Below are 60,948 nucleotides of genomic sequence, written 5' to 3'. Positions count from 1 at the left end.
TCAATTTTCAGTTGTGCGTGTTTTCAGAATGCCCAGAAAATGTACTATATCCCAGCAAAAGAGGCATATTTAAAACTTAATATTTACCCGCTACAGGGCAGAAAATGTTGTTTTGCATTTTGAAGAAAAGGTATTAATTTTTTTTTATTTGAATTAAATATTTTTCAAAAGGAGAAAAAACTTCAGGTTAAACCTAAAAAGATCTGTTGCTCAGTAAAAAGTTTAATAAGTGGCTTGGTGTTTATTTTTAATAAATTGTATTATATATTTAAACTTTAAAAACGTTCTCCTGAAAAATCAAGTTTTTCGATTTATGACGCTCTTGAAAGGAGTGAGCGATATGTCATGTCGTCCCGTGGTTTCGTTATTTTTGTTTACAATTAATCACGGCGGCTCAAGGCAAAGCGAAACCTTTTCCGAAATTTTGCTACATTGGAAATTTTTACTATATCCATGGTTGCAGGTAACAGTTCTCAAAATGCCGGGTGGTTATTTTTGGATGTATTCCTCACTGGGAGATCCTATGCCGAGAAATACATGTTACATTTTTATAATTGAGGTATTATTTATTTTCCAAATATTTTTTGATACAGATTAATCCAATATGGAAGTGTTCTTTGTATGGAAAAACACTGTTTCCAAGACTCACAGAATTGATTGATCTTTTCGCACGTATTAAATAATTACCCGTTCATATCACACATGAAAATAATCGTATTTTCAAATACTGATGAGTATTTGTAAATATGAAAATAAAGTAAATTGATTTATTAATGTTGTTTATTATTTCAATGTTTTCTTAAACGATTGCTTAAAAATTAAGTGTAATAAAATAATAAAACTAGGTTGTGAACTTATATTATAATTACAATACCATAAAGATTGATTCCAATTTTATTTGGGATCAATCCATCGCGGAAAGCTTCGCATCTTTTTCTATTTTTTCTTCTGGATCTTTCTTTATCATTAAGCCAAAGGCTTCACCTTCCGATAAAGTATTGGGCAACTCACAGCCTTTGGTTTCCGGCAAAAGCAGGCAAAACATAGCGGCGAATAGTGGAACTATTCCAAAAATAACCGGAGGTAGCCAAGGTATGCTCGAATTCAACGACACTACAAATGGAGCTATCATGGATCCTATCCGCGACAGCATTGATGCTACTCCAACTGCAGCATTTCTCACAACAGTAGGAAATAATTCAGAGCAGTATAAATATATCACCGATATTAGTATGAACATACCTAGATTGCCTATACAAGCTAAAACAACTTTTACTATGGCAAATTCCTCTGGTATAATGGCTATAATCAAAAGGCAGAAAGATGTAGCAACGTGCATACCCAACATAGCTGTTCTTCGTCCCATCAAATTTAATCCTACGTAAGCAAATATAGTTCCTAGAAAAGTAAGTAAAGCTGAAATTGTTATGTTCATAAATATATTCCCGCTAAGCTGTCCTATGTATTGAGATAAGCCAAAGAAACCAAAAGCGCAAATAATCCAATTTATTGACATGCAGATGACGTTCTTTCTCAAATTTTTCGTACGAAATAGATCCAACATGGTAGCTTTTTTGACATCATCAGTTGGCTTCGTCTCCTGATAATTATATATTTTTTCCCTCACTTGCTCAGCCGAAAGATTATTCCTGTAAAAAACAGGGAAATGTATTTTTTTTTAAATGACATTGCGTAAAGGTATGACAAAGCCATATGTATTTTTGGTTGCGTACTTACATTTTTGCAGCACGTTCGAGAACTTTGATTGCTTGATCCGTTTTTCCTGTAGCCAAGAGCCATCGTGGACTCTCCGGTAATAACCAAGGTAAAATAATCAGCGTAACTGGTGGAACAGAATAAGCCAACTGTATCATTTCCCAAGATCGAATGTAGTATCCCAGAAGAGGCATCAATAAGTAGCCAAAATTAAATGGCAACTGAAGTAAACACGAAACCAGTTCTCTGGATTTTTTCCCAGTAAGTTCTATTATAAGTACAAATCCGACGATCATAATTCCACCGATGGAAGATCCCACGAAGAAACGAAGAATAAGGAATAGCCAGTAATTGCTAACCATGCTTGCTAAAACACCAGCTCCAACTTCCAGAGAAGCAGCCGAGAGAAGAGTGAATTTTCTTCCAAATCTGTAATTAAAGAAAATCAAAGATGTTATTCATTTATTTTTATGTCAATAAAAAATGATAAGTAATATCACTCGTTTTTATATTTCTCACCTGTCCGAAAGAGAACCAAATACTATACTTCCTACAAGAAGACCTAGCATGAAGATTGTTTGGTTTAAGCTGACCAGCCATTCTCTTTCACATATAAGATTCCAAGACATTATGATGGTTTCTTTGAAGATGCTCCTGTTGTACTGAGGGTGATTGCAGGGACATGCATTAGCTATTCCGAGTGTTCCATTCTCAGCATTATCCATGCACATATACTGTGCGGGTGGAGCCAGGAATACGATGCCCAGTGGCTGGAAGCAGGTTGACATCTTGCTTGTGAAAATAAGGGCAATGACAAGGAATTGGAATTTCCCAACGGGACCCATACACTCTTGAATGACATCGTCGTTTGTACTGGCAGGTTTAGTTTCAGCTAGAAAAAATATATAAAATAAGTACTATAAACAAATTTGAAAATAATAATAACACTCTCTTAAAAATTCGTTTAACCCTGAATTCTGACACATACGTTATCTCGTTATCTGTATCCCTTCGAATATATTCTCCTGTATGTAAAAAGTTGTAGGTCTAAACTGATTATTTATATATTTTGCGTTTAATTTGTAGAACTCCATTTTAATTTATGTGTTAATTTTTAAATCAAACACAGATTTTTTGAGTCTACTAAGTTGTATTTTATTAACAAAAACACACAAACACATTTTTAATGTGTTTTTGTTAGTAAAATACAAATTAGTAGACTCGAAAAATCTGTGTTTGATTGAAAAATTAATACAAAAACTAAACTGATTACATTGCCTTGTAACTGACGATCAAATACGTCGATCTGATGAGCTGCCCTCTGCAGCATTGGGTGCGGATAGGTGAGAGAATAATAATTGAGCAATAGTTATTATTATCATATATACAAGAATATTTATCAATATTCTTTTCAAATGTCATCGGGCATTTACAGACCTTACGATTGGTCATCGGATTCATTAAAAAATATATGAAGAATATTTTAAATATAATAACTCGCACGTGTTGTACATATACGAGTACATCTAACAAAAAAATATACTGATGATCAAAAATCGTGGTTAGAATGGTGATCGTTGTACAAGAGCATGAAGCTATCACTCGAGGCAGCCGATCTTAGGTCGACGAGCTCTGTGAATGGCCAATGACTTCCATATACCTTTTTCATAAAATTTATTTGTCCCTATAAAATATTTAAATTGAATCACTAGACTCCGTTTAATACCAACATAAACATTTGATTCTAACAATTTTGATTGTATAAACATTACATTACATTTTGTATAAACATCGATCAACGTCACTTTAATTTAGAAAAGGTGCACTGATACACATACACGTACATAAATTCTCACCATCTTTTGTTTGCTCACGATCAGCTTCTATGATACTAATTTTATTGCTCATTTTCGTCTAACCGATGTTATCTCCACGCGATTATCACAGCACTATTGCACAAGCTAGACAAGACAACCAACACATCTTTAATTGGTGATGTTTTAACTAATTGGTATTCAACTAATGTACTGTACCATCTTATTGTCTTTGTAACACATTAATATATGGTATAAACAAAATAAATAATATTCTTTCACAAAGAAACGTGTAGTTTACACAGTGTTCGGATCGGTATAGTTTTTTGACGATGCTACCGTTCTGATATGCCATGATGAATTAAAGCATTAATTTAGTTCACGCTATATTTTGCACCAACCTACCTAGTTACCTTTGTCAGTTCTGTCGCATTATTTTGTTTGGTATTTGTGTGTGGCAGGTACGGAAAGGTGGTAAAGAATTTACACCACATCCATAGGTACTCTATTCACAATAAAGAATTTCATGCAATTGTTCGGCTCCATAGTGTAGTGGTTAGCACATTTGTATACCATACTGGAGGTTCCAGATTCAATGCAGTGCCCTATGCATCATTCAGTATAAGAGGATATTTCGGGATAAGGATCAGTAGTTGTAGTATTTACTACTACTACTACTACTACCATCACGCCGTTTCCCCGCAGGGGTAGGCAGAGAGGATGGAACGCCACACTCTTCTGTCCTGACATACACTCCTCGCCTCCTTCACATCCATACATCTAGTCATACATGCCCTCCGATTACGCAGACTTTTGACACCGCCAGATTTTAGGTTCTGATTGATCTGATCGTGCCAAGTCTTTTTCGGTCGTCCACGCTCTGTTTTCCCTCTCACATTCGCCACATATATTTTCTTAGTCATTCTCTCGCTATCCATTCGCTCCACATGTCCATACCACCGCAAAGAGCTCTTCCTAATCTTTTCCATTATTCCTCGTTCAGCCTTACATTCCTTTCTTATATCGTCGTTTTTAATTCTGTCATACAATGATTTTCCACACATTCGTCTGAGGGAGCGCATTTTTTTTGTAGTATTTCATGCAATTAATAATCATAGTATGAAAAATATTTTTCTGCAATAAACTATGAATATTCTTATTTACAACATTTTGAGTGTGTCTAAATACTTGTTCACAAAATCTGGATTATCTCCAATTACAGGAGTTATTTTCATATTATTTTTTGACATCTTATCAAAGATGAAGAAGAATATGGAAGTCTGGGCATTTACGGGGCTGACGACCGTCCTATGACGGTCGTCAGCCCCGTAAATGTCCAGACTTCCATATTCTTCTTCATCTTTGATGAGATGTCAAAAAATAATATTCTTATTTGTTAATTGTTTTCATTTAAAAAACAAGTATTTTTAATTCATAATTTTTTTATTTGAGTTTTTATTTTATGTCAGCGCTGACGATCTATTATAAAAAATAGGCTAAAAACAGAAATTTATATGAAAGCTATAGACTTCAAAATGTCTTTAAAAGCCTACATTTAAACGAATACAAAATTATAAAAGGCTTTTAAATACAATCATGGTCTTATTTAAACCGCTTCATGGTTTAAATTTGTGATTTTGATTGTTTCCGATTACAGATATTAAAAAAAATTAAAAAGATTACATATTAAAAAAAACACACACAAAATAAATCGATTTGTATAAGAAAATTCACTTTCACGAGGAAAATATTTTTTTGGTGAGTTATTTTTTTGTATTTTTGTAGTAGATACGTTAGATCATATAGGTACCTATAATAATCCAATGGTAAAATAATAAAAAATATTGCCAAAACAAGCAGCGAATGAAAAGCAGTAACTAGAAAAAATTCAGAAAAATATTCAACGCCTCTCAGTGCCTGTTTCTCATTTTCAGGAATTTCAAAATCTAAGGAAATTTAACAGGTCTACCAGCAAGTGTTGTACCTGTGGGCGGTTTTATACGTGTTTACCTATGTGTATACTTGTGGACACTGCATGTAACACAAGAACTATACAATCTAAACCTTAAAAATATAATTGCATAGTATTTTTGTTGTGTGGCTGTTATTTGTTTTCAAAATTCCCATCACACGGTTTATGAATGCAGTCAAAACAGTTTATGCGAATAGCAAATTATTGTATCTGTTTTTTCTCCTTGAAATAGTTAATAACGATGGCAGTTGTGGTTCTGCGGACAAAACTGTATATGGGGAGTGAATTAATTGTTTTTTTTTCAACTTCATAGTCAATACTTATAAGCAACATATTTTTGTTTAAAAAAATATTACATGAGTAAACATGATTTATATAAAAATTATCGATGTTACATTTCGTGGGTTTTATTTGACAGCGTCTTTACGATGACGTCACACAAACTTTGTTTTAAGTAAAATTTTGTGAGTGTAATAGAAAAATATTCTAAAGTGCGATTTAAGTCTTTAAATACAACCAAATATGACAGTATAAGTGACATTTTATAATTAAATGTCACTAGGGTTTAGTTATAAGCTCGGACGTTCATGTACGCCCATATTTCTTTAAGGAATATTTTGTTTTGACGACCATGTACGGCCATACTCCCGGACAGGTTAATTTTTACTCCAAGAATAATGAAAAGTTTCTATTTGCAATACTTTGATTGTTCTTAGTCGATAATCTTATAAAAATATAGCTTTAGGTTATGATATTGAAAATTTTATCTGTGGAAAATACAATAATCGTATAAGTGTGTTGGCAATGTTTTCTTTCCCATTGGTACGGAAATTCATGAATTCCGAAAGAGAAAAAACGTTCGTTTGCGGAGACACTTATTTTGTCGTAACTAAGGCTAACTTTTAAAATGTTATATCAATAAATCTCCGTTACTATGATTCATATTAGTTTTTATAGGGAAATAACGGTTGCTGGGTAACCGAAACGTGTTTGTTCGAATACGATGGTGTTGTGTATGTAGGTCTATTTGATAGATGTGTAACAAAGTAAACATAAGATTAAAATCAATGAACTGATTTGAATATGAATATATGATGAAATATGACAAAATAACGTTAGGTATTCGTGGAAAATCCAAAAAAATACCTACTATTTATATATGTCATCACCAATTTGTAAGCATAAACACACATTTTAGTATGCATAACTTTAGCATAAAGAATTAAAAGCGAGGTCGGAAGTGCTGAGATGCTCATATTTTATCTTCTTTTATAAAAAAGGGAAGAATGATGTTTCATATCAAGTTGAGACACCTTCAAAAGAGTTAAAAGGTTCTACCTAGTGTACAAAACGGTTTGAATCATGCAATATGGCCATACTAAATATGTTATAAACTAGACCAACCTTCATTTTCACTGTCGCTCGTATCGTCCATACCATATATCGTCAGTTGTGTTGATGTATAAATATCTCCCTAACCAAAATTCCTCGGTTACGGAATACGTGCTTACTTTCACTCTCCAGTACATATACTAAACCGGGGATAGGAGTTAATGTTTACTGATGAATACTGACTGATAGAGACAGTGCCTACCGAGATACTGTTGACTAGAAGTTTTATTTGTGGACATTAAAACCAACTACTTATAACGCGACTCGGTAGTCTTTTATTCGTTGTTTATATTGTCGTTTGGATATTAAAGATATAAATACAATGTAGTTCAAAAGATAAGACTCATTATATTATATAATTATATGATTTAAAGTCTGGAAAAAATTCGCCGTTTTTAAATTCTAACCAAACATCGTAAAATTCACCGTCTAATGCTAGAATCATAATTATGACGAATAATAAAAAGAATCGATATAAGGCTGGGCTTCATTCCTTATATCTTTACATTGCCGGCACTCAGCATCCATGTGTCAAAAAACCGATAGCGAACGCAGTCGCTATCGGTTATATTTGTATTAGATTTTCTATAATAATTTACATACATACCTATCCCTGCGACAGTTCATAAATTGTCTCTGGAGTATTTGATTACCTTTTTGTGGATTCAATATTTACTTCACTTTACGCATGGCAAGACATTTATTCTATTGGAGTTTCTGTTATGTGTAATAATGTACGGTTTTAAATACATGTCAACAATAATGATTGTTTGATAAAAATGTTTTCATTTATTTATTTGCTTTATTTGCTACATTGATTTATTTACCTTTGCCGTTAACAGATAAATATTTCATGAAAAATGAAAATGAAAAATGAAAACTATAATTGACGTATTTCTACACGGTTATTTTAATACTTGGTTAATACGTGTTTGTGATGTATTTTTCACATGTGCCTTTCCTATCCTTTCTATCGCTATTCCTAGGCTATTCCTTTATAAAAAAAAACTAGATTTTTAGGCAAAATGTGTTCCCCAAGTAAACCACCGTGTATGGGAAAATATAAACAATAAATCCTTCCTCAGTCCTTAGTTAAGCTTTATTTTTTTATGTACCGAATGAAACGATTGGATAATATGTAATATGGTTTATTCTGTAAATATTTATAAATCTATGAAAATATTTGTTGTAAACACACATACGCCATGCCTTTTGCCAAAATACAGGCGCAAAATCACAAACCACGAAGTTTGCAGGAAAAAAATTATACGAACTCTTCATGTCGTGTAATTTTGCATTAATTGTTCCAATTCTACTTAAGGAATCCAAAGGGAAATCAAATAATAAAACTAAATAAAGACATATTTATTTACAAAATATTATGTCAACAATATTAAATTCATCTAGTATCTAGGTTATGAGTATTATGACTACGAAACTACTTGTAATTATGTCAAATAATGTTCTGGGTGATGGCAATGTTATAAAATAACTCTAAGTATGAATTATTAGTATTTAGTCCGTTGAAATAATCTCCTTAATTAGTTTGTAATTAGACGCGAGAAATAACGGTTTCCTTATGAATGGTTTTAATTACAATACATGACAAATTGTATGTATGTATGCAATGTATTATACATACCTACGAAATGTGTTAATTATCTAGCAAAGCATCAGTTTCGTCAATTATATTACTGCCTATTTTATACATTTCTCTGTTATAATTAAAATATGAAATTATTATTAAATGAATAAATACACCTATTAGCAGTGGTTGAAAATAAACGAAAAATCTCTACTTATAATAAGCATATATTCATTCGTAGATATTATTTACTTAGAATAATACAACTTGGTATAAGTGTTTTTCTGTCACATTCTCGGCGTCTCAAACGCACTAATTACGCTACTTTTCCGTCTTCGACTCCCGAAATATTCCGCTTCTCTGAGTGTGTCTGGAAGAGCCTTCCCATGGGTTTCGGGCAAAAGCATCGTTAGAAATGCCGCAATGATAGGCAAACCACCAAATATCGCAGGAGGTAACCAGTATTGGTGAATGCTTAGTCCAGCTACGAATGGTGCAAGCATAGAACCAACACGTGCTATCATTGAACAAAGGCCAATTCCCGTGTTGCGTAAAACTGTTGGGAATATTTCCCCAGCAAATACATAAACAGTGGGGAACGATATGCTCATTCCGAGAATTCCAATAGAAGCCAAGACGATCTTGGCCGTTGTTGCAGACGCTGGGATCACAGCAATGGCAATCAAGGTGCTTCCGGAGAGAATATAGGAATAAAACAACGTCTTCTTCCTCCCAAAAATTCGGTTGAATGCTATTGAGGAGAGTGTTCCTGGAACTTGGATAGCAGCGGACATTGCTACGTTGATGTAGATGTTTCCCCCGATTTGTCCAATATACTGTGATACTCCAAAGAAGCACAATCCGCATGCCAACCAGTCAAAACACATGTAAATTGTCTTCATGCGCATGTTTGATGTTGCGAACAAACTCAACATGTTTTCTTTTGGTTCCGTGTTGTCTCCAAGCAATTCGCTCGAATCTTTTAGCTGCTTTGAGATGTTCTCTGTAGGCATATTGTTTCTGAAAAAAAAAATTCTGTCAACAGATGGCACTTTTTAATGTTTATGATAGTATATCATTTATTATGTATCCCTTTACATTTTGGCTCCCTTCTCGAGGACTTTGGCAGCCTGTTCATGTCTTCCTACGGCTAACAGCCATCGTGGGGACTCGGGAAGGATCCAGTAATAAATGATCAGAAACAGCGAAGGAACAGATACCCAGAGCTGCAGGCTACTCCATGATTGATGAGTCAAGTATGCAATCCCTACCAGAGTTAGATGTCCAAGGTTAAATGGAATCTGCAAATGAATAAAATACCAATGGAGTAAATTTGTTAAGGAAAGATAACATAAATAAATCGATATCTGTCAAATCGACAATGCAATGAAAGAGAATCTGCTCAATAAAAAGCTTCTTTAATCTTATCATAGATGTCTCTAGTGAAATTCTAGTGAATTCAAGCACTTTGTTTCGAATTTTAACAATGCATATACATAAGTTCCGAGAATTTGAGTAGTGTGGTTGTCAATCATGAGTAGAATTGGTGAATGTTACACGTGTGTAAAGTGATCACTTAAACCTATGATGGTAGTAAGCCCCGTAAACGTCCAGACTTCCATATTCTTCATCATCTATGTTGAGTGTAAAAAAAACTCCTAAATTGAAGTAAATCCAGATTTGTGAACAAGTATTCGGACACACTCAAAATGTTACATTGGTGTCTTTATAAGAAGGTATAATTTTTGGTCTCATTTACCATAAGTCAAGAAACACATTGGTATCTTACTTGGAAAAGTATTCCAGCAACTTCTCTGTACTTAACGCCGATGAGCTCCATGATAAGTACAAATGACGTCACCATGGTGCCTCCAGTAGCGATGGCCACTATAAATCTGATAGCCGTGAAGGAATACCAGTCTGGACAGAAAGCAGCCAACATTCCAGAGGCTGCCTGTAGTACCACAGAAATTATCAAAGGCCAACGCCTTCCATAGCTGAAAAACAACACGATTAATCTAGGTAATTTGTCCCATTATAAGCATACATGTATGTACATAATATGTATGCATATACATATTTACACAACATTTGAAATGTTTTTCTAGAGAATCCTATATTGCAATTATTATTTATGTAAGATTATCTTCTTTGAATCTGCATAGCTGATTTTTATATTATATTATGCAGTATTATTTAGAATTATCCGCATAAACTATTAAATAAATAATTCCATTTTAAATATAATTGAGTAATGTTTTTTACTAGACTATTAAAATAAACATGACTGATTTTATACTGTAATATTTATTTAATATAACCCTGGACTGGTCCCTGAAGAGCGGAGTGATCCAGTGCGTTCGTGTAAGTAAGGATCAAGATAACACTGCGTCAATACGATGCAGTGCCCTATGCATCACTGGGTGCGGATAAGGGTTAGAAGAGGAAGAAGACTTAATCATATTTTCCTTACATTAATGATTTTTTCAACGATTATTTTTCAGTATTGTAAATGGGCGTAGGTACTTTGTATATATAAATTTGATTATTTTTTACTCAAAAGAGTGACGCACTATAATGTACAATGTATGAAATGTAATGGGTATTTTTTTAATTAGAAGTGTTTGTTGGAACTAAGATAATTAATAGATCATCTTCAATGTCTTCTATGAAACTAATCTCTATCAAAATGGCCATTATTATAAATTATGACCGTTAATTATCAACGCTACACAAATGAATGAAGGTCTTAATTCAAGCTTCGCTAGTTTGTGGTGTAACGTTAGAATCCTGAATGGAATGAAAATATAATAAAGTAATACTATGCACACATACGCAAATAAATTGACCCATTGAATAACCTCATGATATTGCGTTACTCAATCGCTCGAGTGTGGAATCTGTTTACTATACAATATTATCTGGTGTTATTATTACGTTTATAATCCCTAATTCATTGCAATTAGATTGTTATATAAACATATTAAGTATATGTGTAGTTTAGTACAATATTATATTCAGCATGTGGGAACATGATCAATTCTATACATATATAGAATTGATCATGTTCCCACATGCTGTTCTTCCACATTCATGTTCGTTCTGACAAAATTACACTTAGGTGTCCGCATTATTGTACAAGTAAATTGTGCAATACCATAAACCTGTAATACTATACTGATGATATTGGTTACAACGAAACCCGGTACCCCGAAACCCAAAAGAGTATTCTTTTGGGTATATTATTTTGAGAAATAAAAAGACTTTGTTTTTTTTTATCCACTCACATTTTTATTAACAACCAACTAGTTTCGGCAACAACCTGTTGCCCTCTTCATGGTTTAATTTATGAATTTGGTTTAGTGTATCATTTAGAGTCATAAATTAAACCCTGAAGAGGGCATGAAATTAAACCATGAATTTGGTTTAGTTTATCATTTAGAGTCATAAATTAAACCCCGAAGAGGGCAACAGGCTGTTGCCGAAACTAGTTGGTTAATAAAAATGTTAGTGGATCAAAAAACAAAGTCTTTTTATTTCTCAAAATAATATATCAATATGATCCGCAAAGTTAATGCTTTCAATATTCAAAACTCTTTTGGGTACTGTGAATTTGCCGATTTAGTTTAGTAGCCAAATTGGAGTGAAAAAACATTCGCAATCGAACAGAATCAGGACTTTACACAAGCAAACTGAATTGTAAAGTTTGGGGGACCTTTATTACACTCACCGATCAGCGAAGAAACCGAAGATCATATTCCCAACTAAGATGCCAAACATGAAAGCAGTCTGCGTAAGATCCTTCATCCACAGTCTGCTGCAGGTCAAGTCCCACTCCATGACTATCGTATTGCCGAAAGTTTCTCGATCGTATTCTCTACTGGTGCAGTTGGAAGAACAGGCTTCCACCTCTGGGCCGGGGTTTGAGCATACCACCTTGGTAACAAACATTTAATTAGAGACAAAAAATCCTCATACCCACATTTAATAACATAATTGGAAATCCCGATGCTTATATTACGGTATTTAATTTCCCAGCATAGGATATTGATAAGCAGGACCTCTTTATGGATTATTCCGAACGCCAAAAATGAATAATCTTTTCGGACTAGTGGAGCGTTCTGATTACAGTACAGAGAATCTGTAGGATATTTTTGATAAAAAATATTATTTTTCGAAGTTGTTAATCAGATACGTACATAATTATTTATGTTTACTATAAATAAACAGTTACATTTAAGATCAAACAACTGATATATTATTTATATTCCTCTATTTTTGCTAATTATCGTAGTTTTCATTACTAATGTTTTAAACTTAGTATTTTTACTAAGTATCCTACCTTCAAACAATCCCTTAAAAGGCTTTGTAAAATTGTTTCTTTTTAAAAATGAAAATGAAAAAAAATTTGTCTAACTACGAATTCACGTAAGTCGAAATCACGTCAGTAGAAGACTTACTGTATTGTGAAATTTTAAATGCACCTTTTTTTTTAAGAAATCAAATATTTTTGATGTCGAATAGCCTGGAACGACTGGTTGTGATCGGTAGTCTGAAGGGAAAGAGTGGAAGAGGAAGATCCCAACATGACGGACCGATAAAGTTAAGACAGCAGAAGCCACCTCGGTGGTTAGAGCGCTACGTGCAGCGCAGTCAAGGGGTAACTGGAGAAGAGTCATTGCTCCAACAAAGGTCAAAACCCTCAGTAATGAGGACTAAGACGGAGAAGAAGGGCAGAAGACATTGTTAGGTATGTGTTTGTTCAGTTATCGCAATGCACTGCAGATACTTACTTGCGATGGTGGTGCGAGGAAGATGATGTCCATTTGATGCCAAGCCACTCCAAACTTGACGAGCATGATGGCCATACATGTCCATGCCTGCCATTTTCCTATTGCGCCGATACTATCCTCGATTGGGTCCCCAGGGAGAGGACAGGAGTTAATTTTCTTAGCGTCGTATGATTCTTCAGCTGTAAATAACAAAAAAACAACCCAAATAAAATTTTCATGTTTTTTAAACCCTAATCCCCACCCAATGGTGCATAGGACACAGCCTAATATAAACGCAGTATTATCTTGATCGTTAACACACTAAGGAAGGGTGATCAGCCCACCGCTTCAGGTACCAGTCCAAGGTAATATTGAGTAAATATTATAGTGAAAAAATCACTTTTATTTATATAATCCAACATCTGGAAATCGAACCCGAGACCTCCACGTACGGCAGCCGAGAGTGCTGACAATTACACTAATGAGGTGGACAATTTTTTTAAATACTGAAACTGAATAACAACAACAACGTGATCATTATGAGCTCCCCTCATCGCTAGATCTAATTCACGGCACTAATTCGAAAGGATGAAAATATATTCTTTTGTAAATCAATACTAACATATTATTTACCCCTGCTTTATAAGTAAGTGCCTAGGCGCCTGTGCCAGTGAACCTATATAGACCCGCGTTCTCCGCGGTAAGGGCGCGTTCTCCGCGGTAAGGGCGCGTTCACGATACGAGTGGCGAGAGGCAAGGCGGTAGGCGAAGAACGAAAGATAATGTGAATTGACTTTCATTTATAAACTTTATCAGTTGAGACATTGTGCTTAGAACGCAGTACAAACCACAGTATTTGTTTTCATCCGATACCGTTTAAAATGTGTAAATATGTGAATGTTTTATTCAAATGACGTAATATATTTTAAACATGTTTTCATTATTGTTCGTGTATCTAAAGATTTTTGATTTTTGTATGTTTAGAACGTTTAATGAGTTAACTAACCAAGACAATTATATTCGTTTTCAACTAAGACTTTTCGTATCTTCAATATAAAGCTTTAAGTTATATTAAGGTAAAATTAAGGTTTTTTTACTGATATCAGTGCTCTAGGAGATTTACACTTCTTTTCAATTTGTGTTTTTGGTGTCTCGTTTTTTAATTTTATCGCAAAAACACGCAATATGTAGCTAAATTTATGCGCTGATTAGCGTTTAGTAATCGAATCAAAAAACCGATTTAATCGAAATCGAAAACTGACATATGTAACGTCTTTATAAAAAGTCGTGACTTATTTCGGTTTTTTGTTTCATTACTGAAGAAAATGCGACAAAACAATGTTTTTGAGTTTAAAATTTAAAAAAATTTTGAAATTGTACTTATAATAATTATATTACCAATATCAAAGTAAAAATTAAAATTATTGTCTAATTGTAATATACTCATATAGTGACTCACGTGTTTGTTTCTACATTTATTATGATATCATATTAGCAATAAATGTTTTATCATTGAAGTTTATCATTTTTTATAAATGAAACATGTATTCACTTGCTTATTATTTTAGTATATTTTTAGTAACTAACTAACTAACTAACCATCACGCCGCTTCCCCGCAGGGGTAGGCAGAGAGAATAGAGCGCCACACCGCTCTGTCCTTGCAAACATTCTTCGCCTCTTCCACGTTCATGCATCTCCTCATACATACCCGCCGATTGTTACGACTCCTAACCTGACCACCTTCAAGTATTTGGCATACCTGATCGTGCCATGTTTTTCTCGGTCTTCCTCTGCTTCTTTTCCCGCTAACATTCGCCTCATAAATTTGTTTTACCGTTCTTTCCTCACTCATTCGTTCTACATGTCCAAACCATCTCAACACACCTTTCTTAATTTTATCGATAATGCTTATCTCAGCTTTGCATTCCTTCCTTATTTCACTATTCACACATCTATCATACATCGTTTTGTTACACATTCTTCTGAAAGATCGCATTTCGACTGCATTCAGTCTACTTTCATCCTTCTTTTGCCAACTCCAATATTTTTAGTATTTCAAATTAATTTTTTAAATAATAAAATATTTTGTGAAAAAATTAAATAAAATTACTAATTAATTAATCCAGACATCATTATTAGGATACCGAATTAAATTTTAACCATCCCGAAATATCGGAATTTGGAATATCTGCGGAATTATTGTATGGTATTCCATAGTTAGCAGTCGTGTGATCATGAATGAAGTGGTTGAATGACATCATCTTTTTCGTTTTTAACTAGTTCTATTTTCCATTTACTGTAAGCTCCTTCACACAATTTTTCATTATTCAATGATTTCATAGATAATGGATGCAGGTTATAAAGCTTTATTCAAAGTTCATTAAAATGGGGTTCGTGTTTGCATATTTCAGCATCAAATTTAATATCGAATTATTTATGCACGTTTTAATGATAAATGAAAATGAACATCCATAAACGTAGAAAAAATTCAATGTTTATATTTATATTTGATAACTGTAAAACTTTTAATTGTGTGTTTAGGTATTGAAATTACCAACAAAATAATACAACATACAAATTAAAACATTATTTTTAAAGATACTACGAGTACTAAAAGCACCCAATGGTGCATATGGTACTACATCAAATTGATGCAATGTTAAATCATCAATTCTATGTTATATTAATGATTAAATGCTGCCTATAAATCATGAATGATATAATGGATCACATTGCATTTTGTGAACATAAATTTATTCTATGGAATTGATACTTATAATATAAGTTTTACTTGATTAATATCACTTTTTCGTAAAATCTATTCTGACTCGTGTTTCGATGCATTCTGCATCATTTTCTAACACCGTATGTGAAGCGAAGTCTAAATTTATAATTTAAATATTTGTTAAAAAAGAAATAATTCAAAGTTAAATAGTTAATTAAAAATATTATTGAATAATGTTTAGACATTTCATATAAAATCCTTAAGCTGTAACTTTTGTGATGTCTGGCGTCAAGTAACAAGATTAAATCGTCTGTAAAGTTTATGGTCAATGCACAAGTTTATCAGAAAATTTGAAATAGAGCGTAAAGTATTGATATATTTCAAACAGCTCAGTATTTATAAATAAGTGACCTGTGAGAATACAAGGTTAAAGAAACATCACTCAAAAACGACCTTATCGTTGATATTGTACTATACTTGAGTATTTCGTTTCTTTGGCGTAGTACCTATGCGTAATACTCACCCAATTTACCTATTTATTGAGTGTGTTATGTATCTATTTAACAAAATGTACCTTTCAAAATATTTACCTCATTACGTGAAGCATGGAGCAGGATGAATGGAGACTGAATGAAATATTAATTGGCCGCTAAGATCATGTGATTTGACACCGTTGTACTTCTTTCTTTGGGGATATTTAAAAGAAAAAGTGTACGCCGCTAAGCCAATAACAATTTAAGTGCTAAAGGATGAGATAATTTGGCACATTAACGACATCAAACCTCAATTATGCCTCAGCGTCATTGAAAAAGTGGACCACTTGATAGAGGTATGCCACCGAAGCCATGGGTAGCATTTGGCCAATATTTTGTTTTACACATAATTGTCATAGATTTTGTAAGATAATTCTCTGAAAACTGTTTGTTTCATTTACAATTAATATCGTGCGTTATGGTTTTATCACATTATGGCCTAACCACAAAGTAAAGGCTATAGATATTAAAAAATATTATAAATATATTTTTATCCCATTATTCTCAAATCACGAACATAAGTTACTAAGTCAAACATGTTAATCGGAAATCGGAGTCAATAACCGTAGTAGAAGAATACCATTAGTGGTGTCGATGAATGGTTCGGTGTGTAGGGAAACTGATAAATTCGAGTATGGTTCAGTGTGAGTTCTTCCACCATTAATTATAGTACGAGGCATCTGGGATGTGATCATTTTTTTTAAATAAAATTTCTGACCATCGGTGTCATGTGGTTATCTCTTTTCTCCGAGAATATCATTATCTTTTTTATTAAGTGTATTAATATATCATTATAATTATATAACATAGTATTTAATATCAATTACGTAAATCGTTGCTTATGTCAAACAATTCCTACAAGCGATGTGATGAATTGAATAAAAATAATCGAGTTGATGGATTAATCGATTAATTCTTATTATGATTCGATTGTAAAAATCACGCGATCAATAGAATCTTTTTAAATCCCGAAAATCGAACTGTGATTCGGTTTAAATTTCCCATCTCCCAATATTGAATTTCAGAAAAAAATCATCCTTAAAACTGAAAGAGGATTCTCCCCGAACAGATACTCTTACCATCGCTCCAATTCCTTTTTTGTGGAAAATAATTTATTAATAATATTAAGATCTGCAAGTGGATGTTTTATAATTAAGTCATCATTAACTTATGTTCGTTAAATAGAAACATAATTTTCTTTAAATCCAGGTAAAATTTAACGTTGGCAATTGTTTTTTTTAAGAACATTTTCGTATTGAAAAATTTCTTCGAAATAAATATGTGGTTTTGAAAATAAAAGAGTTATTGAAAAATAAGGCATTAAAAAAATTATAAAAATATATTTTCAATACATATTCTAAAAAACAAAAAGAAAGTTCAATATGTATTCTAAAAAAAAGGGCGTAACCTAACGACCGGCTCTATGAGCTACGAAGCTGAGTTTTATTATTGCGAGTATGGCCTTAATGTTTAAAGTAAATTAAAAAAATGTTATTCGTTAATGTGAGATGAATTTTCTTTTCTTGTAGATGTTTTGTTCGATTCATGCCAATAATCGTTTAATGTTACCAATTCTTTAAAGTCTCGATTACTAATCATTTGATTCCTAAGATCACTCAATTAATCCAAGCACTAATTCCAAGTGTCAGATTTTAATTTATTTGAAAATAACCCTTACTCAGTAAGTTCAAACAAGTAATATAAAGATGCGTGTCTGATAATGTGACCGATATAACAAAGTCACAAGTTGGTTTTAAGTATCTGTAAATTCATATTTAAAGAGAATAACAATTATTTATCTCATTCATATCAAAATATGTATGTTTAAACATTAATAATGGAGTTGAAACTTATTTTGAGCTGCAAACAAAATAAAACCGTTATCTTAAAATAACATATCACACCCATTTTTCTTTCATGTTTCGCCAATATTAAAACAAATGTACGATTAAATAATCATGAATAAAATGACTGAATGGCTGAATGGAAGATATCATAATGTTGTATTACTTATTATCAGTCGCTAGAAACAGTAAATAATCGCCGAATTGCATCAGACATTTCGCTCACTCCTTTCAACAACGTCATTTATAAAAAAACTTTTTTCAGGAGATCGTTTTTATAGTTTAAAAATATAATAAAAAGTATTAAAAATAAATACCAAGCCACTTATTAAGCTTTTAACTGTGCAATAGATTTTTAGGTAAAACCTGAATGTTTTTTCTCCATTTGAAAAATATTTAGTATTTTTAAAAAAATAATTAAACGATACATTTCCTCCAAAATGCAAAACAACACTTTCTGCCCTGTTGGGGGTAAATATAAAGTTTAAAAATATGCCGCTTTTGCAGGGATATAGCACATTTTCTGTCACATATCAAAAATTGTCAATTTTCAGTTGAAAAAAAGATATTGTTTAATTATTTTTTTAAATTTAAGTACTCACTAAATATTTCTCAAATGGAGAAACAACCTTCAGATTTTACCTCTAAAGATCTGTTGCACAGTAAAAAGTTCAATAAGTGGCTTGATATTTATTTTTAATACATTGTATTATATTTTTAAACCTTAAAAACGATCTCCTGAAAAATCAAGTTTTTTGATATATGACGTTTTTCAAAGGAATGAGCGATATATCACTAACACGTCATGTATAGGCGATACATAGTTTTGACATTGAATGGTTCACATCATAATACGTACATTTAATGGGATTACATGTCATCTTAATGACTCTGATTTCATGATATGAGAGGAAAATCTGTAAAAGAAAAACCCATGTAATACTTACTAATGTACATTTATGACATGTATTCTTTCTGCCATGTTTTTTTTTGTTATTTTGTACGACAAATACAACAAGATTTAAATGTTCCCTTTGATACATAATGAATTTAAATCCTAATTGTTATTTTAATAAAATAAGCTACTATTCCCGAAAAGGAATATTTTTATGTAATTGGCCTCTTATCGAAAGTTCAATTTTGTAATCTTTTAAACATAATATATTACATGACAGAGAATCCCGCAGGCACGTTTGTCAGAAAACAGATATTTTACGACCGTTAATTTTATTACTTTTTAATTGGACGAAATAAATATATATTTTCCGCCGTTGTCTTCAATATTAAATGACATTTCAATTCATCTGCTTTGAAAAAACACAAATTGAATACATTTTTACAAGGTACTTTTTACAAAAAAAGGATAATTATTAAAATATCCATTATATTTTATTAAAATATTTATTGCCTTTATTTTTTATTGTAAAATTACCTAAACTTATAATTTCGACAGGCCTGGGTATGTGAACACGATGCATCACCGATAGATAATCGTATTGACATTAAACAACCCATTTATCGAATTTATAAACTAGCCAATACACCAAAAAGTTTTTACAAAAAAGAAACTATGCTAATCCCCACTTTTCGTATCATATCCCTCCCGCATTCAGTAAAAATATCATAGGTATATATTTTATAATAATTTACCAGCGCTCATTGCTCACACACCAAAAAAACCGAGGTCATCCTCATTCGTTGCGTTTTACAAGGATTTCGAAGTATATAAATTCAACGATTAAAAATATCTATTAACTGAATAGATACCTACCTCTAGATTTTAGAGGTTCTAGAGTCTAGAATATGGTTTACTACTATAATTTATGAATCTACTGTTACAAATTTACAAAAAATGTAACGATATAGTATATCTTTTAAAAAAACTACTATTATTTCAATTATAGTATAATCATTATTTTTTACTTTTCATCTACCAATTATTGATTTTCGGCAAATATTACTTTTTTAAAAAAAATACCATACGAAAAGTGACAAAATGGCATTAGACTCTACATTCCCTAGAGTTCCTAGTATTTCGTTACTATTAGATTGATCGTTCAACAAAATTGAAAAGTTTAAAAAAAATGTAAACTTTAATGATATAAGTAAAAAAAATTGTGTCTATATGTGTAAATTATATATACATACATGAGTACCACTGCAATCATTTTGAAGGTTGGATTTTCCATTTAAATTGTATCATAATAATATAATAATATTGTTTGGTGTTATTGAATGCTAACATATAATTTGGTAACGATGTGTAAAGATATTTAAATTAAAGTACCTTAAATTTAATTCATTTTATGTATGTAAATAAACATACCTTACCTATATAACAGTACCTTGACAAAAATGTCGTACAATTTTTTTTGTATTTAATATGGTTGTTATTCATGTATGTATATAATGGTTAATGTTACACAGTTTAAATAATCACTTAAACCAGTCAATGACAGTTTAAAAGCCCTTTGAATGCTCTTTGAATGCCTAGACTTCTATATTCTTCTTGATTTGTCATTAAATAAAACTATAAAGTAAAAACTCCTAAGTGAATCAAACAAATGTCTGAATTAGTAAACAAAAGTTTGGGCACAATCAAAATATTGCGAATAAAAGAATATTGTTTTCGCTCGATCATCTAACGTTTTTTGTCTTTACTTTATATCATCGACTGTCAAGATTTCGAAAGTAAAGTACGTAATAGGTACATGATATATCGTTCAAACCTGTATTTACAGGCCAACAACACCTTAAAGTTATGTTGTGTAATATAACATAATAATAAAAAAGTGATAATGTTTTCTCCTACATTATAAGATGGTTGTAAATCTTATATCCTTTCCATGGATTCCTGTCTTCTCACGCAATATATTTTGATCAAATACATTTCAAAAGTATACACGGTATTAGATCATGCTTTCTCTTAAATACTTTATTGGCGACCATAGATTTAAATTTACGAATCAAGTTTTGGTTACCACATTTGCTCGAAAATTCATGAATGCATGCTAAGGCTTTCACCATTTACCCTTTTAAGGATTAGTGTCGTGTTCAAATACATCAAACAAATGAAAAATAATGGATTTCTTGACTTCAATACTTTACTGTATTACTGTAAAATATAAACATTAATAAGGAACATATTTATTTAGTACATTAAACAACACGATTTATATACATGTTCCCCATCTGCCAGAAATAACACAAATCCGATCTTTTTTGACGTCTCAACATAGATGAATAGGGTGTCATACCTGTCATAGGCTGGTTAAGTGATCACTTTACACACGTGTAACATTCACCTTTCTACACACGATTGACAACCACACTATTAAATTTTTGAAGTCATACAAATATGATCAATGACGTTCCATAAATTAGTTCACAACAGCCATCTATGATTGGATTTAGAAAGTTTTTATTTAGCAGAGACCCTTTTTATTTGTATGGAAGATCAGAGATCGCATTATTCTACATAATGGGAAACGCCCGAAAACCTGTCCTGATTTACGACCTGTTATTTTATTCACAACATTTTGAGTTTGTCCAAATACTTGTTCATAAATTTGGATTTCTTCGCGTATTATTATTACATTTTATTTATTTATTATTTTAAGTTATTTTTGGATATGGCAAGACTTACCTCAGAGATGTTAAAAAAAGTAAAATTGGAGATACCCAGATTTGTGAACAGTATTTAGACAAACTCAAAATGTTTTAAATTGATATATATTTATATACAATACGTATGAGGGTGTTTGAAACCAACTTTTAACGAAAACCCCAAAAACCCAAAACCCTTTGAAACCCAAAAAAGAGTTTTTGATGGTACAATGAAGATAACAATTCAGAATAAGAAATGCATTTCAATTTTAACAACATTCAAACTGTATGTGCTTTTCGTGCGTATCTCAGATGTGCGAAAACTATACCTTCTAATCCCCTTCGTCAAAAATCTTTTTCTCAGCTTTAATTATTATCCAATTAAATATATTTCTTATTCTTTAAAATATTTTCTTTTACCAATACTCTAAATATAAAAACATATATATCAATTTATGTGCAGTAATATTATTTGATATCAGTACTTATTTTAAATATGTACTAAAAGATCATTATTATTTTAATTTCTCTTCAAAGTGTGGTTAATAAATTTTTATAAAAACAATTATTTTTATTATAGTGACTGAATAAATAAATTAAATAAGTTTTTCCACGTGGGTTACCTTCGCTGGATTTTCGGTCTTTCGGCGTCATATTAAGACTGACGTTTTCTTCGGGTTTTTCTTCCATTTCCCAATCAGGTGAACAATAATTGCACTTGAATTAAATTGAAATATTTTCTATTTCATACATCCTGTAATGCATTTTAAATACACAATTTTTAGAGCCATTTTATCGTAACTATTTGTAATGAAATTCAAAATTTAAACGGCAAATATATCACTCATTTGTGAGAACAACGTCGCAACTTCTTGAAATTCAATTTCTTTAGCTGCTGTTTTCTCTAGAACACTTTTTCAATACAATTAAAACATTACAAGAGTTGAGTTGCATCGTAGTTCTCTCAAATGAGCGGATATGAGCACGTTTGTTCGCACTAAAGTGTAAATTTCAATCTGTTTACGATTTCAATATTTCAAAATCCACATCAAGTATAATTTCGTAAGTATAAATTTACTATAAAATTGACCATGTACGCATGTGTCAAGAAATAAGGAATGTAGGCGGAAAAGTTAAACTGAAAATGTTGAAATATTGAGTATTTTTTTATGAAATCGACAGTTTATTTAGTAGTAGTACGTAAATTGCTGATATAAAAAAAATCCTGTTTGTGTATATCATTTAATATGACATGTATTTTAATTTAATAAATAAATAATATAATTTGTTTCAATAAAATAGCTTTTGCCAGCGTATTTTTGACATGAGTTACATGATTTTCCGCGTTATATATTTTGTAAATACTTAAGGACGTTAAAATTAGAATATTTAATTTTAGTTTTCCGCGTTGTGTTTACGACAAACGCGTGTTTTAAAATGCACGATCACTCAGAAGCACTTGCTGTCACCTTATCACACCAACACCCGTTTAACTAACAAGCAAGAAGAGTTAGAGAAGACTGCTCTCGGCTCTCAAATCGCTACTTTGACAGAGCAGTACATGTATATAATAATAATTATTTAATGAACGGCACCTATGTAACCGCGTTTTGATAGGACAGAGAGGAATTTCAAACATTTGCACCAGTTTCAAATAAAAAGATCTGATCTTTATTATTGAACAGTAAAAAATGAACAAATCTCTGTGACCGAATAATTTGTACTAACGATATTACAAATAGTTATGCTAGGTTCGGTTACTCTAATACTTTCTCGTAAGCGCTTATTTTGCGGAAACTAGTTATTTAGGCAGTTCACTTTCTAAACATTATGTATTATGCAAATACTCAATTGATATGACATCCATAAATCAGGTAAAAGATGGATAATACGTGTATGTTTTGTTTTTTAAAGTCACCACAGTAAACTTGTATACTGGCGCTTTATTATACAAGTGATACATAAATAATTAATCTAAATAAATGTTTTTATCTTACTTCACTTTCTTTGTTAATAAATCTTACATTTCGAAATGAAAACAAATTGATTTAAGAATATTTTTATATTGAGATGAACAAAAACCGTTTAACTATAATTTTTTTTTACGATTAACCGTGTGATACTTATTGTGATCACGCTATGTATGCTCCAAAAAAAATTATATTTTAATAATAATTGAATAACAGCGCCATCAATTATTTCCAAAATTTGCAGCCACCTGTATTAGGGGCAGACTACCGTATGTTCAGAATTTGCATTTGGTCCATAATATCCTCAAAAAAATACCACAACTTTAAACAATACAGGGGTTAAGGTATTAATGTTTTTATTGAGAGATAATGGTTCAAACCTTACATTTTCTTTACAATTTGCACGGAAAAATATTAACCAACACTTCAGTTTAAGGAAATATCACCTCATTGCTTATACCGTTGCATTTTTAGGATCAGGGATTATTTGAAAATTTAGAGAGCTAGTTTACTTTTTCTTCTTTTATTCTTGATATAATTTAAATATTAATCCACCTAGAATGTTCGGAAAAATAATTGTGTTATTTTCATCTGAGATTTAAAAAAAATACAGTGTCATTAAAAGTACTGAACAATGCGGGACTGGAAAACCATATTGTAAGAACCTTCCTAGTGCAATGTGATATGCCGTTACTTAAGAAAATTAATATTTCATATCATATTATTGAAACCTATTAAAGTTATTACTTAGGCTTCTATTGGGTATTTCTTTTGAAAAATAAACTTAGTGAAACCTCGCGAGAGTCAATTAATATTCTCATTGCGATCATTTAAACTTTTGTACCTACTGGTACCAGATATTAAGCCTAAAATCTTTTTATTAGCCTTGTCAACTATATTAAGTACTTAATTATTCAGAGCGTAATTATTATGCTAGGTCGCACTAATTATTATAATAAGACTGAATAATGCAGTAATCGTTATTCCAAAATTTACACAAAATTAATTGAATGGGAATATGGAGACGGAATTTGGAAAATAAACATCTTAATAATAATTTATCATCAAGTTCCCTTGAAAAACAATAATTGCAGAACATAAGTTCATGGTGGATAATAATTATTATTGCTTTATAACATATCCCAGAGCTTTATTTTTTGTAAGTATTTTTTTTTAAATATTTTACTGATTTTTAAAAAATGTTTGTAGCTTTTGTAAAACTGTCCCAAAATAAGTGATTTAAATTGCTCATTGGGAATATTAAAAATAAAACATTTTTAAAGGTTTAATTATAAATTTCATTAATTTATTCGGAGTCCCTTTGTGATAGTATATAATTTGTTATTAAAAGTTCATTTATTAATTTGAAGTTGAATGATTAGAAGGCGATCCATCTTATAAAATAAACAATTAAAACTCTTTTCTAAGTTTTTCCCCATGGTGAAAAAAATACAGTTTCCCCCTGTTTTCATTACGTATATTTATTTATGAGGTAAAAAATATTTATCCTAGTTAGTTTAATATTTTGATATAGATTTTTTTATCGATATCCTAAGAGCGAGGTAAAAGTTATGGAGATGAGAATTGAAAGTGTGCTCTTTTCACTCTTTTACTCTTACAACAAGTCTGGTTTTATTTGACATTTTAAATAATTACAGAACTTTTTTTCGCAAAAAATTGATAATTATTTATAAATAATCATGACGTTAAAAGCTTCCAATCTTGTTAGAAAAACATTTTTTTCCTCATCCAAATAGATATGGTCGTTTAGAAGGAGTGCGTGCGTTATACACCAATGTACCATTCGGTACACAGAGTAGTACATTTTTATTAAAGTAACGTAATTATTTTCAATAACCTTTACTTGTGACAACTGTCACTTAACACCGTAACAACTTAACAACTGTCGTCAAGAAAAGGCGATTCAGTTTGCTAGACCATATACTTCGCATGACTCCCAAGAGGCTTAGTAAAGCTTGCCTCGTTTACAAGGCATTCCCGCTGCCCAGGACGTTCACAGCTGACAATCCACCACAGTTCTCATTTGGGACTTCTGCTTAACAACTTCGGGACGCGGACCTAACTTGATAGGATGCAAGGTAGCTGGCAGTCGACAAAAGAGTAATGAAGCAGTTTGTAGACTTTTCTCCATATATTGCTTGTGATTATAAAGATGTGTACATCTGAAATATGAATAAGAAAATATAAAAAAAAAACTAATTCATGATTCATCTTTCAATCATTCAATATTTCCACCAGGCAGTACTTTTTCGCGAATTTTTCAATGACTTAATTTTTCAGTTCTCCCAATTACTTAAGTCATAAAAAGTGCACAATATTTCACCGTTTTAAGTAGATTATTATGACTTTGGGCTATGAAGACGTACCTCTTCACTATCAAGCAGACATTGCCTTTATTGAATGATTTTGTTGAGTAGGTAGAATGATGCGTTCAAAGGAAGCAGAGTCTTGCGAGTGGTCACGTTTGAGACACAAATTACATATTATATTATTTCGCAAATTGGCCGCTATTGAGGATGCTATAAATTTGGACCGTAAGCATCCCTATTATCATGTCATACGTCAATTTGTAATTCAATTGTCAACTGTTGCAAGTTGCAAGATAGCGAAAAATAGTTATATTAAATGTTTAAACTTTTATATATAAAGTAGCCCTAAACGGAAACGCTTCTCAGGTGAAAATCTTGTATCAGATTTCAATGATGAAATGGAAACGCGGATTGAATGATTTTCAGCAAAAAAATCTCTGCATCTGAAAACTTTGCCGTTTAAAAAAAATTGTGAGTGAAAAGATTAGGTAAAATTGGCAAATATTTTTGTAAAATATATTTTAAAAATATATTGGTCGAACACATTTTTTCGAGGATCATAATAAAAAAGTATAAGAAGAGAATGCTTAATGAATTTTACAACAATATTTTGTAATATGTACTGCATTTAACCATCAGCGATTTCTTCCCCTTACAAAAACCTTCAACATAAAGTCCTGTGAAAAATCTTTGAGTTTATGTTTGACGGAAATGGTGGTTTAGAAAATTACTGAAATTTCTTTTAGTTTTTAACAAAAATATTGCTCACTGTAAAAAATTCTCTGAAGGACTTAAAAAAGTGTATATTTTCTTTACTCCTTACTCCCTTGAAAATAAATTTATAAAAAAGTTACATTTATATTTTTGTTAAACATCAGTTAAAACAATTTAAAATTCAGTGATAAAAAATTCAGTAAGCTTCGACTGGAAAAATAAAGTTAATACATTGCATTGCCAAATAAACAATCATTTTGGTGAATCCATGGATTTTTTTCATTATTGGATAAATATCGGTGTTTATAATTTGGAATCCGGCGCTTTTTGTTTTTGAGGTATATTGAAAGCTATCCCACCGCATGCTCAGATCTGATACAGAAGCATCTTCAGAAGCGGCTTCCTGACAGATGTGCTCTTGCAAAGCATATTTTTTAACTAAGTTTTTTAGGTATAAGATACAATCTTGGATATCAATGCTCCAAATGTAGAATCCAACGAAATTGGCTGAAATTCTATATTTCAAATCGGTAGATACTCGCCATCTAGGTTGGCAACACTAAGCAAACAAAGTTCAATTTTGATAAAATCTATGGTCAATACTCACGTGCGTCGTTTGCTGTCAACGCTGTGCGCGGTCCTTTTAGGTTATTTTATCTTTCTACGAGAAAGCGGTGTCGTGTTATTTATTCTCGTTGGTTGGTCTTAAAAAGGAAACAATCTTTCGAAATGCCTTTCATGCAGAGAGTGAGGTAATTACATAATTTGTTTAGTTAAACCTGAATTGTGACTTAAAATATCGCATTAAAATGTTATATTTAGTTTTGACGTTTTGAATGGTGATTCTACTTAAATCAACGAAATTTATTTGACGATTCGTTCATATATTTTGTGGCTTGTATATGATTTTACAATTGTTTATTTTTTAAATTACAGGAAAGCCTCAACACGCAAAGGAAAAAAAGCGCTTCTGTCACTCGAGCCAAAAGTACTAGAGGATGCCAAACAATGTTTTATGTTACAAGGGAGAAGGACTTCAGAAATGACGAAGGGAATTCTGAAAGATATCTACACTTTGAAGAAGCCTAATGCAGTTATGTTTAAACGTAAAAATGATATAACCCCATTTGAAGATGCCACTCTACTCGAAAAGTATGTAACTGATATAATTATTTGATAATTTAAACATTAGGGACCAACAAACTTGTGCGAGTAGTGGTTATGCAGCCTTGAGTACCCTACTCATTGCCATGCCCCTGAGTAGCTCCTGCTTGGTTACTTATTTTAAAAAAATCCTTTTTTTACTGTACTTTGTTTTCTAATCTACGCTACGAATTCACAAGAATTGAAGAAAAAAAGATAACCTTATTTGTCCCATCCAATGGCAGATAAACCAACAAGTTTGTGTCTTATCCCACAAATCTTAGCTCTGAACATTTTGCGAGCGAGACATTTAATAAAAACTCTGACATACTAAGGACGGGAAAGGTATTTCTATCCGTTCAGTCGATTGATGCTTATGGACGGGAAATGTATTTTTACCTCCTGCGCTGGCCTCATTTCAGTCAGAAAAGAAGGAATTATTTATTGTTTTTATATGAATATTATATACCAATCTCTTTGTTAAGGTCTTAATTTACATATTTTTTTTTATATATTTTTATTTATTATGTATTTTATATATTTTTATATATTTTTATAAATTTTTATTAATATTTATTATTAACACTGCATTTAAAAAAAAAACTGCGTGCACGCAACGAATAGACTATACGACAGCTGCGTCTTCTATACGCCCTCCAAATTTTCTGCCGCGAGTCCGTAAATGCTAATATTTTTGTGTTAATACACTATAAAAACATAATAAGTAAAGTGAATTGTGTACTGTGAACATCCATAGTGAATATCTGAATAACTTCCAAAATCTTTGTAATAAATTTTGTAAAATAATCCAGCACGGGACGGAAAGTTTGACACTCGTAATTGAGCAGCTTAGAGGTTAACTATGTGTACACAATTATCGAATCCTGTCGCCAGCGCTCCACACGCGTAAAACACACCCGTCCTTAGTGTATTAATATGATACATATTTTACTAAATTTTAACCTTTAAAGGGTGCCATGAGCGCTTGGCGCATTGCCAATTAATATAGGTTCGGCAATATATTTCACAATGATGGTAATTTTGGATAATGTACATCAATAAATGAATAACCTTTTTTCATTACAGATTGTCGAGGCAAAAAAATGCAGCTCTGTTTTCCGTAGCATCACACAGTAAAAAGCGACCGCACAATCTCATTCTTGGAAGAACTTTTGATTTCTCAATACTGGACATGATTGAGCTTGGAGTGGATGATTTTAAAAAGTTAGTTGACTTCAAAGTAGAGAAGATTGCAACATTCACGAAACCCTGTCTTATATTCAATGGACCGGCTTGGGATCAGAGTCAAGACCTTATCCGTCTCAAATCTCTTTTCATTGACTTCTTCCAGTGGGAAAAGGTAATTATCTTTTTTACATTTATTATTGTAACCCTTATCCGCTCAACGGCGCATAGAAAACTACATCATAAAACTAACTCACTAACTAGCCATCACGCCGCTTCTCCGCAGGGGTAGGCAGAGAGAATAGAACGCCACACCACTCTGTCTTTGCAAACGTTCCTCGCCTCTACTACGTTCATGCATCTCATACACACCCGCCGAATGTTTCGACTCCTAACCTGACCGCTTTCAAGTATTTGGCATACCTGATGGTGCCAAGTTTATCTCAATCTTCCTCTGCTCCTTTTTCCAATTACATTCGCCTCATAAATTTGTTTTACCGTTGTTTCCTCACTCATTCGTTCTACATGTCCAAACCCTCTCAACACACCTTTCTTAATTTTATCGATGATGCTTGTCTCAGCTTTGCATTCCTTCCTTATTTCACTATTCGAACATCTATCATTCATCATATTGACTCAGTATTTTATTGGTTGTTACCCTGGACTGGTACCTGAAGCGGAGGGCCTTTCCTTCATGTGTAAACGATCAAGATAACACTGCGTTTATATGACACAATGCCCTGTGCACCATTGGGGTGCGGATAAGGGTTTTATTATTTATTTATTTTAATTAAATAAAGTGAAGGTGATTGGTCCTGAGCTTAACACATTGTTGACGGGAAGTTTTTTCAGCAACCCCGATCCTTATTATACATAGGCACCCAATCCACAGTATACTAATCACAAGTAATCGCAAACCCAATTCCGATCTGTACATTTTTTTTGGTGTCTCATGTACTCCACCAAAAATAAGCATATAGAACTCTCATAAGGGTCTCCCGCTCTCTATCAACAGTATGTAAAAGACACTAGCGTTTTCCGCAAACAATATGTTAACATATAATTTTTTGACATCTCATCAAAGATGAAGAAGAATATGGAAGTCTGGGCGTTCACGGGGCTGACGACCGTCATAGGCTGGTTTAAGTGATCACGTCAGCCCCGTAAACGCCCAGACTTCCATATTCTTCTTCATCTTTCATGAGATGTCAAAAAATAATATGAAAATAACTCCTGTAATTGGAGATAATCCAGATTTTGTGAATAAGTATTTAGACACACTCAAAATGTTGTAAATATGTTAACAGTTGAATCCGAGTTGGTTTTGGTGTTTAACTTCATGCATAATTTTTAAATCTATCTCAGTTGGGATGTACTCACCTAGCGATCAACTAACAACTAGCGATCGTCCAAAAAATCTCTTTTTTAATGCAAATGTGTAGTGTTATTTATAATTGTAAAAAATTTCAGGCCAGCGTCATAAGACTCCAAGGTTTGGAGCATGTCATGAGTTTCACAGCGACACAGGATTCCAAAATATTTTTAAGATCATACAAAGCACTCCTAAAAAAAAGTGGTCAAAGAACACCCCGCGTAGAGCTTGTTGAAATTGGTATGTATATTATAATGATTGGTTTACTTTTTATCCATTTTGTTTATAACACGTAACATGGTACTAAAAGTTATTTGAATTAGCATGAACATGATATCAGTACCAATAAGTGAATTTTGTATATCAATTCCATAAGCACAACGACCAAGAAAAATCAAAGATCAAAATCAAAGAACTTATCTGGGATCTTAAAAAACGAAGCGCGTCACGTATTAACATATACATAAATAAATGTAGAATTCAATCCAATAAACCTTGTGTAATTTTGGATATATTACCCAACAATTCAATATGGAATTCTACCAACTCTCTGCAGTTACAATAAATAAAAAATCAAAGATGATGTAATCTACATATATTCCATAAAACTTGAATTTGAAACCACAACACAATAGATGATATTGTTATTAAGATTTATATAAAAATAGGGAGATATAGTCTTTTAAATGACATATACTTGCGATTTATACTAACAACAGCACATTCAAATGAGCAATGCGTGTAGCGGGAATATAAGCAAACTACGTTGCAAATAACTCAACTTAAAGTTATGCATATGTTGGCACAAGTAGTATGTTGACCTCTCCGTGCGTACCGCCCCAACCGTGGAGCCATAAAATATCAGGTCTGATAGCGTATGGCCTCATATTTTGGGCATAGTTATTATTTCAAATTGACAATATTTATTGATTATGTGCGTAGGATATGTTTAAAATGATGATGTTCAATCAAAAAATTTAGTTTTAAAAATAAAAATCTGTATAAATAAATTCACTCTACAGGAACAGCCTTTTCAATAATATCTCACTACTCGAGAGGTTAATTCAATAATTTGGTCCGTACTGACATTATTATAGTTTTGAAAAGAGAAATATTTATGGATTTTTCATTGGAAAATTATTTTTATTGTATTTTCAATTTCTGCTGTAATACTTTAAAATACATTTTGCATGAAAACTTTGATGCCGGAACCAAATTTTAAAATATTTATTAAATGGATAAATCAAAATTATCATTGTTCGATTTAAGGAACTTTTACATTATGGTTTTGATTTGCTGTAACCTGACGCCTCGGCACCGTATCACCATTGAATTTAATATATTTTTATTGAGTTCAATATAGCAACGCACACTTATCACCGTATAGTCTTTGAATATGGTTCCAATTGTGTTGAAGGTATGGTGATACGCGGAGGCGTGCATTCTATATAGGCAGAAAAGCAATGCCTATCCTGGATTACTCGCGTTCCATATAGAAACACGACCAGTGCCTACTATGCCTTATCCTTACCCAACCCTACTGCCTACCCTAATTAAAAACTTTATGCACTGCACTGGTGATACGGTTCCGAAGCATTAAATGTCCGCCTCCGTTATGTTAGTGTTATGTTCAGCACGCTCGGCTACCATTCTGGAGGTCCCGGGTTCGATCCCCAGGGAGGTAAAATAAATATAAGTGATAAATTCACCCTAATATTTATTCAATATTACCCTGGATTGGTTCCTGAAGCGGAGGGATGATCACGTTTCCTTCATGTTTTAACGATCAAGATAACACTGTGTTTATGATGCAGTGCCCTATGTACCATTGGGGTGCGGATAAGGGTTCGAATGAAATGAAAATGAAAAATGTGCAATAACCTTTACATAATGTGCAACGAATAGCTCTGAAAAGTATACTGTACATATACTTCCTTTTTTATTTTGAAAATGCAGCTCTTCACTTAATACTAAATTGTTTTTCATAGGCCCATCAATGGATTTCACACTCCGCCGTACCAAGCTTGCTTCTGATGATCTCATGGGTCAAGCGTGCCGTAAACCTAAGGAACTCAAGACCGGTGTCAAGAAGAACATTTCCAAGGATGCATTTGGATCTCAACACGGCCGTATTCATCTGGGAAGACAAGATGTATCTAAACTGCAAACGAGAAAGATGAAGGGTCTCAAGAGGACTCCGGAAGAAAAGAAATTGAAGAGAAAAGAGAAAAAACTAGCCGCCAGAGCCGAGAAAGCTCAAGAAACTCCTATGGCTGTTGAATAAAACTGACACAAATGATGAAAAATTTCCATATATTTATGTTTATTTTTAATGTTGTGTTGGTGTTTTAAATATAAATAATTTTATTCCATTCTTGTGTGAATTTTATTTACTGACACTTTAAGTTGGCAAACATAGCGAAAAATTGTTTTATAGAAAATTCATTACCCCGGAAAAAAATGCTGCACTGAATATATGTATTCTGTTTGTATTTTTTGCAGTCAACTGAGCAAACTCTTATAATTTAAATGTGTATGAAAGTTAAGCATTACACACCTATATTTCAGTAATTTCTTAAATAATAATCAGCCACAAGGATCATATCAATTATTGATAAAAGTATTTTTTTATCCACTTAATACATTTATGTGTGCAAAGTATAATAAAATGATTAATCGAACTCCATATTTTTACTAAGCTTCCATTAAAAAAATACAAATGAATTGCAATTGTGTTTAATTTACTTACTGTGAAACTAACTAAATTTAACGAAAGGCAATAATAAAATTTCACTTGGCGATAGTATACAAATGTTGTCTACTCCTGATTTTGAGGTTAAGGGTCATACGCATGACATCTAGCGATCACAGATATAACCAAAATCTCAATATTTGCGCCATCTACACAATTTTCAAAAAAGATTTCACTTCTATTCAGATGATAGCGACATCTGTCAGAAGATTAATACAAACGGTTTGAGTATTAAGTCATGTTCGCGAAGTTACTCAGTGGTCGATTTAATTAAACACATATTTACCTCAATTTTCTAGTAAAAATATTTCATACAGAAAAACCTATCCTTCGTCATTACAATATTGGAAACTTTAGATGTTTTGTAAAAATATAAATCAATTATTTCTCCCCCCGTATCATTTAAAAATAGTTTACAAGTAACGTACCAACCTTCTTATGTTATCAATATCGATCTAGCATTGATAATTATAGTTTTGGACTTTTATTATAGATATAGTTATTTTTACAGCAAAAAAGAAGATTATATGTTTATTTAAAAAATACTTATACTTATGTAGTTTTTATTACGTTATAAAGAATCAGCTTTCATCGCCTGTCATAAATATTATTATTAACAAACTAAATAAAAATTGTAAAGTATGGATTGTTATTTTTTAATTTTTTAAACCATAACCCACATAACTAAAATTAATGTAGGTTAACGTTAAAATATCGTTAAAACCACGTTCAAAATGTCCATTTTTTGGGAATTGAACTTGGTCCCTTCAAACATCTCTAGAACGTGAACAATGCGTCGTTTCAGCCACGTTAAAAAATAACATTTTGGAACTGTCACTTCATCAATTTAATTGGACTACTGTTTCATTGTTTTTGCAAAAACAGATCTGGCTACGTGCATAGGTATTTATAAAATTCACAGAGAATCATCACAAAAATATTTTTTTATAATACAGTGTAAAATATAGGGTCCGCCATCTAAAGTTTTTTTTTTCAACTAGTGCTTATTTCGTGAATGGTAACACTTAGCTCATGTCTGATTTGACAGATAATTAGTTTTATCCTTCCGCTGAGCGAATATGGTTGTGTATACGCTTGAACAACTAAATAAATTCCATAGCAAGGGATCTCCCATAGAGGTTTTCCCATTAGTTATATTTTGAAAACAAATATCTTTCAACAACATTTAAGTGTGTCCAAATCCATGTTCACAAATCTGTGTTTCTCCACTTAGTTTTTTCCAATATGTATATAAAAAAATTGCATGGAGCCACGTGTGGCTCCTCGCGTAGCCTTCAAAATAATAATCGTATTTTTACGTTGCCTAAATATAATGGCTCATTCTACGAAAAACGTTCAATAAATTCTAGGATTAAGTACCAGACAAAATAAATAATCTCCAAATGAATTTAACAAAGAATTCTGCAACGCAGTTGCTACTCAATTCTTCGTTAAATAAACACAGCTTTGGAACAAAGACCGACTCTGGACAAGTTTTGGCACAGTTCCACAAACCATAGCATTAGCTCACCAGAACCCATTACTCAATATCGTACACAATACTGTATAAACCAACCCGTCTTTCGCGGGTCAGACCGACCGAATGTTTTGATTCGAAACACTGGGAATAGATATTAAAAATTCCTGCTCCATCGTCATTCAACATCTTGAAGTAATATTTTTGTGTCCCAAACATAACACTAATAATTTATGGCACAGTCTGCGAGATACTATTAAATTTGCTGAAATAATTAATGGCCTATTTTGATAAGCCGCCAGTTGTTGGAGACAAACTTGACAAATTCAATAAATGATTATAAATCTTTTCGAAATTAAAAATGCTGAAAACTAGGTAGTTTACTCTACCCTCTCTCTGTACAACAAAACTTTCAAACACTTTAATAAGTATATATATATATAAAATCACCTTCCCAATATTATTATATATATATATATATATATATATATATATATATATATATATATATATATATATATATATATATATATATAATAATATTGGGAAGGTGATTTTTTTTGTTTATACTTTGTGTTACTTCATTTTCCCTAAATACGGTCAATATGCATAAAAGTATGTAAAAATATGTTTATTTATATTTATATATATATATATATATATATATATATATATATATATATATATATATATATATATATATATATATATATATATATATATATATATAAACATATTTTTACATACTATTATGCATATTGACCGTATTTAGGGAAAATGAAGTAACACAAAGTATAAACAAAAAAAATCACTTTCCCAATATTGTGACTGTTTCATTGTACGTAAAAAGTTGTGGATCTTACATATATTTCATGAAGGCATCTGATAAATAAAAAAAACTCAACCATAAATGGAGCCGAAAACTCGTTTGTGAAAGAAAGTTTCAACTAGAAGATAAAGGCAACATCTGAAATTTGAGTAGTATGGTCATTGGTAGAGTGGCGAATGTTAGACGTGTATAAAGTGATAACTTAAACTAGCTTATGACAGATCAAAAGTCCTATCAACGTATAGACTTCCATATTCCTTTTCATTTATGTTGAGATATAAATATGTTCATTAATACTCGACTAATATATATATATATATATATATATATATATATATATATATATATATATATATATATATATATATATATATATATATATATATATATATATATATATATATATATATATATATATATATATATATATATATTGTAGTAATAATTAATACAACTCTCATTTTCCAATTCGTAATTAATAAATGGTGGGTATTAATAATATTCCCTCAGAGCTTAGACTATGAAAACCTTTGCATAATCTATGCTATACGTGATGTTTGTGTGTACTAAAAATAAATTATTTACACGAGGTAAGGTTCTATATATCCAAACAGTAATATCATTGACTATAAGCTTCTTAATTTGCGTTAGTCTGGGTGTTTGTGATGTATTTTTTTACATTTATTTCCCTATCCTTACTATTCTACGTGTAGACAATCCTCTAAATGTACAGGCTTTGCGTGTTATTCCTTTGAAAAAAACCCTAGACCCAAGAATCTGGAGCACAGGTTTGATCACATTTGACAATAAAGCATCATTAATTGCAGAAAGAGGTTAGATGATGAGGTGAGATTATTAATATCAGTCAATTTAATAAAACGTTATATTTAAAATATGTCTTTTTTTAAACTTCGTATTCTAACGCGTTAAAATTCCGTATCTTAACCGCATACTGGAATGAATATCGCTATAATTTGAAATAAATGTATTACGTGCTTAAACTTATCACTGACGAACTATTTATGACGCAAAACATATGCGCACCGATAAAATTATATGTATCTATTTTTAAATATAAATAATTTGAACTCTTGACTTGTACTGCTAAACAATAACATTGGTTGTTATCATAAAAGAAAATAGAAGAAAATAGTTTTTTAATAATTTATATTTCATTAAATTCTTCTTCCTATCCTCTGCTGTACCCAATGGTGCATAGGACACTGCATCGTTTCGACGTAGTAATAATATGATAGTTATTTAAGGCTTACCTAACAATCAGTCTTAACAATCAGTCCCACGCTTCAGATAGGAACACAGAATACTGTTAAGTGAAAACCTGTAATTGGAATTTTATTATATATTGTTATTTTTTTTGTAAATATTCAGTTGGTTTTCCAATAAATAAATAAATAAATATTCAAATTATTTTATTGAATAAAAGTTATTGATTTGAATTAGAACAAAGTAAATATGACTCTATTTTTTCAAAAATATTTTTAACCCGGCCACGTGTAGCTGTGTCTCAGTCTGGTTAAATGAAAAGTAATGAAAAAATATAGCACACATTTCTATTATGTTTTTCTCACAACGTTTATGGGTGTACAATATTTTTACTGCTGTCAAGAAACATTCTGTCTGCCATGAGAAATGTTTGGTATTGCGTCTGTTGCTGTTACGTTAACCAGATGTAGTATTAAATTAGTAGCCATTGCGGTAAAAAATGTTTAAATTTATATAAAAACAAACGTTTATTAAACCCGTCGCAGGTAAAACAAATAAACCTTTCGCAGGCATATAAAAACACGAGCGCATTTAAATTCAAAGTTGTGTTCTAAGTAATCAGCAAATAACTTCAGAACATTTAAGATTTAGAACAAACTAACACTTATATATTCATTTGTATAGATTTTTGAAATTATTATACTTTGATTCAGACTGAAAGAAATATATTTTCAAAATCGATTTCTGGAATAGTTCAGACTTTCAAAATCATTCCTTTAAAAGTACTGAAATTATTGTCAGTACCCGTAAATTAAAGTAACACAGTTTTAATAATTATCAATTTCGCAATCATTGAATATGTCGACAAAAACTGGTACCGATTAGATTTTTTTACCAAGAAAATTAATTATCTTTACCGCTGATCAAAAAAGTTTATTTATGTCTTGTATAAATTACCGAAACGCGCTTGATGAGACAATTATTAATCAATTAAAAATTATATTCTTATGAAAAAAATATGATTGAAATACGTTCATATCGCTCACTCCTTTCAAGAACGTCATAAATCAAAAATCGACAATTTTCAGTTGTGCATGTTTTCGGAATGCCCAGAAAATGTACCCAGCAGTATATCCCAAAAGTATATTCCAGCAAAAGAGGCATATTTTTAACTTAATATTTACCCGATACAGGGCAGAAAGTGTTGTTTTTGCATTTTGAAGAAAAGGAATTGTTTAATTATTTTTTAAAAAAACTAAATATTTTTCAAATGGAGACAAAACCTTCAGGTTTTACCTAAAATATCTGTTGCACAGTAAAAAGTTCAATAAGTGGCTTTATATTTATTTTTAATGTATTGTATTATATTTTTGAACTTTAAAAACGTTCTCCTCAAAAATCAAGTTTCTTGATTTATGACGTTCTTGAAAGGAGTGATCGATATATGAAAGATAAATAAATGTACATGTATTTATAAACTATTCAATGCCAGCCCTTGCCCCCTTAGAGTCCTCGTGTGAAGTTTTTCGGGCGCTGTATATAGGTCGCCCCATAAAGGTCGTCTAATTTCTACGTCAAATAATGGTTTTAATTTTTTTTTAAATTTTAGTAAGGGGAAATTTTTACTCAGAGCTTTCGTATTTTATACGATTCTAACCCGCTTAAAAGCCGGTACTGGAAAATAAATGCTGTAAGCCTAAAAGTGGCTAAATATTGTCTGTATATAAACAAAGATTATTATTATCATTTCATGTTTATAATCAAATATTTTTAATATTTTCATTATCAAAGAGTTTTTTTTATTGAAAGCACTCTGCTGAATGAATACGATAATTTAAAAACTTATATGATTTAAAAATATATAAACATTCATAATTTTAAATTAGAAAAATTAATAAAGCCGCCGTATTTGCAGTATCCACGGTATTTGCCAATCCACCACATTGCCAACGTCAATAAAAATATTTGATTAATTAATAATACCACAAATAATCTGTTTCACTACCTTCATTTCAATTTTAAATACAAACAATACTTTGTACATAGTTAAGTAGACACCAAATTGGAAAACTGGGGTGAAAAATTCAATTCACATCAGTTGCAAAGTAAATCTATGAAAGATTTATTTGCAATTTGTTGGTTTTTGACGTATTTTCTTCATTTTTCCCTTCGTCATCCTTATTTTCAAATGAGTGTTTGAAATTAGATTGTAACAAACTCTAAGCGCTTAATTTTTCACATAAAAATCTAAATACATATTTATAAATTACAAGTTTGCGTTCCCTTCAGTTAGATACAATACATATATATGTAGACGTTAATCTATATATTTAATACATGTATATCCACGTTTTATTAAAGTACGTTTATAATATCTTTTATATAACAAAAAGCTGATTATTCTTATTGATACTTTTCCATATTCATTTTATAATTAAATGAGTAATAAAAAGCCCAAAACAAAATATCAATTTCGAAATCCCGCGTAATAAAAATAAATTGATTTTTGGTTCACCCCCTTGAATACGACATCCAAAGTGGATAATCAATAAATAATAAAATTCACAAAATATAAGAAAAAGAAATATGCAATGTGCATATTTCTTTTTCTTATATTTTTTTATTCATTTTGGGTGATTTTGAAATAAACAGTTTCAAATATTCTTTAGGATTTATAGAAAAAAATCATCTACCCTTGTCACAATATCAACGTTGTATTATCCAATTCTTTGTCCTGATTATAATATATTTAGACAAGAGACAATTCAAGGAATATCGATGACCAAATTCGTGTTTTTTCTTTTGTCTTACTGCTTGGATGAACATTGCGTGATTTCAGGAGTATGTGAAATATCTTGGAAAGTATGACCTATTTTTATAATATATGGATTTATAATAATTCGTGAGGATGGCAGGTTTTCGCATAACGTGTGTTAACATAATACATCACAGTCATCCGTATAATTTATCTTGGAATGATAGATTTTCTACTTTTATTTATTTTTTAGTTCTCTATCCAGACGTAAATTATTACATAACAAACATATATCTACGTTACTGTATTATGTAAAACACACGTATATAATCACCTTGAAAATGAACATTATTTAATACTGTTTTTTTCAAAATTATAAATCAATATGTTTTGACCGATGAAAGCTTAATTAATAGGTTCTTTGAGCTTACAGCAATATTGGGGCATCAATATCAGCCACACGAAAAAAACCGTAATACGGGACCAAATGATAACACACATTATTCAGTAGTGTCACCTAGTAACGAAGTATTTACGAGCCAAGTGACAGCTGTTTCGCCCGTTGACGGGAACAGGAGAGAATATAATTAATTTTTAATTTAGCCGGGTTTCAATTCCTGGCGCCAGTGCGGAGCGCATTCCCAGTCGATGAGGTCCCAAACGTCGAAGGTTTTCTTCTGTGTGAAAAGCGATGAAACAAAGCTTTATAATTAGGCGTATCCCCATGCGTAGCATAGATTAATAAGACCTATTTATTCAAATGACATTTGTTTTCACACTAGCTGGAGCGATGTCCTAGTTGTACCGCATTAATTGCCGCTAACTCGGATGGGTAATTAATTATTTTTCTACACAATGTGCGCCTGACATGCTCGTCTGAAAAATAACTATGAAATGTGGGGAAAGGCGCCAAACATGTCTAACTCGGAATAAAGCGATGATAACATAAGTAAATAAGCTCTGCCTGTGTAGTGTAGCGGTCAACGCGTTTGGCTACCATGCTAAAGGTCCCAGGTTTGATTCCCAGGTGGGTCAAAATAAAACAAAAAAGTTGTTTTTATCTGAAATATTTATTTCATATTACCCTTGGCATCTGGGGCGCAGAGTTGATAATTTTTCTTAATGTATTTGCTGATTAAAATAACACTGCTTCTGCATGATGCAGTACCCTATGCATCATTGTATGCGGATAAGGTTTGGAAAGAAAAAAAAATGGATATACTCATAAATGTTAGATTTATTTAAAAGCAACGCAACATTTTGCCTCCTCGAAGGACACATTCACAGTATTAGTGTATAAGTTACACCTGCTAGTACGAGTATAAGTATGAAACTCCGAGTGTTCTATTCATTACTGCTGTTATTATTTTCCTATCTGCTATTATATTTACTACCTATTTCCTTTACTTTATAACTCTAAGTAATGTTCTTCACCCTTAATGAACTCTTATATTTTTGACATCATACAATTAAAAGTTGAATTAATACCGCATCGGTCCAGTGAAAAGTTATTGATATTTTCTGAATTTATTGCCACCACATTAAAATAAGCTTACTGTACAGCTAATTCAGTCATATTACACAATTCTGTACAATCCTCATTACTAGCAAATTCAGAGGCACCTTAGTATTACATTTTAATACACACACATTTCATTGAATATACAACATAATATACACGCAAGAAAATAATTTTACCGATGACAATGTCAACTCTTTTTTAGGTTAGACATGTCTATCTCTGATCCATACAAATATCATGTGCTATATTATTGAGGGAATCTTGTTTTGTATAAAACGCGGAAACAATAATTAATGAAGTGCTGAAATGGTATTTTTATTTGTTCAACATTTTTTTCTCGGGCGGATTCTTTGAGGTTATTGCTTTAAAATTGTTTTTTGAAAAACAGATGATAAGTTTACACCTAATATTTTTTATCTATTGTAGACAATGTATGGTATATTTAATTTCAATAAAAAAAACGTTTTTGTCATATAAAATCTAGTTAAATCAACAATTTTATGTTTGGCCTTGATTTGATCATTTATCGGTAGCAATATAATCGGAATCAGAAATGATTGAATAAGATGCAGCAGGTACCAAGATATTTATCAGGTGAATTTATGTTAGCAATAAAATTGAAATCTTAAACGACAACACGATGCCAGACGTTTTTATAATCATATGGAGCATTCGTTTGAACGACTTTATAAGGCAAGTGTTCAAAATAGTAAGGGTTTATTATTCCACTCACAATTATATACGGTATCGAACTACGTAACTTAATTTTATTTTTAAAGAAACTTTTTGAATGTTAAAAATGATCATTAAAAAACAAAGGAGATTCAAAAGAATAAGCTTTGTTTATTTTATTTTCAAAAGTTCATAATTCAAAAATATTTTAGAAAAATTCTTCATTCAACTTATATTTGAATAATCCTTTTTTTCGTATAAAAAAATCAAAATATACATTTATATTATTGCTATTGAATTCCAAATTATGTACCTTATTTGCGTAACTAAACTCTACTTCTGTCCGCCTCTGTAGTGTAATGGTCAGCACGCTCGGCTACCGTTCTGAAGGTCCCGGGTTCGATTCCCAAGGGGGGTAAAATAAATATAAGTAATTTTTTCACTAATATTTATTCGTATTACCTGAAGCGGAGGGCTGATCACCTTTCCTTCATGTGTAAAACGATTATGATAACACTGCGTTTATAAGACATAGTGCCCTATGCACCCTGGGGTCCGGATAAGGGTTTTATTATTATTATTATTTAACTCTACTTATCCAGCATTAACTAAAAGGGATCGTAAATGAAGTTTATTTCTTTTACCATATATATCAGGACTTATGTTTTGACAGTTCATGGTGGAACTGCATTTTATATTAAAAACAACAAGATTTTACATTTTTCTACTTTTTTTTTATTTGACTAGTGACCGGGTTTTGTCGTTACCAACATCATAGTGTTGGTGAAGGAGTTGAAATGAATGACATGCATTCAAGTTTTAAGTATATTTTCAAAGTGAGAAAATTTTTATTAAATAAAATTAATGCTAGCATGACATTTTTGAATGAAACCGTGGTAATAAATATGTGTTGGAATATACATAAATGATAAACATTAATTTTCTTGTGTGCTTTTTAAAATATAAAACATCGTGTTGAAATTCCGGGAAAAAAATAAATATTGCACATTAGTAGTGTCAGATACTAAACATTTTCATGCGTGTTGTGGTTTATAAATTGGAGTGGATATTAGAGACGAAAATAAGGGTGTAACAGTACACAGCGTAACCAAATATTAGATCGTTCATCAAACCATGAAAACACATTCTCTACCTATGTGTTTTTTATCGCCATACTTGTGCCACCTTACGTTCATTTCAGAAGGTTGAAAGTGACTGTTTTCCAGCAAGGTTTTTCTGCAAAAACCACACAACGTTAATTTTCAACACTAACGCTTTGAATAATGATGACCAGGGGATGAAATAAAAGAATATATATATATATATATATATATATATATATATATATATATATATATATATATATATATATATATATATATATATATATATATATATATATATATATGTATATATATATATATATATATATATATATATATATATAATATATATATATATATAATATATATATATATATATATATATATATATATATATATATATATATATATATATATACATATATATATATATAAATAACTCTCGCTGGTTTGAGTAAAATAATGAAAGTCGTAAAATAATGTAAATGGCAGTAATTTTAAATTCTACTTAATTTAAAATTATTACCTGTAAACGAAACAGTATTTTAGTACCAATATTTACTGAAATACTGTGTTATTGGTGAAATTTTATGATAAGGTATTGTGAAATTTTACAGCAATAGATCGACGAGAATTTGAATGCGTTTTAGATATGTGATTTTCTTCATTGTGTAATAAACCGATTTGATATCACGAACTATAATAAAGTATTTTAATACTTATTAACTATTTATAGTTAATAGAATCGCAACGCAGAATTAACATAATTATTTTACCCTAACACAACTTGTCTATGATATTTTTTTACACAATTAAAAAAAATAGATTACTGTCATTCAAATTTCATTATCTTTTATACTCGAAACCCCCAAAATTTTAACACATTTCAACATAAAATTACTATGTCTCTTTCAATAAGTAAAATAACCTCAAGGGACTCGTATCATACATTAGCAGTGAATATGTCACACAAGCTATCATGAGTACTGGTATATAACCAGGGTCATAGTTGCTGCTTTTCTCATTTTTCTACCTATTATTTCTCCTTATGTCCTTTCTAATATACAAGAAGTATTATCCTTTATCATATGCTTATTAACTTCAATAATAAATAATTATAATAGCCAATTTGTATAGCGCCATTTTCGTAAAAATCACTTCAAGGGCACTTTACAATTTAGGTATTTAACAATTTTACATTTTTACAATTAGATATTTGGATAAGTGAAAGGAAAAATTTGAAAAATCCTTCATTTGTATCCTCTCAAATGTGATTCACACCTTAATCCGAGAATCTGTAGAGCAGGAATGATCACTTTCCCTTGATGTAATTCGTGATCATGTTAACACCGTTCTATTACGTGTAGTGTCCTATGCGTCATCTGTTAGAAAATTCAAAATACATGTAAAAATAATACGATGAGATATCCGTAACGGGAAACTAACTAAGTAACCATCACGCCGCTTTTCCCGCAGGGGTGGGTAGAGAGAAGAATAGAACGCCACGCCACTCTGTCTTTGCAAACATTCTTCGCCTCTTCCACGTTCATGCATCTTCTCATACATACCCGCCGATTATTTCGACTCCTAACCTATAGGTTAGATACAGATATGTAACGGGAAAAGATTTCTAATAGGTTATTTCGTTTTAATAAAATATCTGATTTAATAGGGTCGATTGAAATTTTTAACGATTTAATAAGAAAAAATAGTAGAATAGTATTTTATCACAATAATCATAATTATGCAGAGATAAAAAAATACATTCATAGAAATTCAACCCACGCGAAATGGTCAATACCAATATGCAACGAATTGTTCCAAAGTTACGTAATATCTTCTAGTCTCTTGGCCAGAATGTGTTCGGACACATCGCATTGGATTATTGATTAAAATATTGATATAATATTTATTGTGTTTACAAGATTATTCTCGCGGAATGCACTGACGTAAACAATTATTATTATGAAAATATTATGATGCACATAAAGACTGGTACTATTGTTTAATTTATATCATCAAACCAAGATAGTACACATGTTTCTATAAATAAATATATATTTAAATATATAAATTAAACTACTAGTTAGGGTGATTTTTTGTTACTACTTAAAATAAACTGTTCTTTTTATTTAAAATCAGAAAGAATAATGGGCGTACTAATTTTGCTAAAAAAAACATATCTTTGAAAAGTCATTCTGATATGAAGTTCAATTCTCTAATTTTGTATCATTATTTGATGTAACGAATGCCATGCTATCTACTTGTACCGAGGTATTTTAATAATGATATTGCGTGTTTGCAAACAATATTGATCTCAATACTGTTCTATGTATAACTGAGTCATATAAACCTTTAAAAAATCCATAATGTTTGAAACTAACAAAAACACAAAATCGTTACAAATGTTTATATTTCAAAAAAATGTTCAATGAAAACATACGTTTAAATTTTATTTTATTATAAAAACATTAAAAAAATGCTCCGTACATTACTTCCTCATTATCTTAAACGTGCTGATGGAGCAGGTATTGCAAAATAATAGAAAAAAGGGGCATGAAAATTTGTCGTCACTCTTCAAACTAGTGTACTTACTACAAATGAGATAAATGTGTACAATTTTTACTGAATGGCGGCAGACTGTAGCGAGATTCTGAGTAGCGCTGTCGTGTCGGTCCTTGTATACAAGTACTCAGTACCAACGGTGGGGCTGGTATGGGACTAACTTGACGCGGGGTTGGAATACAGGCGTCCGCACATACCCGTCGCAAATTCTGCGCTCCCGGTAGCTTCCCATCAAAACTGGTTATCCCACGTGCCGTCCGACATTCGATCAAAACGCATTTCGATATTCGTGGAATGTGCTCTGTACTTTTGCCGGCATGAGTTCAAAAAGAGCGTCCAATCTGACATTACTGATAATAAGTCAGTATGATTTTTCGGTGATGTGCCAAACTCTGTGAAAAACGTAAACAACCCAAGTTTTTAATAATATTTTTATCACTCAATACATGGAGCGTTCGGTGTGACGTGCTAACGATTGATGTTACGAAATCACTTTGGGATCATTTTAGCGTACGAAAACTATTGTTCATTTACCACACTTAATTAGTTCGTATTGGTTCGCACGATATGCTATTTATAATACGGGTAAATTAAAATAATCGTGAATTCCTCGTCTTGGGAATTATTAATGGTTTTGTTTTAATTGAATTATCGTGTTATTATTTGTCGCTCGAGTGAGGTTGATATTACATGTCCTCAGTGAATTGATATAGAAGTGTCGCTGATACTGTCGCCGAAATAAAAGAGGAGTGGTTTAAAGAAAACAATTTAGAATCCATATAAGTTCAAAATGACGAGGGATGAGTTTGTGATGGACGAGTTAGAGCAGGAGCAGGCAGAGAAACAGGAACTGCTGATTGGAGATGGAGTACCTACAGCTAAGAAGCCTCAAAGTAAGTGAAAAAATAAATAAGCATAGAATCATATACCGAATCACGTAATCAGACTCATTCAGTTTCAATGTATGATAGAGATGAAACTCCATACAAAACCATCGAAAAATAAACAATTGTTATAATAAATAGTTGTACGAAAATCGTTTGAAGAAAAGAGGGGTCATAAGAAGCGCAGGCAGTATTCTGTTGTTGGTTATAAATATATAGTACATTGACTTACATTTTCTCATTTGTTATATTCTCTCATTTTTTATATTTTCTCATTTGTTCATTTTAAATATGCTTCTTACCTAATGATTTTCTCATTTATTTCTTTTAAGTATGCTTCTTATGCCTATTTATTATACCTGTTTATTGTTTTTATATTTTGACATGTATTAGTTTTGGTTATTTAAAAATAAATATTTTTTGTAACTTTATTATTTGTGTTCCAATCTTGTAAAACTTAATCCCATGTCCCAAAATGAGAAATAGAAATTACTTATCGGGAATATTATATAGATGTCTTATGTATGTAATATGTTTTGAAAAATATATAAATAAATAAATAACTGAATTCTTAAAATCAACTTAAAGATTTATTTTTAAACATAACTCAATTCTTTCAACGCATCATTTTCCTTTCACTTGTCGTCAGCTGACGACCTATTCATTGTCACTGTTGCGTGATGGCTGTCAATATTTAATGGAATGAGATATCAAACCTTATTTTTAAATAAAATATTGGTCAGTGGCCTAGAAAATAAAAATAAATGATAATTTAATAATGATCAAAGCAACGTATTTTTTTACTGTTTATGCACTTTTTAACCTTAAAATCTGGCAGACAACTGAAATATTAAAAAGAAAAGAAAACATATAACATATATAAGTCATTAACAAGACTGAAACACAAATTGGAAAGTTAAAAAAAGGTAAACAAAACTAATACAGGGCAAAATATAAAACACTAAAGTCAAGATGTATTAATGTATAAAATATTGTAATCTCAAACCAATACATAAAAAAGCACAAACAAAGAAAATATCAATTTGTCTTATAGGTATAATAAACTCGAAAATTCTTTTAAAATATTCGTCAAATTTAACGAATTGTCGTCACAGGTGGGTTCTGGATTTAAAAAAAGTAACGTCACACATTGATGAAAATTTAAAGAAGGCTAGTTTAGTCCGCCTCCATAGTGTAGTGGTTAGCGCGCTAGGCTACCATGCTGGAGGTCCCGGGTTCGATTCCTAAGAGGATCAAAATAAATATAAGTGATTTTTCAGTCTAATATTTATTTAATATAACCCTGGACTGGTACCTGAAGCGGAAGGCTGATCACCTTTCCTTCGTGTATTTAACGATCAAGATAACACTGCTTCTATACGATGCAGTACCCTATGCACCATTGGGGTGCAGATAAGGGTTAGAAGAAGAAGTTAAGTGCTTGATATCGGGCCAGGAGAATAAGCTAAAGCCGATAGTGCTACCACAGTGTGACCAATGTTGATAAAACCTGTGTGTGAACTTATTTTAGGTGCATGTTAAAAACCATACTATCTATGCATGGCATTCGAGATGAACATAATCGTCCGTAAATACATATAACCCATATTTACATTTCAACAAACAAAATGTAGTTTGAACCAGTTTCTCGCAAAAAGATGGATCGCATTATCATAACAGAAAGAGTGCATATATTATGGATGAAACTATTTTTGGAAATTCTTAATTTTCCGTCAATAATATAATATTCCGATTAACAGTAATTAATAGATTTTATTCAAACACCTTTAAATAAGTATTTTATTGTATATTTATAGCGTATTTACCTTATAATTCGTTTTTATTTTTTCATCATATCTGAATATTTAATATTTTAAAAAGTAGTGAAATTGTATTCCTTCTGTGGAAATTAGGTAACTATAAATAACGAACATAAAAGTTATCTAAAAACTCTGAAAAACAGTTATTCAGCGAATCAAAGATACAGGTAAACGTCTCAGAATCTAATATAATTTATATTTGAAGCACTAACTTTGTGATTTTCCATTTCATATATATTTTTTTAAATCACCATAAATTCATAGTTCTTTTAAAATAAAGTTACATTTTAAGTCCTAAAATCTTTTAAATTTTATTCTTGACTTCAAAAGGTAACGTGTCTCATTGTAAATTATATATTAAAAAAAAGATAAATTGGAATAGCCCCGAGAGGAATATTTTATAAAATTGGAATCAAATTGTAGTACAAAAGATGATCAAGTCATAGATTTCAGATACCTTAATAAAACCCTTACCGCACCCCAATGGTGCATAAAGCACTGCTTCATATAAACGCAGTGTTATCTTGATCGTTTACACATGAAGGAAAGGTGATCAGCCCTCCGCTTCAGGTACCAGTCCAGGGTAATAATATTGAATAAATATTACACTGAAAAAATCACTTATATTTATTTTACCCCCCTTGGGAATCGAACCCTCCAGAACGGTAGCCGAGCGTGCTGACCATTACACTACGGAGGCGTACCTTCAGATACCTTACCGACGCTTATTTGTAATATATCATTGGGCCATGTCGCATTTGATTGCACAAACAGTTTTCTTTCATTATAATTTTATAAATAAATATTATAAAATGTACCTTCGGCACGGGAAAACTCAGTGCGGACACATTATTACAATTTGTAATTATGCATGTAATAAAATAAATAAATGAATAATAAATCCTACTACTACTGACTTTTATCCGTACCCAATAATTTAAACGGCACTGCATCGAATTGATATAATGTCAATATATGAGGGCAAGGTGATCTATACTGCGCTTCAGGTGATATTGAATAAGTATAAGGGTGAAAAACAATATTTATTTTGACCTGGGAATCGAACCCGGGACCTCCTGAATGGTAGTCAAATGTCCAAACTAATACACTAGATAAAAGATGTATAATATATGCAACTTTGATATTATATTTAACAATCATGACCATGAATGCAATGCTATCTTTGTCAATGATAATAACGAATTAAATTAAATTTTAGAAAAATTTTATACTTGTTTTATTTATTTTATTTTATAATTGAAATATGAAAATAATGAAACATTAACTGAAGATGTTGAATAACGGTACAAGAAAATTTCACAATTTTCTATTATTAATTATTTTAATCAATAATCATTTTTGTCTCTTATTAATATTCTATCGTAAGCTCAATAAGTAAACAAAATATTTATAACAATGAAAAATACGGATTTTTATTCTGACCCACTCACATCACTATTGAACATTATTTTTATCTATTTCTTTGCAGTTACTCGAAAATTGGGAAACAGTTTCGAATATGTAACTAATTACAACACTATTGACATTGAAATACGCCATTGAATACTTTCTGTAAGAGAAAATAGTTAACTTGTTTTTCTCTCAACAGCGAACTACTCGTATATATATATAATTATTAAAAGTTTACACATGAATTCTACGAGCAAACTTCGATATAATGTGTACCTACACATTATACATTACAACATCGTATTGAGCAACGTGAGAGTGCTTCCAAGAATATTAATATTGATCTGAAAAATGCCAACGTACTGATATACTAATATAAGTAAGTACATATGTATCAGTGGCGGTACTTCCCTAGAAGCCCAAAAGCCCTAACAACTCCAAATAAAAATGACTAAATCTAGACCAAATGATTAAAAATACATAATTTATGTATGACTGTTTTTAAATTATCACGCTCTTATATGATTATTAAACACTATGCATGCCATTATATGGTGATGGTACTTATTGGTGATGGTTGATATCTGAGGAAGATATTTTACGATAGTGAACATTTTCATTATTTAAAGGTGATGGCTATACCTTACAAAAGTTACATGTATGCATATTTTTACAATGATTACAATACATTGTTTATATTTATAATACTTTCTGAGTGCTTACTATACTGGAAATGAGGAGGTGAAGAAATTATAGGTGCATCATATATTCACGAATGTGAAAAATAATGGGCTTGCCTTACTGGTAAACCCTAGGCACGCCACTGATATGTATATGCTATGTAGTATTCCAGTATTAGGAATTATTTATCTAGATTTAATGTATTTTTCTTACCGAGTACACGGAGCGAGAAAAACGGTTTAAAATTGTTAAATTATGTATAAGACCATGAACATTTCTGTAATTCTTTTCAAGTCGATGACATTTCGAAAATGTCATGAGCGAAGCGATACTTTTCCATGGTTTCTATAAATACAACCCTAACGTAATAATACCGTATAGGTCTTGGGGACCAATTGAATTTCACATCTGTTTATACATGTAAATTGTTTTGTATATATAAAATTATTTATCAAAACATAAAATAAGTAGTTTATTTACCTAGCAGCCAAAGGTAGAAAGGAATTAGTATATGGTTTTATATTAAATAATGAATTGTAATATGGTTTTACATTAAATAAAATGAATGATCAAATAAATTGATTTTGAAACAAAAATATGAATAAACGTATTTTACGAATAATACTTTTGTAGCAATTTGCAAAAGTAATTTGTATTATAAATAAGAGTAGGTACACAAAAGATTTTCAGTAGTTTTTGTTGAGTTTTGGATTTTTTAGTGTAAATTTTTTGTTTGTGTTTTATTTTTAAATTTCTATTATTATTTACTATCGTTTACTTGTCAATCTAAAATTAAAAGTATCATTTGTGTATTTCTTTATCGTCTAGTTTAAGAAAAATAAAGCTCAGAAATTAAAGGTTCGTGCTTAACTAATTATTATCGAAAGCTCATTTATATTATTAACATTGTAAATTAAAAATAAGGGAGTTAATTGTAAACTAAAAATAAGTAAAGAAAAAAAATCGTGTTTTATCACTCATTTTCAGCATTTACAAAGCTTACGGCCTATTATAGGCTGGTTTGAGTGATCATTTAAACGTGTGTAACTTTCAAAATTCTACCCATAATTGACAACCACATCACTAAAATCTTGGAAGTTTTATTTATGCTTCAATTAACACCTTTCATATGCTATTTCTCGGCATCATATATAGTTGAGTATAGTAAGTTTTAAAAATAAATAGTAATAATAAATATAACTTTCAAAATAACGAGTGCATTATTTAGAAGAAAAGTTTTTAATATTTTCCATCGCTTCATCTACTTTTTTGATATTTTTTAAACCCCTCTGAAATATTCCGAGGTATAATGAAAATGTAATTTCCAATATACCTCGTTGTGTGAGGGTAGTGATGAAATAAATTCGCTTAAACCGACGAACGCGTGTTAAGTGATTCATGACAGGGGATGAAATAGAACAAGTATTAATACCAAAATAGAATGTGACCTCATTGTATTGGTACTATGATGTTATTATTACAGAACACCTTTCAGGGTCATTGTATTACATATACAATCATAGTATGATACCAAGTTTTATAATTTTAACTAACAAACTAATTATCACACCGCTTCCCTATAAGGGTAGGCAGAGATAATAGAACGCCACCCCACTCTGTCATTGGAAACAATCTCCGCCTCTTCCACAATTATGCATATCCTTACACATACCCGCCGATTATTTTGACTCTTGACCTGCGCACATTAGTCTGAGAGATCGAATTTCAACTGCATTCAGTCTCTCATCTTTTCTTTTGTCATCTTCATGGTTCAATTCACGTTTGTTGTCGATCTTATAAATCAGTTCCTACTTCTCATTTTGAGGGTTGATACGAGTATATTTCAACATAAAAATAAAACACTCGTATACTACCACTTGTTATTTTTTTAAATCTTAACACGACCAGTTTCAAGAAGTACAAATATTCCCATCAACAGAGGAAAATATAAAATCTTTAGTGTCACCTTTTGATGCGAAGATATGCGTACTTCTCAAAACTAGCCGTGTTTACAGTGAAAACTCATAAGTATGCAAGTGTTTTATTTTTATAAATAAAACATTAGGTTTAAACGCAAAGTTGATGTCAAATCTATAAGTAATATTACACATTTCACATATCGCTCACTCCTTTCAACAACGTCATATATCAAAAATCGTAAATTTTCAGTTCTGCATGTTTTCGGAATGCCCTGAAAATGTACTTTAATCCCAGCAAAAGCGGCATATTTTTAACTTAATATTTACCCGCTACAGGGCAGAAAGTGTTGTTTTTGCATTTTGAAGAAAAAGTTTTGTTTAATAATTTTTTTAAATAAATGAAATATTTTTCAAATGGAGAAAATCAGGTTTAACCTAAAAAGATCTGTTGCACAGTAAAAAAGTTTAATAAGTGGCTTGATATTTATTTTTACTACATTTTATCATATTTTTGAACTTTAAAAACGATCTCCTGAAAAATCAAGTTTTTTTTATTTATGATATCGTTGAAAAGAGTGAGCGATATGACAAAAAATGTCATTTTGAAATATTTGTGTTTAAAAAAATCTAATCCTAAGTACGTCCAAGTAAAAAAAGTACTGACTGACGTACGTCTGACGTCAGCGGGTGAAACACTCCTGCAAAATAATAAGACGGGTAGTATAAACTACCCCTTTAGAATAAGAGCTAAAACGCTCGTTGTGTTTACAATGTTCTTCGCTTTCTGCATCAAAGGCCCTCGCCTTAAGTCAACAGTAATTTAAAGTTTCGTTTTTGACTTCAACTGTACGTAGTTAGGCTAAAAGAAGTATCCCACTAAACATATCCTCTCAAACAGTGGTCCTCAACCTTTTAAGACTTTTATTTAATTTTGAATTGTTGACATGTCTTCAATACACATACAATACTTCTTATCCACACCCCAATGGTGCATAGGGAACTGCATCATATAAACGCAGTGTTATCTTGATCGTTAACACACGAAGGAAAGGTGACCAGCCCTCCTCTTCAGGTACCAGTCCAGGGTAATCTACAGCAGTTTTTACAATTTGAAAAAAATATATCACATACATAAGTCACATAAATAATATGATATTCCGGAAGAGTTATTTCTATTACTCGTTTTGGGACATAGAATGAAGGTTAACAAGACTGAAAAACAAATAAGAAAAGACAGACAAAATGTACAAATATAAAGCAATAAAAGGTACAGAAAATAAGCATATGAAATACAAATTAGAAAATATAACTAATCACAAAAACAAATATCTTTCCATGAAGTTTTTTTTTAGTTCATTCATTTTGGATCCCTGATTGGGTTCTATTTTACTCGTATATATATCAGGCAGCTGGTTAATTTGGGTATAGGCAATATATTGCAAGGACCTTATTCTAAACATAAATATTTATAACGGTTGATATTCTACTTGCACAGACTTGCTAGATTTGCCTGGTTTGTAAACAAATAAGCGGCGGATTTAATTTGACCAGTTTTTGGGTGTTTCGTGGTTAGAAAGTAGCTCGAACTCTTTTAAATGCATTTTTTTTACCATTTGCTCCATGGACTAGTACCGGTCCGCGATGCGGGGTTGAGAACCACTAGTTTAAAGTACAAGCATATGTGTTTGATGTATGAGTGCATATGCTTTTGCACAAATAATAATTGTGTCTTGAAAATCTTCTAGTACAATGATAATTTCCCGGAGTGTTTAAAAATAATGACCGTGTAGATTTCGCTAGTATTTTCTGGATTATTTAGTGTAAATAAGAGCTTATGGGCGTATTCACAATTATCTTTAAAATTCGACCATGTAACCAAAAGATTATAAAAATAAAAACACAAGCCAGCTCGTAACCCCTGTATTCCTCCCTTGTCCAATTGTACTAATACCTTACCATCACGCCGTTTATCTACAGGGTAGGCAGAGAGTATGGAATGCCAGGAATTCTTAGACTTTGAACCGCATCACCTTAAAAATTGGACTAAAAAACAACTACAACTGCTAATACCTTCAGAGTAGGCAGAACCTGAGCAGAGACCACACTCTTCTGTCCTGACATACACTCCTCGCTTCCTTAACATCCATACATCTTGTCATACATGCCCTCCAATTACGAATTTTGACACCATCCGATTTAAGGTTCTGATTGGAGTGATCGTGCCAAGATTTTTTCGGCCGTCCTTGTTCTGTTATCCCATTCACATTCGCCATATAAACTTTCTTAGTCATTCTCTCGTTATCCATTCGCTCCACATATCCATAATCTTTTCAACCGTCCCTATTTCAGCCTTACATTCCTTTCTAATATCTTCGTTATCAATTTTTCATACAATGATTTTTGCACACATTCGTCTGAGGGAACACATTTCAACGGTTCACTCTGCAGAGCTCGGCTTTCATTGTAACTTCAATTGGACTTAAGTGTATATATAAAAAAAAACTAAAAAATATTTCCCCGACAAGTGTTATCATCCAATGTGTTTTAAAACTAGTACAAAAGCATTTTGCCGGCTGATTTAAATAAATTGTCTATAATCATTGTTCATTTACAAAATTAAACAAGAGTACATAAACAAAAACAAGGTTTACTCTTTTTATGCTTGTATTTCCATGAAACCAACTACTACAGTTTTGTTTTTGACAAAAGGTATCACCAGTTAATGTATGTAAGGCTTTGATCACGATAAGTATAGCAAACGGGAGAGCGGCACAGTAGCACCTCTCTACTTTTGTTTACACTGAGTTCCTTGCAGAGGCGTGCATTCTATATAGGCAGAAAAGTAGTGCTTACCCTGTATTACTCGTGTTCCATATAGAAATATGACCAGTGCCTACTCTGCCTTATCCTTACTTTGTCTTTGCAATATATCCGTGTCTGTCTGCTGTGCTGGTTGGGGTTGTGGGCGTCTGTGTACCAGCCAGCGTCGGGTCTGAGTCGGATCTAGCTGACTAATCGAATTAAATACTAATCCCTTTCACTGCCTACACCGGAGTACTTCTAGAAAATTTGGTGACGGATTTACAATGTTGTATTTATTTTGATTGGCAGTGACAGGTTTATTGAAAGCTTTTGAATGTAAATTCACTGTAAAATCGGGATATAAGTTTATATTGTTTCACATTTTCAATAATTTGCAACTTAGTTTAAAAAAAATTGCTTAGCAACAGCAGATTTGTCAGGAAGCCTAGATGCTTCTGTATTAGATCTGGGCATGCGGTGGAACAGCTTTCTATATATCCTTACTCAACTCTACTGCCTAACCTGATTAAAAAATCTGTGAACGCCACTGGTTCCTAGGATATATTGGTAGTACGTGGCTACGATGGACAGGAGTGATACCAGAGAACATAATTCCTTCACCGTTCTTGTCTATTTAAACCATGTTCTGCTAGTCTGCCACTTGCAGCTTGTCGCTCGCCGCTCGTATCGTGACCGCGGCCTTACCCGTAAACGAAAATTATGCTAAACTTAATATGGGTGCAGGTATAATTATACTAAATAATGAACAAAACAAGAAAAAATCCTTGAACTTTACAGAAGCCTATTCTTAAGACTAATATTGCCTGCTTGAAACATTAATTCTGATGATTACCATCAATATCGATTAAAGAAACTTGACGTGTAAAAACTTTATTGAAGAATGTATAAGATCGCAACGTTGAATAGGTTTTGTCATCGAGATGTTAACAATTATTACAGATGGTAAAAAACCTAAAATTGTTATTTTAAATAATATCTTGAAAACGTTATATTAGTTTTGGAAAAGTATTTGAAAAAGTTTTAAAATCAATTGAAAACCTGATAAAATTTTGGTTTATTTATTCACTTATAAAAAGTGTGCATTTTTTGGTGACATATTAGTGATTGTACATTGATAAAAATCCTTTTACACTAATACTACCACGCTTAGAGAAATTTCATTTTAAAAAGACAACTGATTTAAGCATGGACTATTTATACACATACAAGTACTGTTAACATCTTAACATGTTTAATTTTAACAATATACATGTTTGTACGTTCGCCCGGTGCTGGATGTCTCGTGAAAGGCTTGTTATGTTACAGAATCGCTAGTTAGTAAAACCAAAATGCGGTAAATTTTCAAACCTAATGTATAATTGACAAGAACGGAAAATATTTAAGTACGATTTACATAACATACGGACGACGGGAAAAATATGCATATTTCTACACCCGAGGCAATATATTCTTTTCAAAATACACATGTTCATTTGGAATTCTCAACATTAGCAAAGTTTATTATGTGGACACATGTACGCGCCTACTACGTGCTTGCTGAAATATTACCTATTCGTAATAGTAACGATTCAATTATTAAAATGAGGGAGCCTAGAACGGACCTCACGCAGCCTCTAATGTCTTATTTTCTAGACCTAAAGAGCTTTATATAAAAACATCAAATTACAAGAAATAATATTAAATCTATCATGGTAAATTAATCAATTTTGAACTTGACTTCTCAATCTAGGGCTGTGAATCCGAACGCGGGCGATTGAAGTCGCTCGGGAGGCGATCAAGAGTTAAAAATAGAAAAAATAACTAAATGAGGGCTTTCAAAAAAGGCCTCCCATAAACTCTCAAGGTTTTATGTAAGAAATATTTTAATAGAAAGCTTTATAAAAAGTATGCTGAAAATTTTAATAAAAAAGACGTCGACTTCATCGTGAAGTGGGCAATTGAAAAATGCAACATCTCCATTTCTTTACATATCCTAAGGCTCAAGATACACCTGCCAAATCAAGAAATTCTAGAAGTACACTGAAGAAAAAACAAAGCTTTTTTAATATTGATTAAATATTAAAATTAATAAAATGCGATAACATATTACATACGTTTAAAGCAAAATGTGAGCCTGCCTAACAGAGCACAGGCGATCAAAGTTTGGAGCAATTGTTGATAAGGTTGCTCTCATTTTTTCGTGAATCACTCTAAGGCGTTCTTTTTCATTTTATTTTATAGAATTCAGAGTTGGAAATCCCAATTCGTAAAAGTAAGTCGTGGCAAATGGTAATATAATTGCAAAACCACGCTTTAAAAGCAGTGGATATATTTTTTATTTATTTATTGACTTGGCATTTAATTTGTAGAACTCCATTTTAATTTATGTATTAATTTTAAATCAAACACAGATTTTTTAAGTCTACTAAGCTGTATTTTATCAACAAAAAAACATAAAAAATTAAATTGTTTATTTTTTTTCATCGCCACACCAACCAATCACCACGGTACACCAGTGTGCCGAGGCACACTCTTTGTGGAACACTGTCCTGAGGAGCATTGGGTCCAAAAGATTTAGAGCCTTTAATCTAGGGTAAATTAATTAAATAGGTAAGGATTTTTTTGTGTTAAAAAATGTAGTATGTTGAAAAAAAATGAAAAAATAGACTAATTACTTTGTTAATTAACGCTAAAAACTTATATTTTCTCCGCATATTAACTAATTCATTGAACGAGTCAACAACATCTTTATTGTCTATACATTTCAAATACAAACAAAGCTAATTACCTAAAATGATAATTTGTAACATAGTTATATTTTTTTGCCATATTATAGAAAACTATTATACAATATTTAACTGATTTCTGTATATCAATGTATGATTTTTTCTTAGTGGATTCATGTTTTAAATATATATTATTTTTCATTATAAAACTATCAATATTTGGTAATCGTAACTTTTTAATGTATTAGGAGATTCAATAAATGCATGTTAAAATAAGACGATTATTTTAATGACAATTATGAGATTCTTATAAGATATTCCTTTAGAAAACAGCATGTGACATTACATTTCAAAAATAATGTTTGAATGTTTAATGAACAACATTAATAAAAAATAAATAAATGTAATATTCAATAGGAAACAGCAATAAAATTGTAACAAAACATGGAAAATAGACGTTTTGAAGAAATATTTTTTCTTATTAAAAATCCACAATAATAAAGGCTATCTAAATTGATTACGTTTTCGAACAATTTTTTTTAATTTCATTTATCGATTCGATTTGGAGTCACTTTGTGGTAATATCTACCCATTTTTAATTTAAGTTTAACTTGGTAAATACCAAGAAGAAATAGTGGTATTTGCCATGTAAAAGTTAAGTTTAAAAAAATATTATGCTTCACAATAGCATTAAATTACCCCAAAATGGGCATCCTGACAGAAAAATAAATAACTGAAGCATCAAAGATGAAGTAAAAAATATCGAAAATATATATCTGAAGGTCGAAATCTATGTAGATAAAATTTTACGTATATTTAGAAGAAAAAACATCGTTTGATGATTTTTTCATGTAAGTTGATTTAACTTTATATCATAAAATATTTTATTTATCAGCCGGAACAATGCGTCATAGATTTAGATCATTGGTTTACATTATTCAATTATTTCTACCTTCTAAAAACATAAGAATAGTTATATAAGAGGTATTATGTTCATTAAGCACGTGCAACTAGTTTTTCTATTAAAAAATGGTCCAATTTTCCTACTTTTTCATAAAATGAACTAATTCAACTGTGATTTTCCGGTATTGAAGAGAAAAAATTCAAGGTTTATTAGTCGGCTAGCGTGAACGCTTTGTCTAGTCAAATGTCTAGAATTTAACGTAGGCTTGATTGTCTAAATGTGAATTCAGATTTATGGCAATTATCTTCCTTGTGACAAAATAATGTATAGGCAAAATAGGTTCATCTAATAAACAGAATACGATGCGTGGGTACTTATTTTTTTATGATCCCATGACAAACGTTTAATTGCCTGGATTACTTTTATATTATGCGGAATTCGAATGTATGCGAGTACTTAATATGGACGTATGTGTTGGTGTGTAGGATGGTGTGGGTTGCCATATTTTCCTGAGATCCCATCAGATTAATTTTAGGTTAGCTTTTAATTACACCTTCTGATTTCAGAATTCAGGAAAATTCAGGATTATCCAAATATTTATAAACAAACTTATTTATTAATAGATTTGGCATCAAATTTATAGAACTTCATTTTAATTTATTGTAAATTTAATATTAAAATGAAACACTGATTTTAAGGGTCTACTAAATTGTATTTTATTATCAAAAACACATAATTTTTTGTAATTTTTATTTTGACAAGTGTTTCGCCTTATTATGGCATTTTTGTAGTTTGAAATATAGTTTGTAAATGTCAAAACATGGCGAAACAATGGCGAATCATAAAAAATAATTTGGAAGACTCTGAAAACCAGTGTTTGATTTTAATATTTCATATTTAAATAAGGAAACTAACATGATTTTTTTTACATTTAAACATATGTATGTGTATGTTTATCATTCACATGTTCCTGTATAATTTAGTTTTATTAATTAAAATTATCGTTTTATATGAAATAGCTTTAGATACCATTTTCTTGATATGTGTAAAATATTTAGTACACTTTTATTGAAGCATATTTATAGGAAATAGCATATTACTGTCTATGATTTCACGTTTGAATGCCTTTAATTTTTTTCATGTAGTAAATTTGTTCGGCTTATAATCACAAAATATTAATACGCAGATTTATAATTGAACAAAACGATACTCAAGGATATTTCCTGGCAATTTGAAGACCTTGAATGAATGCTACAATTATAAAACACTTCTTCCATAAATTGCAAATTCTCTGAATGCCATCTTGACATATGAAAATCCTCAAATAATAAGCTTGATTGAGTATTCTTGAAACATTGTCTGCAAAAAAAGTTTAACGTTTTTTTTAGATGAAAAAAGTAAACAAATCGCCATCCTGGTAACTCATTTTTGCATGTATAGTATACGGAATATTTGGTTAGATTTTTTTTCTCTTTATTGATCAGAAACTAAAAATAGATGAGCAAATAATAATTACTTTGACAAATAAGAAAATCCCATTAACTTTTTCATTTTTTTTAATAATTTTTCATCCTTTAAAAGATTTTAAAGCCAGTGACTCGCTAAGCTTTCTGTCAAACTTATATTCCTTGAATATACTTAAGCATACGATACATAAAGTAAAGAAATCAGAGTTTTACAAATATTTACTTGTAGATTGAAACCTCCTTAATTAAAACGAATGGGATTAAACATAATTTATATTTGAAGCACTAACTTTGTGATTTTCCATTTTTTAAGTAAAATGTAACTTTGTTTTAAAATAACTATAAATATTTTATTATAGGTACCTTTATCTAATGTCTACCGGTTTCAAAGCGAACTTCTTGATAAAGAAAGTCTTGAAAAACATTAAAGTTAAGTTATAATAAAATATTTATAGTGATTTTAAAACAAAGTATCATTTTAATTATAGAATTGGATTCTGTTTATATTTATTTTAAACTCCAATTTACTTGAAAAAATACGACCATAAATAAGAACCTAACATATTTTTGCAGTCGGAAAAATCCAGCGCTAAATTTATTTGTTCTTATATTTTTAAAGTATAATATTTTAATGAAATGTTTTCATATTTTAATATATGATGGGTTATTCTGAGCACAATTTTCTTTTTTCTTCAATGAACATGACATGTCAAATATAAATTCTGTCAAAGTTTCACTCCCCAATGTTTAAAAAAAAAAAAAC

General features: G+C 31.0%; 4 protein-coding genes across 11 annotated transcripts in view; 2 read left to right on the top strand and 2 right to left on the bottom strand.

The window, feature by feature from the left end:
• Positions 1-762: 762 nt before the first annotated feature.
• On the bottom strand, positions 763-7,036 carry LOC148306789 (organic cation transporter-like protein). Of its 3 annotated transcripts, none has more exons than XM_088264414.1 (4): positions 6,907-7,036; positions 2,236-2,608; positions 1,738-2,145; positions 763-1,649 (listed from the first exon to the last, which is right to left on the bottom strand). In XM_088264414.1, exons 1-4 carry the CDS (start codon positions 6,935-6,937, stop codon positions 905-907), a joined length of 1,557 nt encoding a protein of 518 aa, XP_088120540.1. In that variant the 5' UTR covers positions 6,938-7,036; the 3' UTR covers positions 763-904. The 3 variants fall into 3 exon arrangements, with proteins under 3 accessions (XP_088120540.1, XP_088120538.1, XP_088120539.1); XM_088264412.1 differs by lacking the exon at positions 6,907-7,036 and adding an exon at positions 3,561-3,893; XM_088264413.1 differs by lacking the exon at positions 6,907-7,036 and adding an exon at positions 3,573-3,893.
• A 1,208-nt stretch (positions 7,037-8,244) lies between these two features.
• On the bottom strand, positions 8,245-23,514 carry LOC148306788 (organic cation transporter protein-like). Of its 6 annotated transcripts, none has more exons than XM_088264364.1 (7): positions 23,459-23,514; positions 22,584-22,714; positions 13,273-13,451; positions 12,210-12,415; positions 10,269-10,476; positions 9,578-9,780; positions 8,245-9,499 (listed from the first exon to the last, which is right to left on the bottom strand). In XM_088264364.1, exons 2-7 carry the CDS (start codon positions 22,648-22,650, stop codon positions 8,767-8,769), a joined length of 1,596 nt encoding a protein of 531 aa, XP_088120490.1. In that variant the 5' UTR covers positions 22,651-22,714; positions 23,459-23,514; the 3' UTR covers positions 8,245-8,766. The 6 variants fall into 6 exon arrangements, with proteins under 6 accessions (XP_088120490.1, XP_088120488.1, XP_088120487.1 ...); XM_088264362.1 differs by having other exon boundaries at positions 23,294-23,482; XM_088264361.1 differs by having other exon boundaries at positions 23,326-23,482.
• A 4,058-nt stretch (positions 23,515-27,572) lies between these two features.
• On the top strand, positions 27,573-33,048 carry Non3 (Ribosome production factor 2-like protein Non3). Its single transcript, XM_088264359.1, has 5 exons — positions 27,573-27,726; positions 27,911-28,126; positions 29,204-29,477; positions 30,773-30,914; positions 32,663-33,048. Exons 1-5 carry the CDS (start codon positions 27,704-27,706, stop codon positions 32,956-32,958), a joined length of 951 nt encoding a protein of 316 aa, XP_088120485.1. The 5' UTR covers positions 27,573-27,703; the 3' UTR covers positions 32,959-33,048.
• A 12,594-nt stretch (positions 33,049-45,642) lies between these two features.
• Positions 45,643-60,948, top strand: part of LOC148306786 (organic cation transporter protein-like) — a 69,636-nt gene continuing 54,330 nt past the window's right edge. Inside the window, exon 1 of the mRNA XM_088264383.1 lies at positions 45,643-46,466. Coding sequence (XP_088120509.1) covers positions 46,364-46,466 — 103 coding nt within the window. The 5' untranslated portion in view covers positions 45,643-46,363. The remainder of the gene's footprint in view (positions 46,467-60,948) is intronic.

Source organism: Brachycentrus maculatus, unplaced genomic scaffold (assembly GCF_059751285.1).
Source record: "Brachycentrus maculatus isolate JH-2025_06_01 unplaced genomic scaffold, ASM5975128v1 h1tg000226l, whole genome shotgun sequence".
NCBI classification, from domain to species: Eukaryota; Metazoa; Arthropoda; class Insecta; order Trichoptera; family Brachycentridae; genus Brachycentrus; species Brachycentrus maculatus.
Note: the sequence above shows the minus strand (reverse complement) of the source record. Positions and strands in the feature narration are given on the sequence as shown.

Excerpts from the sequence above, each read along its gene's own strand:
- LOC148306788 (XM_088264364.1), bottom strand. The coding sequence starts at position 22,650 with ATGGAAGAAAAACCCGAAGAAAACGTCAGTCTTAATATGACGCCGAAA. Across the intron at positions 13,452-22,583 it reads AGACCGAAAATCCAGCGAAG|CTGAAGAATCATACGACGCT; the intron begins GTAACCCACGTG and ends TGTTATTTACAG. Across the intron at positions 9,500-9,577 it reads CTCGAGAAGGGAGCCAAAAT|AAACAATATGCCTACAGAGA; the intron begins GTAAAGGGATAC and ends TTTTTTTTTCAG.
- LOC148306789 (XM_088264412.1), bottom strand. The coding sequence starts at position 3,624 with ATGAGCAATAAAATTAGTATCATAGAAGCTGATCGTGAGCAAACAAAA. Across the intron at positions 2,609-3,560 it reads AAAAGATGGTGAGAATTTAT|CTGAAACTAAACCTGCCAGT; the intron begins GTACGTGTATGT and ends TATTTTTTCTAG. Across the intron at positions 1,650-1,737 it reads CTCGAACGTGCTGCAAAAAT|GAATAATCTTTCGGCTGAGC; the intron begins GTAAGTACGCAA and ends TGTTTTTTACAG.
- Non3 (XM_088264359.1), top strand. The coding sequence starts at position 27,704 with ATGCCTTTCATGCAGAGAGTGAG. Across the intron at positions 28,127-29,203 it reads GATGCCACTCTACTCGAAAA|ATTGTCGAGGCAAAAAAATG; the intron begins GTATGTAACTGA and ends TTTTCATTACAG. Across the intron at positions 29,478-30,772 it reads ACTTCTTCCAGTGGGAAAAG|GCCAGCGTCATAAGACTCCA; the intron begins GTAATTATCTTT and ends AAAAAATTTCAG.